At 44.0% G+C, this 57,488-nt stretch overlaps 1 protein-coding gene across 1 annotated transcript; it reads left to right on the plus strand.

The window, feature by feature from the left end:
• Positions 1-13,296: 13,296 nt before the first annotated feature.
• Positions 13,297-56,723, plus strand: JADE1 (jade family PHD finger 1). The gene is made up of 11 exons (XM_066547928.1): positions 13,297-13,410; positions 20,960-21,037; positions 34,683-34,765; positions 38,122-38,279; positions 41,264-41,451; positions 45,357-45,568; positions 46,807-46,974; positions 48,144-48,260; positions 50,483-51,013; positions 52,599-52,716; positions 53,192-56,723. The coding sequence occupies exons 2-11, from the start codon at positions 20,986-20,988 to the stop codon at positions 54,094-54,096; spliced, it is 2,532 nt and encodes an 843-aa protein (XP_066404025.1). The 5' UTR covers positions 13,297-13,410; positions 20,960-20,985; the 3' UTR covers positions 54,097-56,723.
• Positions 56,724-57,488: the final 765 nt, after the last annotated feature.

Genomic DNA, 57,488 nt, shown 5'->3' on the forward strand with positions numbered 1-57,488 from the left:
ATAATACCATGAGAAGAAATCTGGATTTACAGGTCTTTTTCCAGCTGTATTTGGGATGGTGAAAACGAGCACACTGAGATGCTTGGTGCGCCTCCTGTTTCAGAAAGCAGCTCTGTGTGGAATAGGGGTAATTGTGTACTCAGAGGACTTTAATCTTAGTCTTTTACACTCTTTAGAGAACCAGGTTGGTGCACACATGAATGTATTTAGAATTTAAGAGACTTTTAAAAGCAAACTGTGTGTGGTTGCTAAAATGGAGATTTCCAAGTAATATGTTGCACACAGAGTTAAGGATCAGTTTGCTTCAGTAACCATGTGCTTCCTGAAAAAAAAATGAGCTGGAAATTGGAGTGTCCTGAGGCACAGATGAAGAAAACAGCCTATTTTGGGGAAAGTTGATTGATTTGGAACAGCAATTGGGCTATGGTAAATTGCATGAAAAAGTGACTGATAGGGAACTAGTGAGTGCTCTGGACATGTACCAAAGATGCCAAAGAGAGAGAGGATTCTTGAGCCTGTTCCATCCAAGCAAGCCCAGACTGCCTAGATTGTGATGCTTTTGAGTGGCCAACAGAGTCCAAGTGCCAGGGCAGTTGCTGGGAGGAACAACTGCCACGAATGGAAACAAAATAAAAGATATCCAAGAGGAACAGGAGAAGAGGAAATAAGGATTAAAATGGAAGAAAAGGCTCAAGACAGGTACAAAATAAAAGATATCCAAGAGGAACAGGAGAAGAGGAAATAAGTATTAAAATTAATAAAAAGGCTCAAGACAGGTTTTCCTCAATTCATAGAAGTTTGAAGGGGAAGCTTTGTATTGACTGCAGCAGAATAACTTTTAAGGGAATATAAAGGCTGTTCTGGCAGAGTTAGTCTGTGGTTTCTGGTGAAAAGACACTTTGAAAAGTGCTATCTACTTTGACCATGTAGATTATAAATATTTTGGTGAAATTCTGTTATACTTTAATTACCTATTCCTAGGAAGGGATGGCTCATCAGATTTTAGGTTTAAAGAAAAACTTTATAGCCATCTCCTGCTTTGAAGTAAGAAAAGAAATTGCAGATGGTTTTCTTAGATGGTTGGAGCTTGGTGTATCTTACAACCAGTTTTCTCCTGAAAATGTTATTGCTATGTTCTGCATCAATGGAATTCTTTAGTTTACTGCCTGTGCTGTTTATCAGAGGACTTTCTGTTCATTCAACAAAGGTTTACCTGTAATTATGGCATAGATTTGGACCTTGAAGTAAAACCACTATAAGGGTCTGGAGGACATGGAGTGAAAGAGTTCTTTTAGTTGTGTAGGATTTGTTTGATTTATTTGACCTTTAATTCAAAGTACAAATGCTGGTATCAATAACTGGAGAAGGGCTTTGACCTTGTGTCATGGGGCACATTTAAGATTTCACAGAGTATCCCAAGAAGATTCTAAAAATTATGTTTCAAAATTGGCCTAAAAAAAAGAAAAAGAAAGATAGGTAGAGGCATTTTATGTCTGCTTTCTTTCAGAATTGCTACTGTAATACTAGAACAGAAGAATTAGTCATTCCTAAGTCTGGCACTTAAAACATCAAAGAATAAGTTTGTTTATCCCTATCAAATGTGGCAGTCAGCAGTTCTTCCACAGATAAAAAAAAAAAAAAAGGAAAAAAATGTCAGGAAACGAGGACATTCCAAACTCTGGATCACACATTCTGCACACCCACTAAGGGACACATTGTGGTTTATCATTTACCACCAAACAGCTGTGGAATTGCCCTTGTGTATGTTTCCTTCTGATTTGGGTGTGTTTTGGGTTGGTGTGTTGAGGGTTTTTTTTCCTGTATGTGGAGATAGAAGACATGGCCTGTGCTACTCAGTTGTCCTGTGCTCTTGGTAGCACAGGAAAAAAGAATGCCAACAATGGTTTAATTAAAATCTAAATAGAGCTCCACAAGTATCAGAAATTCTTTTTGGAAGATGATTTTGAATGACCATGAAAATTTGCTCTGTTTTAAAATTAACAAAAACATGTGTACATTTAAAATAAATGACTGGGGTGGTATTTCATTAATTGCTCGTGTTGTCTGTGCAACACAAAATATGCATTTACACAAAAGGTACAACATGGTTCAAGGAGTGGACATGTGTTCACTCCTGCACAGGTTTATAAAGTTCTTCTCTTGGAGTTGTTTCACTAATTTCAATGCAATAGAAATCTCTTTTGATTTCTGCTGTACTAGTGAGATTCCTGCTTTCATCCTTTTATGATTGTCTTTGCCATTAAAAGAAAATTGTGTATGAATGTAAAATTGCTGGTGACACAGCCATTGGTTGCCCTGGGAGTACTTGCTACATCCTTCAGTTTAATTTGTTTAATATATGTAATTAATTAGGCAACTGCAACATGATAGAAATGTATTTGTGGATTCAGCCTCTGTAAATTAGTGGTAAACAATTTGATACTGCAGGACTTTAGAGCTTTCTCTGTGGGACTAATGATGTCTAATGCCTCAGCAATCATTTGTGGAGCTCATCATGTTTACCTATTAAAATGAAGTCATTACATTTTTTGCTGTAGAAATCTTAGAATGCTTTTGGTGCTACCTGCTGTGAATTTGGCTGTGAATTTCTGATCATGAACAGCACCTGAATGCAGGTGGGCAGGAAGCTGTCCACTAAAGTATTTTCCACAAAGGTAAAAAGAGGTCTCCTGAAGGGTGGAGATCATTTCAAATGCTTGGACTGAATAGCTGGAATGTGGCTACTTTTCTGCAGCAGGTGCTGTGTCCACATTTTGCAGCTGGGCAGCTGCACTTGCAGCTCCTGAGCCTGCCTGCACAAATGATAAATCTTTCATACATGAAAAACCATAGAAAAAAAATAAATTGGAGGCTCAACTGAAAGAATTTTCAAAATTAAGCTCAAAACTGAGCTTTCCTAATTTTCTGTACAGAACTCTTGTTGTTTTACTTCCCTCAGACTATTTAGGGGAAGGAGATAATTTAGCTGGGGTCCAGGCCCATGGTTATGAATGTCATCTGTACCCAAGAGATAAGTGACGTAACCTTAATGCAAAGAAAAAAAAATTGCAACTTCACTTGTTTGCAAAAGTGGGGTTTTTTTCCCTTGAGGAAATTCTTGTGGTTTTTTTTGGCACTGTCAAGCAGCATAAATAAGAAACTTTAGGAACTTAACCATAGAATCAGTAGGGTTGGAAAAGACCTTTAAGATCATTGAGTCCAATCAGGATGGCAATTAGATGGGGCTCTGCTGGGATGAGCCTTTTGGAACTTTAGAGTCTTGTCTTTTTCCCTTGTTTTAACTTGCTCCACCTGCCAAATCTATTAGAAAATGGATTATTTGTTTCTTTTTGTGAGCTGAGGCCTAAATATACAGGAGGTTTTCCTGTATATGAAACAAAAAACTTTTTCAATAGGAAAGGTAAGATGAAAGTAGTGGAATTATTAATGGAGTACAAAAAAGATATTTTAGCTGGCGTCCTATGTATGTAGTATGTGAACAAAAGTGTTATTTTTCACGGGGTTGAAAGTGTCTATTTCTCTGCTGTGAAGTGTGAACAGGGTTAGGATCAGCAAACACCTTGTTAGGTAGGATAGCATTTGGTGCTTGTGTTGGAAATGAGATGCATTTTAAACCCTTTGTCAGCTAATTCCTTACTGGATTTTGAGGTTGAGATGGTGGTTTTCAATCAGGGCACAAAGTGTTGTGTGTGTGATACATCAGTTTATTAAGAAGTATCATACATTTTGATATAGAAATTCAAAGCTATGTAGAATTCTCTGTAACTATAAAACACAAGCCTGGGGAAAAGCCTAACTCCTCAAATGTTAGTGGCATAAACATCCATTCACAAAGAGACGAGACTTTCAACTCATGCTATTGGTTTCAATGGTTGCTTACAAACTCTAAGTGCATTTTTAAAGTAAGAAAAGCATCAGTGTCTTCTTTCCTTAGCTGGGTTTGGAGACCTGCAGGCTTTGAGATACTTGTGTGCATGGAGTAAGAAAGGATTTTGTGTGAATGTTGTAGCTTGATTTTCTGGACTGATTTTTTTTTTCATGGAAAAAAATATGGAATTTGGGATATTAGAAGATCTTTGGCAATTTTAAGGGGATTTAAAACACTTAAGCAGGTGATGTTAATTGCATTTTGAAGGACAACCAGCTTAGCTGGTCAATGAGGCTCCCTCATTTTCAGTACTTATTCATTTGCTTCACCTGAACTGCCAGGGCTCACACAACCAGTGATCTTGGGCTCTCTTTACCTTGTCCAAGGTGGGGGACCTTTTTGCTATCCCTGACTTCCTTCACTGAGGTAAAACTCCTACCAACAAGTGATCCAGGATCTCTAAACCTTGTGTGAGGCACTACTGAGTGCACCACACTCCCAACATTTTATTAAGGAAGGTGTTAAGGATGCTTAATTTCTTTAAAAACAGAGAGACCCCAAAGAACCCACAGGAGCAGCTCTTGCAGAAGATAAACATGTAAAGAAAAGTAAAGACAAATGGAGGCTCTAAGCTCCACTGTCAACATGCTGGGAGAGCAAAAATCCCTTTGGCTGTCTCTGTGGGTCTGTCCAGGCTGTCAGTCAATATGTGCTTTATTACACACCTTATTGATCCAGAGCACCACAGCAGAGTGCCAGCACACTTTGTACCCTGGCATGGCACTGGGGCTGGCACTCTTTCAGGCTTTCCTGAACTTCTCTCCTGTAAACTCTTGGGTGCTGTGGCCTGAGGCTCTACCTTACGTAGCCCTTTCCCAGAAGAGATCTGAGGCACTGTGGGCTCCCCTTTAGCAGAGATGCTGCTGGGGATGAACACTTGAGGAGCTGAGCAGGCTGGAACTGGGGCTTTGGCAGCTACATAAGGATTTGTGTGCCCACTATGGGATGTCCCTTTAGGGACACTAGATTACAGGCAGTTGGCACATTTACTTTGTCCCAGTTCTTACTCTTCCATGTGAAGAAAGTAACCTGCCTCAGATTGTCAGAGAGACAAATGTGTGATGGTTTAAAAGCATGTCCTGGATGAAAGACAGAGAGAATCTTTTCTGACTTGTGCAATTTGAGAAGCAAACATGGGTGTTTACCCTGTGCCAAAATCTGCCCACATAAGCAGATCAGACTTTTTTTTTTAATGTTGTTCTGGAAGGTCAGAGACTACTTTTTGCTTTTTGGTTTGTTTTTGGTTTTTTTTTGCTTAGTAAAGCAAAACAGAAACCAGAGTAATGATCTGATTTCCAATTTTTCTTCTCGGTGTACTTAGTTAAAAATAACTGTGGCAGTCTCACCTTTGAGCAAAGATGCTGTAACTTTAAAGTAAGCAATAAACTCATTTGTCCATTAAAAAAAAAAAAAAAGTAACCTCAAAATTACTAGTATAAATGGTATGAAATTATTTACCATGCAAGTGTTTGGGGTTCTGCCTCTGGACATCCTCATGCTTAAAAACTGTGTCACCTCCTGTATCCTCACTGCTCTCGTGGAGTCTGGAGCAGAAATTTGGGATTAGACACACTCAGTGTGCAGATGCAGTGTTAAGGGCAGCTTCCCCCTCGTGCTGTGTGTGTTTCAAACAGCACTGAAGGATTAGTCTGCTGTAACATGTTAGGGCTGAATCATGAATTTGAGTCTCTTTGCTTTGCCAGGGGCAGTTTTTATTTGGATCTCTTTCCAATTATGGCTTACTATCCTATTTGCAAAAGAGATAATAATTCTCTCCCTGATAAGGGTACTGTGGCTTTTCTTATGTTGGGGGATTTTTTATTGGGTGTGTATTTCTGATAAGCTCTTAGCAAAGTGGAAGTGTAACAGTGAGAACTGTGCTGGTTTGGGTATGTGTTTATGACAGGGTCAGCTCAGGCCAGTTTCTGCAAGGTTGTGGGGTCTGCAGGGTTATTTCTGCCCATGGATATATGGCATAAACTGCCCTCTTTATCCCAGTAGCTCCCCACTACTTTGTGAGGGTGTGACAGATGGTGGAGGGTTAGATAAGGGCTCAACTTTCCCCTATTCTGTAAACATTCTTTTCTGCTGAATATCCCAAACCTCTTGTTCTGAGTCTTGTTGGATACTGTTGAACCTCTGAGCACAAACAGAGGTTTAGTGATATCTAAGTCCATGAGGCAGCTTTTATAACATTGATGGTGATTAAAACATCCCAAACTGGTTTTTTGTGCTTATTTACACAATAGAAAAGCTCAGCAATTGGTATTGCCACAAGAAAAAGATACTCAGTTTTCTCAATATTTTTTTTCCTACTAGTTAAACACTGAGTAACTTAATTTCTAAAACATTTAATTGATAAAGTAAAATAGCTGAAATAAACAACACTTCTCTATTTGACTAGATTTCCTTTATCTAGTAGTGATCACTTCTTTACACCCTTTTATTTTGTCTACTACTGAGCTAAATTGCTAATAGTTGAAGTAGGTTTCAGCACAACTGCATCTGAAATAAGTGGACCTCTGACTATTTAAGGAGAAAATTTGCCCTTTGTTGAAATCATGATTGCCACATCCCCATAAGAGGGATTTCAAGCATGGAAACTGAGGAGAGGGGCTTATTTATACCTATTGAGGACAAACAGAATAGCTCCTATCTTATGGCTAATTGTGCTAGGTTTGCTTTTTGCCATGGAGGTTGCAGGATTTCTTGGCCCTTGTGGCAAACCTCAGTTTGATGGCCTGCAAACAGCTTTAAATTCAATGAATTGGGAGTCATTGCATTTGGAAGAAGTTGTCCCAGGAGATACCACAAATAGGAGCAGCTCTGTGGTGATTCCATCAAGTACTAAAAGGTACCCAAAAGGACCACATGGGAAGTTACTTCCAGGATTTCTGCTCTTTGTAGACATGTTATCACAAACTGCTCAAAGCAATTGGAACACCTGATCTTTCTTTTTTGAGTTAATATTTCTCTGATTCCTAAAGATCCAGAGTTGCAATTTTTTTTTCCAAAGTAATTTTGGCACTAAGTTGTTACTAAAAAAAAAAAAAAAAGGTATTTTTTCTGTACTTCTGTGATGAATTGATACCACTGCTCCACTTCTAGCAACCAGTTATCAGGTTGCACTCTGCAATCAGAAAATCTGCAATCAGATTCTTTTGAACTCTTCCACAAGTCTTGTCACAGCACCTTTCTTTCACTACGTGATTTCTGCCTGCACAAACACAATTTAATGTTGAAGTTCATTTAGATGAGCTGTTGTAATGTTGCCTGATGAGCTGCCAGATAGGCACGTGTAGATACTTCAGCTGAGATTTGATCTGTTGCTGCTAAATTCTCACTTGCCTGAGGTTTTCATAATCCTTAGGGCATTACCTCGGCTGCTAATTACTCCTCTCATCATGTACAAAATTGTGTTATTTCCCTTAAAGGTGATGCATCATCTTCATCCAGCTTAACTTGCAGACCTGCAAGTCTGTTTCCAGTGTTCCATTGAGCTTCTTGTTCTACTGGTTTCCAGTCAGCTTCCACTTGTCAATTACAACAATTTGGAAGCACGTGATTTCAGTACCTAGACTTTTAAATTTTTGAATGTAGTTAATTTTACCTATTGGGCATACCTGTCCCTGCTTCCTTTTCAGTGTCAGCAGTTGCATATCCATGCAATGATTATGTCTGACTTGCAGTATTTTAAAATATCTATGTGCAAAATGTCTTGGGGGTACACTTTGTACTGTATTCTGTGCTGTGGACCAGGCCAAAGGGGAGGATATGGTTTAATCATTAGAAACCTTGGACTGAGAGGCATTGCTTCAGGTTTCTATTCTTGGTTTTAATGCTGACTTAACATGTGACTTGTGTGAGTGATATAACCTTTGCAGGCCCCTGTCTACCCACAGATAAAATTAGTGTAATAATTTCTACTTCTCAAGTTTTGTCATTAAAAAAAGTACACAAGTCTGTCTGCGCAAGCCCACTAAATTAAAAGTTCAGCTCTGAGGATCCGTTTTCATCCCTTTCACTCCTCATCCTTCACTGGCACAGCTTCCCCTTTCTGGGGTACTGGCCCATACATCCAGGTAGAGATCTCTCATGACTTTATCTCAATAAACCAAAGGAATTATAAACCAGAAGAATGAGGATCAGGAGCACAGGAGAAATCACATCTTTTGTGTATGGCCTATGAATAAACAAACCACTCAGGCAATCCTGGTAAACCTCATTTTCAGTCAAAGGCAATAATTTACTACCTGAGCTCAGCCTTTTTGACCTGCCTAATCCAGACACGCCAAATTTTGGTAGTTGTAGATAATGAGAAGAATGAAAAAGCCAGAGCACCAATCAATTTTGTAAAGCAGTCAGGTGCCACCTTGCCATAAATGATGTACTTGGGTTGGACAAAACTGTGACAACTGTGTTCCTCTATGGCCCATACAGGAGCTGCATTGAGCAAGTTTTATTTCTGCAGGAGTTAAAAATATTGCACTTATGCAACTTGTAAGTGGTATAGATTTACATATGCATGAGTCAAAGATCTTTTTTTGCCCTTGCTTGTGTGATTAGACCAGCTAGAGACAAAAAGGACCTCGAAAGGAATTGGCCCAACTGTGCATTTGTCTTATGGCTCTGCTCTATAAAATACCTCTCATCTCACAGGAGATATGAATGCTCTCTGGAAAATCCCACTCTTTAAGTACAATCTAGTGTTGACAGTGCTAATTTGGATCTGTACTGTGCTTCTCCTCAAGTTTCTAGTGTTCAAAATAAAAAAGAGAAAATGGAAGTTCCTGAAAGCTGGAGCCAAAAGAGCAAAACAGTTTTGAATCTTAAGTGATACTCTTGGACTGAATTTAACAGTGAGGAGAAACTCAGTTTTGTTAGCTCCACCTTCATGTATGAGGACTGCATGAATTAGTGGAAAAGATTTCAATTGTAAAAGGAGTATTGTCAAAATAGAAAATAAAAAAAGGAAGAAGAAAGAGAGAAGGAAGGAAGGAAATTAATTTTTTTAGCCACTGCTACAGCAACAGATTTCCACAAAAGGATGCTGAAAAGCCACATAGTCTTTCCTTGGATTTGTGCATCTGCTAAAAACTTAGCAATCCAAGAGGGAAACATTAAGAAACTAATCAAAAACTAAAAAAATTAAAATAAAGTTTAATATATGAGTGAGTGTATCTGATGAAACAACTTGGAGAAGAGACCAGAAGTTCTGTGCGCCAGCACAAAGCCTAACTCTAAGCTGGATACATGCTCTCTGAGTGTTCCTGGAATAAATGATAACACTCATAGATGAGTGAGAGAGGCACAGAGCCTTATGACATTATTTATTATATCTCAAAGTGCCTGCTTTGCTGAGAGGGTAAATACCTGTTAGAGACAAAGGCTGATGTCAAAACTTCTACTGACACTACTTAGAGCAGAATTTTCCTCATCACCTTGGCATTTAGTCAGTGCAGGTAGCAGAAGACTACTCTCTCTTGTTTGACCATGGCTATACTGGTATACAACTTCATACCTGTGGTGCTGAAGCAGTAGCCTTTCCTTTTTGTATTCCAGTCACTTCCAAAATTATTCTTCCAGCTCCTAACCCTTTGATTTTTTTAGTATTTCCTTTTAAAACATAGAAGTGTATTATTCCAGAGGAGTTTCTGTGGATACACTGTACTCAGAGACAAAATAGCATCTTTGTTCCAGTTGTGTTACCTTCTTGTAAAGACTGGGCTTGCTGCTTGTGGAGAAACTGGGGGAAATTTCTACAGTAATAGAGATGGTACTTTTTAAAAACACAGCCAATCATTCATGGTACCGTGAAAACATTCATGTTATCTTAAAACAATAATGTTATCTTAAATGTGGCTTCCAAAAGAAATGTTTCCTGAAATACAATGTGTAATACAAACTTGGCTATATATGCAAAGGAAAACTAATTACAGGGAAACAGAATTACTGTCTCAAATCCAAAGAGCTTGAGACAGGAAAGTTTCTGTCATTCCTCTTGAGAAATTAGAGCCCATTCACATTTAAGCTCTTCTCAGAAGCTTGTTCTGAACTTCTTGGAAAGAATTCAGGAAAGTGGAACAAATAGCATTTATTGTGATTCTGTAGTCTTTTACAATGGACAATATTATTTAAAATTATTTAGAAGAAACATCATCATATTAGCTCAGTAGAAGTGCATGCCTTTGGATAATAAATGCCAATTGACAGTAGCTTTGCTAACTGTGATTACTCTTTATGAGCTTAGGAGAAGCAGTCCCTCCCTGAGCTCCTGAGGGGCCTGCAGACCACTCGGGAAAAACTCAGACCTATTCTGTTCTGGGGTTTAGACCAGGGCACAGCAACAGGTTTAGGAAATACAGAACAACTCAGACTCCAGTCAGTATCGAAAATTAGCAGCCCTGGAAGTTCAGGGTAAGGTGACAGGGGTGTGTCAGTGAGTTTATTATAATTATCAGGTACTATGATGGGGTGTGTTGCATGGATCACCATGGATGTTCCTAATTAAGCTGCTGATGTACAGAAAGCTATGCCAACAGGTATCTTTACAGGTCTGGATGCCAAGGCAAGAGCAGGAAAAAAGTAGGGAATTCATGCCTTTTTGTATTTTCATGTAGTAGAAAACAAGGGAATCAAAGTCTTAGACTCTAGAATCTGAAGGTGCTTCAGGGTGTTCTGTGAATAAAACCACGACTGTCTGATTTTCCCAGCGAAAGAATATCTCCGGGGGGGAGGATGTTTTTGTAGTAAAGTACAACTTTTTAGGATGTGCAGATTCAATGTAAGTACTGTTCCATTATTGGGTGGGTGGGTGCGTGAGACAGCAGAATAAATGACTCGGTTTGCAGGGATGAGTAACGACCCAATTCCTCTGCTCAGCTAAGGTGTGATTCCTTGGCAGGCTGATGTTGCTGTGGAGGCTGCATTCATTTGTATTTGCATACTATGGGGATTACTTTACACAGATCGCCTTAATTCTGTGTCTGAGCTGATGCTGAATCTTCTCTGTGGTGTTTATTACCTCAGACTGTATCTGCTCAGGAATTCTGCTCGAAAGGGGGAGTTTTTCACTCAGGGAGCACAGGTGTATGGCGTGAGGTAAAGCGATTTATGTGGAAAAAATAAGGAAATCTGCATTCAAACACGCTTTTTAGGTAATGGGAAGTTTAGTATGTCATTTGGTGCCAATTTAAGATAATTTCCTCTCCTGCTAGAGAGATGTGAACTGAACCGCAGATTGTGTTGGCTCTTTCTAGTCTTTGAGAAGTATCAAAGTTAACGAGCCAGAGGGATAACGCTGGGGGCTGAGAATAGGGAGCGTGCAGTTTTATTCTTGCCCCGGCAATTATGCGCTACCCATGTGGCCACGGCGTTTAACTCTTGGTACCCTCAGTTTCTCTGCTTGACAAATAGTGACTCACGCGTTCTGCGCGGGGAGCCAGTGCAGCGTTACAATTCCTGCTTGCGAAATCGCCTTAAATCTTTCGGAGAGAAGCCTTAATGGTTGCAGGGTAAGGCCAGCAGTGCCGCGGGCGGGATGCGGGTGCAGACACGTATCATTTCCCAGCCGCCCATCCGCATTTTCCAGCCCGCTGGAACACGAGCGGGAGGCGGCGGGAGCCGGGCGGCCGCGCTCCCCCGGGGGCTCCGGCGGCGGCGAGGGGCGGCGGGAGCCCCGCACGGTGCGGCCGGGCACGCCAAGAGTTAACGGCGGCTCCCCCGGGGCCGCGCCGCCGCCTCCCCACGCCGGCGCTGCATTATTATTATTATTGCTCCCCCCTTCCCCTCGCCTTCCAGTTTTGGCAGGGGATTAAAGCAGCTCCCCCCTGTGGCAGCAGTGACCCAGAAACGAGTTTGATTCACGGAGTCCTTCCTCCATAACAAGTACAAACGTCAGTCAGAGGGAATCTGTGTGTGAGAGAGAGTGAGTGTGTGTGTGTTGTGCGTGTGTGTGGCGCAGCGAGCCGCTCTCCGTGCCCGCTGCCCGAACTCATGCGGCGGCCCCGAGCCCTCCGCGCAGGGGGAGCCCGGCCGCGCCGCCCGCCCTCGCCGCCGCCGCGCCGCCGCCAGCAGGTAACCGTGCCCGCCGCAGCGCCAGCCGCGGAGCCGCCAGCACAGCCATATTTGATGGGGTTTTTTTGTCGCTCCGGAGGCGGCGGGAGAGCAGTTTCGTGCCGAAGGTCGCTGCCTAGTGGAAATAAGATAGTACGTCATTAACATGGCGCCAAGAGCCGCGCCGCTCGGTACGGGGCGAGGGGAGGCGGCCGAGTTGCGGCTCCGCTATCCCACAAGCAACTTGTGCAGGGCTGTGGCGGGCGGAGGCGGGAGGGGAGGCAGCGCTGCCGCCCGGTGCCGGCTCCGGCTCCCTTTTTGTTCCGCTGCACCGCGCAGCTGCCCAGGTGCAGCGGCCAAGCGAGCCAGCCGCCGGTGTTCCGTGCCGTGCCGATCTGCGCCGTGCCGTGCCGCGCCGTGCCGTGCCGCCGGCCCTGCGCCCCAGGCGTCGCTGCAGGCTGCGCCGCGGGGGCAGCGCCGGGTATCGCCCGCCGCGGAAAGTAGGGAGCGTTGGAGCAACTTGGTAGCCAGATGGCAATGGCAGAGCGCAAGTCTTGCTCGGATACTGATGTGTAGGAAGGGGGTGGGGGAGAGAGAGCCATGGCCACTGTGTGGCACCGTGTTACCCAGATGCCCACGAGAGCCGTCGCCTCTCGCCGCGGGCGGGGAGCGGTGTGCGTGGGAGAGGAGGTGTTCGGTGTGAGGGAGCAGCTTTGCTTCCCCCCCCCCCCCCCCCCCAGTCGCACTTGGATTTGGCTGGGGGGGGGGGGGTAAAAATGCTTGGAAAGCTTAAAAACTGCTCATCGGTGAAATTAAAGAGAAGTTGCCTTTCGGAGCGGGAGAGCTGCAGCCGATCTGCCTCCCGCTCCATGGGCGCTGGAGGCGCGGAGCGCCGGGCTGTCAGAGCTGGCCCCGTCCCCCCAGACGGGTGCGCGGCGTCTCCCGCTGGAGAGCAACTTGCCCGAGCCCCGAAGCGCACGTGTTTGAGAGTGGGAAAAGGCGGGGAAATGCGCGGGGCGGCATCGGGGCAGCGGCCGGCAGGTGCACGGCGACCCCGCCGCGCCCGGGCCCGGCCGCGGGAGCTGCGGCGCGGGGGGCGCGCACAGAACTTGGGCAGGACGCGGGGGGGCCCGGCCCCCTCACGGCGCTGGCTCCCGGCGCAGGCCGAGGGGGGAACCCGCGTGGCCGCGCCGGAGTTTGTGGGCGAGGGAGCGGAAAGGCGGCCGGCGGTGTTGGGGCGCGACCGTAACATCGCGGGGGGAGCGTGGGGAGCGGCGGCGAACGCCCCAACTTGCTCGGGCGGCGGTCGGGGCAGCTCCGCGGTTCGGCTCTTGCCCCGGTGCCTGGCGAGCAGGACGGAGCGGGGCTGCGGCATTGCTGTGTAACGGGCCGCTCTCCCCGGGGAGGTGAGTGCGGCTCCAGCCATCATTCCACTTGTTCCTCTTAGACAAAGCCACCCTGCCCGCCCCTGGGCTCGCGTAGTCGCCAGCTCCCAGGAGAATTTTGGTGCTGTTTGGGTTTGTTGTTTTTTTTTTGGTTTTTTTTTTTTTTTTGAGGGGTAGGTGTGGAGGGGGGAATGTTTTGTTGTTTCGGTTTTATTTGCGGAATTTTTTTTTTATTATTTGCTTTTCCCTTCCCGTTCGCGCCCGCCCGTTCGTTCCCGATAGGATGATTTTGGGAAGGGTGGAGGCAAAGGGTGTTTGTTTGTTTGCACCGCCTGCTGGTTGGTTTCCTGTGACAAGAGGTGATAACACAGTTTCCAGAACTGTCTGGGAGTGGGAGGAGAGACGGACAGAGAAAATGAGCTCGTCTCCGAGCTGCCGCTCCATCCGCCGTCCCGTCCACCCCCTCCGTGGCAGCGTGGCCGCGGGGGCGGGCGGGGAAGGTGCCGCGGCCGTTTTGGGCAGTTGACAGCGCTTTGAGCCACAGGCGGCGGAGCCGGGGGCACCAAGTTTGATTTGCAGCCGTGGCCGAGCGGATTGGTGCGGCCGGCGGCGGGGAGGAGCGGCAGCCGGGAGGGAGGAGAAGGAGGGGGCGAGCCGGGCTGTTTCCCCTGGAAGCCGGCGGCCGTGCAGCTGGCCGGGGAGGTGCCACCCCCGCGGGGGAGGTGTAGCCCGGACGGAGGCTGATCCGTGACCTCAGCCGGCCGTGCCCCGGTGGCTCCGGGGTCGCTGCCGCCAGCCCTGGGCGGGCGCGGGGCCGGAGCCGAGATGGGATCGCTGCCGGAGGAGGAGGATGAGGAGAGCCGCCCTGAGCAGCAGCCAGCCGGGCTGCAGCCGGCGGTCGGCGTGAGTGCGGCTTTGGAAGTGTCTCCCGAAGGCTCGGCTGCTCTCAGCCTGCGGGAAGCGGCTCCGAGCCCGCGGCGGCCGGGGCTCAGCGCACCTGCGAGCAGCGCCTGCCCCCCGGCCAACTTCTCCTGCCGGCCCTCTCCGGCTGATCGGCTCATTCTGAGAAAGTTTATTAGGTTCACCGGCAGGTGAGAGCCAGGGCATCCTGAGATCTGTCAGCCCCCCCACCCCTTCCCAGTGAAACAGGCCGTGGAAGTATCAGAAATTCCAGCAGGATTTAGCAACACGTCTTAGTTGACGTTTTAATGTCAAAGGCTGAAGATGCTTTTATGCCAGCCCCATTTTTCTGAGAAACATTTAGCTGTTATTTGGAATAATTTCCTTTTGAAGCAGGTGCTGTCTTTTGACTAAGTCAGAAGCTGCCCACACTTGGAAACCTAAAACCTTCATTAAAGTTATGCCAAAATATGCTTGTTATGATTCTATTTCTAGAGGTTTCTCACACTCAGTGGGATATTGTTGAAACAGCAAGGACTGTATGTTTTAGTGGCAGGATTTTCCCTCTGGCTTCAGATACCACTTGCTCCCTGCTTTTGAGCTATGTTTAATACATATGTTTAAAATAAAATAATAATAATAAACTCCCCTTTCCTCTCACAGCTGCAGATTTCCCTTCCAGCTTCTCTGGTTTCGTTCCCAATTCACAGAACTAGTAAAAAAAACCAAACTTCCAGTGTTTCCTCAAATGATTTCTCCATGTGTTTAGTACTGCTGCTTCATGCTCCTGTTTTCAGCTGGAGATGACCAAGGTGGAAGAGATGAACTGCAGAGGGTGCAGGTTGGGTTGCATTAATTCTTGGAACCCAGTTTATGCATTGCTCAAGATTTTGGATGGTCAGTTTCACTCACTCCCCCACACTTTGGGAATAATTTGCTGTCACTGCTCAGGTAGGAAGTTGACATTATGAGCTGGCTTGCACAGGTGCATAAATGAGCACATGGATTCCTGAGAAGTGTTGGGTTGATATGGCCAAATTGTGCTTTTTTCATGTATTGATAAATTTTGAATAGGTGTGCTGAATTTGGTAGAAATATTCCCTGTGGAGAACAACTGTTGGCCTTGTTTGCCAAGTACTTCTTTGTTTCATGAGACTTGGAAGATTTTTATCCTCCAGATTTAAGGTCTGTGACTCTTTGCACTGTGGATGGTGCTCCATAATGGAATTTAAAAGTTTTAGCTGGATTTGAGTAATGCAGCTTATTTCTGATGTGCTTCCTTTTTTTTTTTTTTTTTGTTTTGTTTTGTTTTGTTTTAGGTCTAGGGTAGAAGCCAAAAAGCTTCTTGTGGTGTCAGGTGTCAGTGAACAAGGGGTGGTGTTATAAATAAGCTATTTAAAAAGAGCCCAATAACAGAAGCCAAATGGCTGCATCTTCTACCCATTTTATTAAGCTGTGTCACACTTCACTTCCATTTGTACAATAGGTGTTCTGAAGCAATTTCTTGTGTACTAGAGATAATTGGGTCTTCGTTTCATTGCAGTTAGTGGGTTACTTTGAGGAAAAGGCAGTTTTTCAGTTTGTCTTCAGGCTGTACATCTGTCATAACTCTGCTTTCTTCCCATTCTGTCTCTGCAGCTGTTCGGTGCAGTTTGTTACAGTGACACCCGTTAACATGGTTACAGTTAATTGTCTGTCAGAGTTTGAATTATACACTCTTTTACCCAGGGGTTTATGCAGCCCTTGAAAATACTTCACTAAGAATTGTGCTGTGGAAAACCTTTGACCTGAGGATGTAGATTTTCCCACGTATAATTTTTTTTTTTTACAATCTGGTTCTGCTTAGCTTTGCATAACAAGGACTGACACACTTTACATCTTTCTCTTTGATTGCCTCTCTACTTGAGGTCAAACTGAGTGAAGATGCATGTGGGGTTCTTAACTGTGCACATGGTATCTGGCACATGGAGGTGTGTGTGTGCATGCTGTTGTTCCAGTTTCATGGGGTAGTGTCTGGATTTCTGCTCTTTGCATTTTTTACACTCTTATCAGTGCAACTCCTGGCACTCCGGTGTGGGAGAAAAAAGGAAAGGTCACTGGACATCAATGTCCAGTGGGGTCTTAGAGTTTTGTTGTTAATTTATCTCTTGGAGAGGTAAGGATGGAGTAGCATGGTAATGACACTGCTAAAAATAGTGAATTTGCTGTGCTGTGTCAGGGTGCTGAGTCTAACCCATTGCACTGCATCTGGCATCAAATACTGGGAAGTGGACAGCCAAGTCTCTATGCCTACCTGCATCTGGTTATTTGTATAGATTGAGGTGTTTGTTGCCCAGCTCCACAAGGATATGTAAATTCAAATGCTCTTGTGTGGCCTGACATTGATTATATTGGATTATTGGCCAGTCATTTCATTTGAGCAGCATTTACAAGTGTTTTGAAAAAGGCCTCCCACGCTCTCCAAAATACGGAAGTCGGTTTCAGGTGGTGTAATTTTGCCTTCAAAAACAATTTGAGCAAAGGCACCATGGAAATCCAGAGTTACATTCTTATGTTTAAAGTTTGTATCTAATCGTTGAGCAAAACTCAGAGCTTAACTTGCGGAGCAAGCAGGATTAAAAAGGATGGAAAAGCAACTGGTGATGTGTTTCTGTAAAGCAGAGCAGCACCTTCAGCCTCTGGAGCAGCAGAGTAGGGCATGCTGTAAGCTATGCTTGGCCTCACCAGTGCTGCCCTGGTGTGGCCAGCTCATCTGAGGGTGGCTGGGGACTAAAAAGGCATGGTCTGTGTCCTGTTGGTGCATTTATCATGGTGGTGTGACTGCATGAAGTGCTCTCGGATGCTTTGCTGCCTGTGGAATTGGAGTAACATTGCCAGCAGAATCGTGGCTGTTTCTCAAAAGCTGTGTTTGGCTGAAAGCTGGCATTAGCCTGAGCTCAGTTTGGTTCCTCCCCAATAAATTGGTGGATGTTACACTGGAGTGTCAGGAGAAAACATGATCAGCATGCTGTGTTTTGGTCTGACTGATTTCTGAAAGGATGCTTTTATAAAAAGGAACAATCCTCTTTCTAGGAAATGAAACTGAAAGTTTATATATAAGAGTTGTTGAATTATTAGGAATTCACAGGAGTCACTGGAAACTGACCGAGGGTGTGGCTTGGTGAGGCAGCCTTTGTCAGCTTAGGGTTGTTGGACTGCAGCAGCTTTTGGAGTGCTGGGCTTTCCCTTTAGGTGAACAGTGTGCTGGGCAAACACCCTTGTGGGCTGGTGTAAGAATTTGGGAAAAACAGAAATGTTTGATGGAAGACCCAGGGTTCACCCACAAACACTGCTTGGCTGACTGTGTCCTCTCTTCAGAGAAAGACACATTCATCCTTTTGTTCATTCTGAGAAGGGGTTTGGGAGCTCGTTCTGTGGCCGGGGTGGCTGCAGTGGATTTTTGTGGGAACTTCAGGGCTGGACAGCAATTATGTGATTGCAGGCACTTAGGAATTGAGCTCAGTCATCTGGGTGTCTCTTCCTGCCCTGCAAGTGTTGCAGGCTGGGGTGCATAGCTTTGGCTCCTGGTATTAAAGCTGGCCTCAAATGTTTTGCTGGTTTTATGCTTACATGGGAATTCTCTTTGCTTACAGGCATAGTGATCGTGGTGTCTGCCTGCTGGAACAGGGCAAAAACTTGCAGCATCAGTCTGCATCTAACTCACTATCCATAACCCATGTTTGTTTTTAATGTGCACTTTTTAACATGTTTCTTGTGTGACTTTGAGTCACCACCACCTGACAGAAACCAGTAGCATTTCAATCTGCATGGTTGTAAATCTTGCTAGCTGTTCCAGTGTTATCTCTAGAACATGTGTTAGATATGAACATCTGCTGGTAGCAGTTTAAAATTATTTTAGAGGTTGAAAAAAAGCTGTTCTTCTAATGACTGAAGTTCCAGGGGGTTAATCTTACGAGGTTTGAGTCTTGCTCTAAGAAGCCAAATGCTCTTTTCTCATCCGTGATTTAGCTCCCTGTAAATTCAGGTTAGGCTCAAGGATGGGAAAATGAGATCTCTAAGTTTAATTTTTTTTTTCCCACACAGATCTATAAAACAATCTCCCAGGAGCTTCATCAAATGGGATATTTCTTTTAATGATACTATTGAGAACACAGGCTTTTCAGTGTGGCCAACTTGAGATGCCTGACTAGAGTGGACAAGGAAATTAGCTGCCTTATCCAATACTCTGTGCTCAGGAAAGTGGCTTCTGCTCTGGATTATTTCCTGAAAAGCTCTGGAGAGTGCTTAAACTGTGGGAGGTGTGATTACCAGTCTTTCCTTTAAACAGCAACCAAAAAGGAGATGTTGGGTTTGTTTTTTAAAGACACGTGGTAGGAAGAAGAAGGTTCTGTCTCTTTCCTTATTTTTTTTGAATTTGCAGAAAGTATGTTAGGAGAAGATCAACTCAAAATACACTTGTCCAGAAAGATGTAAAGGAGCAGAACTCCAAATTTTCTTGTTTGTTGCAAGTTCACAGGTGTGTCTTAGTGTACATAAACTCTGTTGTTTTGCTTAACAGTGTATTGTGCTTTTCAGTCCATGTGGGAAATAAACCAAGAAGTGAACCAGAAATACACAAATTACACTTCTGAGACAGAACAAATTTCCTGAATTTTCTTCCAAGTTTTCTTTACTTTGTTTATGGGAGATTTTTGATAAGAAAAGAATATCTTCTTTTACGTTGCTGTTATTAATATGTGAATTAATAGAAAAAGTACCTTACAGGTAGATATTCATCCCTCTAGTTTTGGCCTTGTAAGAACTAATTGATTTTTCAGCTCTGTCTTAGCCTGTTTTGAATCTGAATATTGGCTTTCTGTCTTTCTAAGTGACTGTATAGGAACTTGGCTCAGGATCTCTTAAATTTATACCAGATCTGTATTCACTGGGTTTTGATGGTCCTGGCTGGTGTGGGTATTTATCCACTGGCAGCATTTCCATCTCCCATACACACAAAGTTCTGGCCTGCTTCAAAGCAATTTTTGGAGAGAATTCTTCTAGCCCTGTAAGAGGCTGCCACTGATGATTCTTTATTCTCTGGCATCAGACACTGTATGTGAACTTTTACTTTATGAAGGGGTGACAAAAGGTCTTGGTGATGTGAACCATTCAGCTTCTCTTTAGTGAGCAAAGTTTGCGGTTCAAAACTGTTACATGTTTCAATGACAGGTGTATTAAATCCCACTCTGAAAAGTCAGTCTGTGGAAGGGAGGCTTCCCCCCAACTCTGTTTGCAGGTATAATATGAAAAAGGAGGCAATCCTGCAATGCTCATGCTCTTAGAACTGTATTAACTTCTCTGGAAGCAGATATTTTGGTGCTTTATTGTAAATAGTGTCAGGCTTTGTTAGGTTTTTTGGGTTTTCTTATTTTGGGAATCAGCCTTATAAAAATTGAAGGCATTACTGAATTTCTTACAATGAGCTGTGCTCTCAGTGAACAAAGTTGGAGCAGTTAATTCTTACATTGAAGGACCAGTGCAAGGAGTTTTGTTCAGAGGGTTTGAGGAAGTCTGAGCTCACATGGAAATAAGGTTACATTTTCTGCACTTAGGTAGAAGAAAAGGAATATTTTGGCATCTGATCTCCAAATCAGTGTGCAGAGGTGGGTATGAGGGATTTGCTGTTAGCAGAGTGCCTGGACCTTGCTGATACCAGGATTGATACGTGGTAAGCAAAGACTCAGGGGTTTTGATGTGCATCTAGAGTCCTTGTCAGTTTAACTTATGGTAGATATGCCTTTTTGGACTTGTCATGTCTTTATCTGCTCTTCAACTTGCACTTTTTAATAGCTTTTTACATGTAAACACTGACTAGCTATTTACAGCTTCCTTGTTTTTACTGAATTTGGCTTTGTTCCACAGTGAATACACGTGAAAATGTCAGTGCCATGAGAACACCACTTAAAAAGATTTGGAACTTTTGGCCTTTTTATCACAGCCCCACGTGCCCATGAATTTGGTATTTTGGTAGAAATCTGGCATTTCAAAGGAACCTCTGAATAATGATCTGAATAATCTTACTCCCAAAGAACAGTTAGTGTTAGGCATGGCTCTAGAAATGTCCCTGCAGGAGGAACTAACTCTCATCTTAGAGGGCGGTGCTTTCCAGGGCATAGATGATGCACGTTTAGTTAATCTGGGAAAACTGGGCTTGCTACTGCTGATGTTTTGTCTTTTATGTGTAAGTGGATGACTTTAATCTCCGATTTCGTAAATCTGCCGCTTTAAACAGGAACAAAATTGCTCCAAAAATATATTAGCCAAAGTAAATATTGACACAAGCAGTAAAAACGTTATTGTATTGCAAATCTAGTGGCAGAATAGGCAGGAGAAGTTAAGCACATTGGCCGGGGATATTGAGTGATTTTAACGCCTCTCAGGACAAAACTCAGCTTTTTGGTGGGGGGAAAGCATCAGTGGGACTGTCCTTTCCACTCTCCAGCGCTGTTCACCTGCTCATAGGATCACAGCCTAATTAAGCACCCTTGAGAGGCTCCCTGTTCATCTTTCAGCTGCTGTTGGAGTTGTTTGTTTTCCTTTGTGTGCTGTAAATGCTCGCATGCCATCAGAAGCACAAGCTGCTGAGTGTGTGTCATTACCTGGGGTTAAGTGCTGTCTCATTGCTTCCCAGGCTGCCTGCTGTTTCCCGGGGAGATCATGAAACGACATCGGCTTCCTAGCAGCAGTGAGGACTCTGACGACAATGGCAGTAAGTGCTCCTTTGGTGTAGAGTGCAGGAGGTTACGAGCTGGAAAACGTGTCCTAACGCAGTGTTCCATGTGCCAGAGGCATTCTGCATATTGGTTGAGCTGGGAGCAATGTGTGTTGTAAGGATCTGAGGTTTTGAGCCCAGTCATTCTGAGCACAGCTGGACAGGAGATCCAGGATCCCCCCATTGAACTGACATCTTAGTGAATAAGATAAAACAAGAGCTAAACTAAAACATGTAGTTTTAGAGAATAAAATAAAAGAAGAGCTTTTACCCGTTAAAATATGAAGCAGTTAATCTTGGAATTTCTGAAGTTCTGAAATAGATACAATTGACTGACCTGTTACTTCTTACAGCGCTTGTTCATAATGTCATTTGCTATACAATATAAACCTTCTATCAAACTTGAAAAATTCTCTACAAATTCATGTCCCACCAAAAGTCAGTGGTCATCTTGGAAATCTTGGCAAGCAGCATAATTTAATCATCATAAGGACAGAGTGAGCATGGAGACAATCTGCTGACATTGCCCATAGAAGTTTGCATAAGGATTTGAAATTTGCTTTGGTCTTCTCACACCCTCTTACACAGTGGGAAAGTATAGTGCTTAAGCAAAAAAGAATTACAGACCATAAATGTTTTTCCTCACTGCATTTGAAGATTTTCTTTGAGGAATTGCTTACAAGAATTTGAATTCAGCAAATCACTGATTTGGATACAGAGCATATTTAAGGTTTTTAACTGTTCTTGTACTGCTGTAACTAGCACACACTGTGGTATCTCTCTCTGTCTTGTGTGTGGATTCCAGGCACTGATAATCTTTCATTTAAGCAGAAAAAATAAGGGGTGGGGGGGGAGGGACAAAATACCAGTTTAGGGAATGTGCCAAGGTGTCTTATTTGCCCAAATGAGCAAGTAAATTGCACTTGGCAATACTGCAGCTTAGCCAGTTGTCAGAGAGGTTTTTGTGGTTTTAATTTGACCTATCTGGATGCACATCTTCAAGCCTGGGTTTTTTTTTTCTAAAATTTCAGTCTGAAAATGACTGGGGTGGTTTCCTAGGTGCTTTTGAAAAGCTTCACTCTGAGAATTTACCCCTGTGGTACACTGTGGCTCCATGTAGGTGACTGCTTCACCTGCATGCATTTCATAGGTGTGTCTGTGCTGCCTGGGATCTGCTCAGGTATGGCCAAAGCTGCCTCTCTAAACAACCCTGGGCAAACTGGTGCTGAAATCAAGTAGTAAAGGTGAAGGGATTAGAGAAGGTAAGAACTAGCAGGCTGATTAGGAATTAATCCAAATAAGGATTGGGCAAAATCTGTTAGAGGTGAGGAATTTGGCTTGGTTTTGGAGAGCTACCTGCAGATTTTGGAGGAAGAAGCCCCAAACAAACCAGACATGTTTTTATTGGTCAGAAGTTTAGTTGAGGTTATGAAAATTGAAATCTGTGTACTTCCTTAAAGGTGATGGGTACTTCCCAGAAACAAAGCTGTGTTTTTATTGTAAGATAAACAAGTAGCAACAAACATGATATCTTCCATTAAAATTTAGTCTTACCCTTTTTTCATTCCCTAGCAGCTTTATAAAACAGTGTTTCATATTAATAATAGTCTTTATTTTCACTCTCTTAGCTGTTTTTTTTTAAGCCTTTGATCTCTTCATGTGCCTTGTGTAACAGCTTTTACCAAATAAAATATGAAGCAGTTAATCTTGGAATTGAAGTTCTGAAATAGATACAATTGACTGACCTGTTGCTGATTACAGTGCTTGTTTGTAATGTCACTTGATGTATGACTGTTTGGAATAGAGCTATCAACTTAGTGAATTATATTTTCCACAATATCTGTTCCATAGATCATGATATAAGAAAATGAGTTTGGAAAAGAAAAGGAAACCTTCTACCCTTTTATGATATATCTATTTTAAAGCCTGGTTATTGCAAATGACTTCACTGAATGAATTGCATGGCAAAGGTAGTGAGATTTTAAAAGTGTTTTCAAATATTATTTGAAACATATACCATTTCCTTTGCATTACACTTGTTCTTTCCTTGATTATGTTGATTATGGTTTTTTTCTTTTTTTTTTTTTTTTTTTGCCTCTTGTTACTGGGTGAATTAAGATACAGGTTCCTGCATACTCATTCTATTTCTATATACATGTTCAGGAGGAATGTTTAATGTGGGGTCAGCACTTCCAAGGCTTTTTGTCATTCAGACTTCCCTGAAAAGAATGACTGACTTAGCTTAGGTCCTTTCCTCTTTTCCTGTTACAGGAGATACCAGTGGTTCCTTGCAACTATCTTTGAATGTCAAGGGTGTCCCCTTACAGGTTTCACCTTCACAGGATCTCTCTTGCCTTTGGTAGAATTACTGATTACTCTTCACTATGTTTGTTTCTGTATTCTTACTTTGCCAGTAGTATCTCTGATCCACTGTACTTACAGTAGTCTTAGAAGGGGAAGCAAGTTTGCCCCCCCAAAAATATGAAAATTTCTCTTCATTTTTTGTGGTATGTATCAAAGGCTTCAAGTTTTTCCCCCCCAAAAAATATAAAAATTTCTACTGATTTTTTAGGGTCTGTATTGAAGGCTTCAAGTTTTTCACAAGCTGTTTTTCCTTCTCACAGTTTCCAGAGCCTGACAACAATTAAATTTGACTATTCTGGGACAACAATTACATTTGACTATTCTGGGTGTTTCAAAGAGACATCATCTAATTGAAAAGCTGCAATTTGAATCAATTCCTGCTTGGAATCCTGTTGGCAAACACCTGCTTCCCTTTCAGTCAGTGGTGTTTCTTGACCCTCCAGTGGACTTGTTGCTTCGTGGTTTTTGAGCTTAGGGCTCAGCCTTGCTCTCCCTCATCCTAAATGAGGGTTGTGCCTCCAGCTGCTGCAGTTCTGCAGCTGATTTTTGCATACCATGCTTTACTAGGCTGTGATCAGGCATCTCAAATTCATCATGAGGGTCACTGAGGAAATGTGGTTGGGCTAACCTGAATGATGGTGATTTTTTGGGCTAGGCTTGTGCAACTTGGAAAATATTTTGAAATCTACATTTTATTCTCTTGAGCTCAGGATCCTGAATATTTGGAATGTAATAGTAATAATGATGCCACTAATAATGGAATTTATTAAAAAAAAAAAAAGTTGTTTTTCATTGGATCGCTGAACTGAATCAGTTTCCTTGGTAGTCTCAAGGAAACAAAGCTCATACCCAAGTGCTAAAAATACATTATTCTGGAGATACAGTAGTTCTTCAGAGGGAGGAAAAGGTGCTCTCATCTTGTGAGATGAAAGAAGGGAGAATGGCTTTCATTTAGGGGCAGAATAGAGCAGAGAAGAAAGCTCAACAGCATGGTTGCAGTCCTGGAGTATGTACATGTATTTACTGACTCATGTAAGATATTTTAGAGTGGGTGTTTATGTGTTTTTTGCAGAATTTTAAAGACTTGCAGCTTAAAGTCAGCACCCTTGCTTTCCTCATCACTTCTTTGCCCTCAGACTTGATTCTTTTCCTAAAGCTAAGCTCCCAAAAGTATTTATTTCATGTACTTCAACCTAACTACTAGAACTTGTTAAGCTGTGTCCCCTTAGAATCAAAATTCTAAATCCTCATTTCAACTCAAAGCCAAAATAGCATATTTGAAGCACTGGGCAGGAGGTGTCAGTGCCAGTTTTGCCTGGCAGTTCTGAAGTGAGTCCCTGGATATCTGAGCATGTTCTCAGGGATTTCATTTTCTGAAATTAGAGGTCACTTTTGAACATCTTACCCGTGAAATATAATTGAATGAAAAATGACTGCAGGCATTGCTCTGCATTTTGAACTTTTGTCTAAATACAGAGGAATGGTGTTGAGAGAGGAGGCTTGGGGAAGTGCCTAAGAGTTTTTGCTGCTGAAAGCTTTTCTTCTTTGCTCACCTGGCAGAGCTTGTTTGTTCCTGTGGCCTTCCAGATAGTGCAGTACAGCAGCTATAATGGGCATTCATATTAGCCAGGCCCTTCATAAAAGCCTTGTGATGTACATGCTGCCTTCTTCAAAGCCTCTAGAAAGGAAATCAGTAATGTTCACTTCAAATCCATTACACTCCTGTTTTCTGCTGGCTGGCTTTGATAGTTTTTAAGCAAATTTTGTAACACTGCATTTCAGCTTGCTGCTCTGTTGCTAACCCTTCTCTTTATGGTTTGGGGTCTCACTCTAATTAAATGTTAGATAGTCAAGCTGTCTTAGCTTTCCTGCTCAGTGTTTGACACCTGGCTTTTTAGTCTCATTGGTCTGTAAATCTGCAAAGGTGGTTTGTGCTAAATATTCCATATGCTGTTTCCTGGTGAGATGGAGTTGTGCAGTGGAGGAGTTCCCATTTATAGCTTCAAGGCATTCCTTTTTGCATAAATTGGTTTGACATGTGGACAGCTTGTTTTTGAGCAAGGTCTGAAACTCATGGGCATTTGTATAAGGGATATTGTGTGAAATCCAGGCATTCCTTGGTGTCCAAGAAAGTTTGTGTGCTGTTACATGAACATCACACAACATTTGTGTGCTGTTACATGAACAATCATGCTTTGAATTCCATGAACAAGGAATTCAAAGCATGATTTTATTCAGACTTTGCTTGCTTTTTCATTAATTCTTGGAGGGGTTATCAAATTATCACACTCCTACATGCAGAGTGTCCTAGAGGAGAACTGAAGACACTTGCAGATGAAAAATACTTCCAAGATTTACAGAGTTTCATGTGAGTTCTGAGAAATGAAAGATTTAATACCTATGGATTATAGAATAGAGTTCTGTAATTTAGGCAGACCCTTATTGTATCATTGCTAAACAAATGTTATTTTAAAGTTAAACGAATTTTGCCAATATCCATTGCGCTGACTGAATGACGAGGATCTTAGATTTGGAAAGGGCTTTGAATCCCAGTGGATTCCTGTAGTGTTTGAGATGGATCCCAGGGTGCCTTCACAAAGGTTACTGAGTACATAACCTTGGGGGTGTGTGTCATTTACTGTGGAATTGCATGTGCAGAGCTTTGTGCAGAGGAAGCGAGGAAGGTTTTTTTGTTTTTTCATCTGAACCTGCCAGGAGGGTAAGGGATGGTGACTGAACAACAGAATGTAATGTAGTCTCAGTGCTCAGAATGTGGGCAAAGCAGCAAGTGTGCTGGTCACTGTGTGCCTTTCAAAAAGGGTTGGTGAGTAATGGCAGATGGTAAGAACCAGCACCTTACCTGAGGGTTAATCTCAGAGTGGGGCAGAGTGGCTTGTGCTGAAGTTGCTGGAGAGATCTGGAAGTGTGATTAGAAAGGCTTATCTTGCCTGATAGGGTATCACTTCTGAGGAAGGGGCTTCCCATAATGATCACCATCATTTGACTGGAGGAAAAGTGCCAGGAAAACAGCAGCTCTGGACACAAGGAGAGCAGGCCACAAAGCTTTTCAAGGAATTAGTAAATAAAGTCCCCTGGGAAAATGTTTTTGCTGCTGCTGGGGTCCATCAGTGCTTGTCAGTTTTTAAACACTGCCTCCTAAGGGCACAAGAGCAGGCAGTTCCTGAATGTTGCAAGTCAAGCAGGCAAGGGAGAAGGCTGGGCTGAACAGGGATGTCCTCTTGGATGTAAGCCAAAAAAGGGAGGTGCATTCTGAGTACAGCAAGGTCAGGTGACGTGGGAAGAACACAGAGATGCTGCTTGCCACTGTAGGGAGGAATTCATGTGGCCAAAGCTCACGTGGAGTTGAAGGTGGCCAGAAATGTGGGGAACAATAAAGGGTTTTGTTAAATAGATTAGTGGCAAAAGGCAGTACTGAAATAGCATCAGCTTGTTACAGGGTGAGGATGGTCACCTTACAAACAGGGACAGGGACATGGCAGAGGAGTTTAATGCATTCTTTGCCCCTGTCTTCAATGCTGGTGGTGGCCCAAGGGGGTCTCAGTGCCCTGAGCTGGAGGATCATGACAGTGAGAATCATCAACTCCCAGTTGACCCTGAACTTGTGCAGGATCTGTTGCTGCAGCTGGATCCCTACAAATCCATAGGGCCTGATGGGATTCATCACAGAATCCTCAAGGAGCTAGCTGATATCACTGAAAAACATTTCTTTATGATTTTTGAATGGTTTCAGGAATCCTGAGACATCCCAGCTGACTGGAAGCTGGCAAATATTGTCACAATTTTCAAGAGAAAGAAGATCCCAGAAACTACAGTTCTGTCAGTGTCTCTTCAGTGCCTAATCATGGAAAAGATTGATTTAATCATGGTAAAATAATGGAAAAGATTATTTGGGGAGGTATTGAAAAACAGTTGTAGGATAACACAACCAGCCTTGTGCCAGCACAGCTTTGTGAGGGGAAAGTCCTGCTTGTTGAATCCTTCTACAACAGAGTGACCGACTTGGTTGGTCTAGGAAAGCCAGTAGATGGAATCTTTTTGGACTTGAGCAAAGCTTTGGACACTGTGTCTCATAAGATCCTTCTGGACAAGATGTCCAACACACAGCTGGATAACCCTGTTACATGATGGGTGAGCCACTGGCTCATGGGTCAGGCACAAAGGATTACAGGGAGTGGGGTGACATCAGCTGGTGTCCAGGCTCTGCAGGGCTCCCTCCTCACCCTGTGCTCTTCAACATCTTCCTAAATGGCCTGGACATGGAGCTGAAAGGAATGCTAAGTGAGTGTGCTGAGGACACTTCATTGGGAGCTGCTGTCAACTCCCTTGAGGGCAAAGGGGCCCTGCAAGACCTCAGCAGATAAGAGAGATGAGCAATCCCTGTGATGAGCAATCCCTATATGAAGGACAGTAAGGAGAAGTGCAAGATTCTGCACCTGGGATGGGGCAACCCTGGATGTACAGAGAGACTGGGGAATAAGAGGCTGGAAAGCAGTGCCACAAAAAGGGCCCTGGAGGTCCTGGTCAAGGGAAAGTTGAATATGAGTCAGCAGTGCCCTGGCAGCCAAGGGGGCAGCTGTGTCCTAGGGGCCATCAGGCACAGCACTGCTAGCTGGGCAAGGGAGGGGATTGTCCTGCTCTGCTCTGCACCGGGGTGGCCTCACCTCCAGTGCTGGGGGCAGTTCTTGCGTGCCACAATTTAAAAAAGACATTGAGCCATGAGAAGCCATCCAGAGAAGGGCCACAAAGATGGTGGAGGGTCTGGAAGAGTGGCTGAGGTCACTTGGTCTGTCCAGCTTGGATAGGAAGAGACTGAGGAGAGACATTGTGGTCTTCAACATCCTCATGAGGGGAAGCAGAGGGGCAGGTGCAGATCTCTTCCCTCTCATGACCAGGGACAGGACTCAAGGAAATGGCATGAAGTGAACCAGGGAGGTTTAGGTTGGATGTCAGGAGAAGTTTCTTCACCCAGAGGGTGTTTGGGCACTGGAACAGCTGCCCAGGGCAGTGTCACAGCACCAACCTGACAGAGTTCACAAAGCATTCGAACAATGCTCTCAGGCTCATGGTGTGACTCCTGGGACTGGTCCTGTGCAGGGCCAGGAGTCAGACTCCTTGGTCCTTGTGGGTCCCTTCCAGCTCAGCACATTCTGTGATGCCATGATTCATTTTTGGAGAGGCATATTCATTTTTCTCTACAAGACTGCTAGATTGAGTACACCTAAGTCCACTGGACTTTCAAGGCCTTGACAACATCATGTTATCAGCCTGTGAGTGGGAGGTGCTCAAATTGACTTGGATAACCTCTACTAAACTTGAGTTAAAACTGTCATGGTAGAACTTTGCTACCATGGGAGTTGGTCTGGGGCTCGAGTGGCACTTGGCTCTTGTGCTGAAAAACAAGATGAGGTCAAGGAATTCCTGACTGTTCCAGGAGTGACGTGTGCCTGTGCGTGGTTATGTGTGTGTTCTGTGAGACGATAAAACTCAAATACGTGCTGCTGAGGAAAGGGCTGACAGGTGGCAACTTGTGTTAAAGTGCTGTGGCAGGGAGCTGCAGGGATGGCTTATTATGTGTGTCAGAGACTGAGCACTTGTGCTGTGGTGCTGTAAAGCACTGCAGAGATCTCATGGATCCACGCATTGTTCAGCAGCTGCAACTGGGGAGTCGTCAACTGATAGTGAATTTCAAGGAGCATTGCTGTTGACAAGAGATAAAAGGCTATTGCTTCTTGTGTTCTGATCTTGGATGAGATTATTGTATTATAATATGCTATAAAGATAAGGAAGATAGATGAGCAAGCCCTCCAGCACCAGCAAAGTGAGAAAGGAAATTTGGCTTTGTGAAATGCTGTCTTAGGTGGTGTTTGCTTGCATGCTGCTTTCTCTGTGGTAAAGCCTGAGGATTTCTGCCCAGCCAGCTCTTTCTGTACCTGATGTAGTGGAAACTGCCCACAGAATAGTTTGCTTATGTTTGCTTTGTGCTGGAATTTGAGTCCAAGCAGGGAGATATTTCCAAGTGGCACAGAAATCCTCCTTACACAGCTGTAAGGAGCTGTGGGCCAGACACTAAATGGAGAGATTGAGCACCTCTGTTTTCTCCCTGGGCTGTAGATCTTTGTGACAGCGTTGGCAGCAGCACCTCGTTGGTCTCAGAGTGAGCTGCAGAGCAGCACAGGCATCTGGAAGGGCTGGTGCTAAGCAGAAGTGACAGGCAGACATGGATCTGTGTCAGGGCTGCTTTGCTGTGTCGTGCTGCCTGCTGGAGCAGGGTAGCAGCCCTGTATTTACCGTGGGAGAAGTGTAAAGAAGTGAGGCTTTGAAGTGTTCAGAGGCTGCAGCAGCAGGTAGTTCTCCAGGGACACAGCTGGGTGCCTCACAGGTGGCTTTACAACAGCCTTGTGCATGATACCTAATAGCTGAGACTTCTCTGCTCATGCTGAGCAGTGTATTAGTTGTGGGGTAGAATTCCCTGAGGGTTTGAATTGTTTTATTGGTTTCAAGCAATTTTCTGTTTTGATTGGATTTTTTTTTCTTGGGATGAAAACGTATTCTTGACAGATCATTTAATAAAATGATGCAGTTAAAATTGATTAAGTTTTTCCTTTTGGGAAGCCTGTGTTCTTCACAAGTGGGGAAAAAGAATGCGCACTCCTTGATTGCTTTCTTTTGTGATCAGGAGGCGTGTGTGTTACATACACCCTGTGGCAGTATTATAAGAACACTGTATTTACAGTGTGAAGTGTTCATAGCAGCTTTGGGGAACAGAAAAAAATTCCTATTTGAGTCTGAGAAATCCTTTGCAGCACCAGTGGTGTGTAAGAGCTCTGCCTCCCTTGCTGAGGATTACACCTTTTTTGTGCTTTGGGATTCCTTTTTGCTTTTTTTTCTTTAAGTAGATAAATGCAAAAGGAAAACTAAGAGCAGGTAATAGGAGTGGGATCCCTCTCCTGTTGTTCTCAGTGATGAAATCCTTTTAAAACACACAAACACCTTGGTCATCTGAAAGAATCTGAACTGTGAGAGAATCCAAATGATCTTGGTCTCTCTCCCAGAGGGATGATGCTCAGTAGGCTACTGTGTTCATCCATTCATGTAACTCTTAATAAGATCCCTTTTATCTCTGATGTCTAAACAATGATGGAAATGCATGTTTTGGATGTCTGTATTTGGCTTCATGCCTTGGAGTTGTGTATTTTTCATATTTACTGTTTCTCACATGGCTTATGGTAGCATGGGCTCTCTTAACATCTCACTGTTTTTCCATCTGCTGTGAAACTCATTCTTCCCATGAGGTATATAATGGTATCTTACACAACTTTTATATCTTCCAAATCCCAGTGATTCAGACTTGCCTTACGATTTTTTGAAAAAAAAAAAAAAATTCTATTTTACCATAACAGAGTTTAACTCTTGTCTTGATCTTTTAGTTGCTTTTCTAGTCTTGGTGATCCTAATCCAGTTTGGGACTAGGGCTAGTACTCATCAAACTTGATGAACACAGTGATTTTGGGTACTTAATGAAAGAGAATGATTTTGGTGAAGTGTCTGGAACCTTCCTGAAATAACTGAGCTAGGTTCATGTGCTGATTGTAGTACAGAAGAGCTGTTTTTTAAATCCTGTGTTTTGTTTTGACCAGAGTAGATTCTGCCTTCTCTATAATCCAGGGATGGTTCTGCATGCACTCAGATGTACAAATCAGATCATTAACCACTGAAGGAGGTGTAATGGGCTGTGAATTTCTGCTTTCAGTGAGGTCCCTTTTCTGGATTAAGTATGAAAATATGGAAAGGATGCTTAATAGACAAATAACATCCCGAATTTTCCTCCTGTACTTCTATTGGTGTAGGCAGAGTGGGTGGATGGCTTATTAAGGAGGGCTTTGGGAAATTCAGTGACTTGGGCTTGGCACTGGTGAAGACAGTGACATTTTCCCATTAGCTTTGATGGAAGCAGAATTGAAACTCTGTCTGGGATTTCAGAACTAGTTAGATTCAATACTCTTATGGGCTGGATATTTTGCTGTCATTTGGCTGGCTCTTTCAATTTCTTCCTTTCTTGTCTAAGCAGTGGTGCTGGTTTGAATCTGAATTCAAGGCTTACAGTCTGGCTTTGTTTATTCAGTGAGTAAATGTTTTCCCTATTGACGTGAAGCCCTTGCCAAAGGTCATCTGCTAGCTGCAGTGTGTAGTAAAACCTCAGTCCCATGAGGAATTCTTCCCACTGTTTTCTCCTAGCATTTTGTAGTTTGCACTGCTCAGAAAAATCCAGCAGCCCCTTCAGTACCAGTGTTTCCACTGTGAGTTCACCAGTGCTGTGTGTGAGGAAGAGGCTGTTACAGAACTACCTGAGAAACTTTCTTCCCTTATTCAGTGGAAAAAAACCCCCCTCATTATAATAGATCCTGCTGAAGGCTGGCTGTGTTTAACTTGTCTCTTAAGCATGGAAATTTTACGTAGTGTGCTTTCATACAGCACTTAAAAAATCATTTCAAGTGAAGCTCCTGTAGTTTTGATAAGAGTTAGTTGACCTTTTGTGAAGCGTGGAACAGTTAATGAATGCAGTGACCAAACCCTTGTGTACATGGACACACAAGGGTGCATTTAAGACACTTGTTCTGATGTGTAAGATGACACAGTGAGGAAATGGAGATGGGTGATACAGCAGAGATTGTCTTACTCCTCACCTTTGTAGCTTCTTTGTGGCATGAGAGGGACCTGGAAAAAGCTGCCCATACTCTTTTTAAATTCAGTTTATGAGAAGCTGACATCAGAGCTGAATAAAGGACACTGGTAAAGACCCAGAAGTACATCACACTGCCACTACAGTAATTTTGCCAGATGCTTGCCTTACTTGGGAATAGCTGTGTTAAAACCTCCAGACTCATCTCTCACCCATGGCATTCACATTCCCTGAACATGATTCCTTCACCCAGGGTTTTCTCCTGGGAAGCTGAAAGGCAGCGAGAGAGGCCTCAGAGGAAAGGAGAACAATTCTTACCTCATTTGCTTCTCCTGTGTTTTGCTCCCATGTGGAATGTGTTTGGAGAGTGTTCACCCACAGGTGATTGTTTCATTGGATTCTGATGTGGGTTATTTCCACTCATTGGCCAATCAGTGCCAAGCTGTGTTGGGACTCCGGAGAGAGTCAGGAGTTTTCATTATTATCTTTTTAGCCTTCTGTAAGTATCCTTTCTGTATTCTTTAGTGTAGTATGGTATTCTTTAATATGATATAGTACAATAATTAATTGGCTTCTGATAAGATGGAGTCAGGTGCATCATTCTCTCCCCTCGTTGGGGTTGCCTGCATTTACAATACTCACCAAAACTTGAATCAAACACCCCTTGCCAATACAACTTGTTGTTCCTAATTCTTTCTCTTGTGAGCAGGCTCTCTCTCCCAGGTCTAACAGTGTAAACAACCACTCAGATCCACAAAAGAATTGGAAATTTCCAGGTGCTGACTTGCTGCTGCAGTGGCAGCTAGTTGGTCAGATATTAATGTCTTGCCAATGGAAAATATCAGAACCCATGAGAACTGAATAGTAATCTGTGTGGGTGTGTATGTGCTCTGTGTCTTCTAGGGAGGCTGTTGATAAAAGAAATCACATCTGTCTGAGTGTTAAAATGTTAATATTTACATTGCTGCATTACAGGAAATAAATCTGGATTTTTTTATCATGCATTTTAGCTGTACATCTCACAGTTTTTGTGATGGATTTACTTATTCCCTTCTGACCTTAAGCAGAGTTTGGGAATGGTCTGATAGGATCCTCACAAGAAGTTTGTACTCCTGCTTGTGCTTCTTCTTCAGTTTTCAAGGGAACATTTGCTAGTTAAATGATCTTGGAAGTCTGGCTTTTAATAAATGGCAGTAAGTAGCTGTTTTTCTTCCTTTTTTCCCCCTTCATAGAAAGAAGGAAGAGTGCCAATAACTTCACTATCTCTTATATTAAAACACTAATATTTGCTTAAAAGGATCCTCTCTGTATTCTTACCTCAGGAGATAAGATTTTTTGCTATTTCCTGGGAACATTGCTTCAATTTTGACCATTATGCATATTCTGTGTAATGTCTGTTATTCATTGCTGTGTTCCAGAGAGGTTTTATCGGGGCAGATTTCTTAATGTATCACTAACTGGAAAGAGAAGACAAACAGATAACTAAAGCATGATGTATTCAGTCATACCTTTCCAATGAAAATGCTGAACAGCTACTTCACTTCTGAAATGATTTTTTAACATTTTTAATAGAAAACTTATCCCATCCTGTGCTTTCTGATCCTCGAGAGGTTTCTGTGGGCTGGTGTGAGGTGGTGCTGCTCTTACAGACTGTAGCTTTACCCTTTTTACTCCTACCATGTTTATGCACAGACAGTGAAGGAATGAGCAGTGTGGGAAGGCTTTTGCATCAGTTTGCTTCAATTTGTCTACAATTAATGTCCAGATCTGCAAATTCTGAGTTAATGACATAGGACTTAGCTTCCCTATCAGATAGACCTAGTACAAGTCCTTCATCTCTGCAACCCAGAAAGATTTATTGGCTTTTTTTTTTCACTGCTGCTGTGTAGTTGGCAGTGGAAAATACCTGCTGTACCTGTGAATCTTACTGTGTTGAAATTGGTTGATTTGCACAGGTATAATACATTCTGGTGTCAAAGCACTATCTTGTCAAAGGAGTGCAGCTTCTTTCTCTTTTTCCTTTCCTCCTGTTACAATATTTCTGAAAGCTGACAGAGACTCTGTCAAACACTTTCAAGGCAAAAAGGTATAATTTGTTTGGAATGTAGTGAATAATTATGCAGACAAAAATCATGCAGCCACACTGGGAGATTTTCTTGGGAGAAGAAACAACAGCTTGTTCTGTGGGCTCTGCTGTGTGTGTGTGCTTCATTTTGCAGAGGCTTGTGCCAGCAGAAATCAGGTAACCAGTGTAGGTATCTAGGACATTAGCTTCAAAGAGTACATCCCAGGCTGCTGGCAGAGCTCCTGGTCAGTTATTAATCTGCAGGAAGTCATTTATTGATGCTCAGGGGGAAGGATGTTCTGAAGTGGCTTTTTTGGAATGCTGGGTGGAAGGCAGGTAAGTGCAGTGCAGCCAGGACAGGCACACCTCAGCTGGGAAATGGGAAACAAAACACACCCAGGAGAGTGATCACAGAAATTCAGGATTGAGTGGCTTTTATTCTCTGGTTAATTTTGAAAGAGTTTCCTGGGGGTTTTCACACAAGCCTGCAAATTATCATTTCTCTGTCCTAGGTCTGTCTACCTGGTCCCAGCATTCCAGATCTCAGCGTCGCAGGACTTCGTGCTCCAGAGATGAAGACCGGAAACCTTCTGAGGTATTTCTGGAGTTTGATTTGCATTTTGTTACATCTCTCAAAGTACCTGTACACACAATATATCTATATCATTTATCTTTTCTGGTAATGAATCCATTTTTTCTGATTTACTTTTTTTTTTTTTTTTTTAGATTTTTTCCCCCTACATTTTGGCTGGCTCATACCTCCCCTCCCTCAGCCCTTCTTCCCCTCTCCCCCCTGCCCTGAAGATTAGAGAGTTAGAGAGTTCAGCTGTTGGCACAGCTACTGCCAGCACCAGTTTCTATCTGTGAATTTTGTTGTAGTAGTCTGACACCCATTCAGCATAGCTGCAGAGTCTTTCTTGTGCTATTTTAGGCATCGGGGTTTATTTGCAGCTTGATTTGTGAACAGTGGAAATTTACATTAGGTGCATTTATTTCATAGTTTGTATTGGAGCTCTGTGTGTGTGATCTTTGCTAAAGTGCTTGTCAAACTAGAAATCTGCTTCCTGACAGTTCTGTCTCGTCTAGTGCTTTGAAGAAATGCTATCAGGGGAGATAAAAATCTTTGAACTTTCCAGGTTGGATCAGCTGTTAGTAACACACAAAATGTGATCCATTTCTTTGGAAATGTTCTTGCTGAATCTTCCTGTCTTCAGGCAAAATACTACACTGCAGACTTTGTAGAAGCTGCAAAGAAAGGATTAGCTCTGGGAAATGGAATTTCTCATTTATTGCACTTGCCTAGGACATGTATTCCTTACACATAAGTGGGTGGTGTTGAGGAAAAACTGCTTTATTAATCTCCCTAATGACAGTGTACCTGAGTCTCAGAGAAGAGTTTTCACAAGGAGAATGCCATTCACTGTGAACTGTGCCTAGTACTGGTGTTTTCCAAACTCCTTTGATTGTTGGCTATTAAAGACCTTTTTTTTGCCAATGTGGAGATCCCTGGTGAATTTATTCTTGTTAACAATAGGTTTGTTTTCCTTAGTTACCTTCCATGCCTCTCTTAGAAGTAGCCCCTTATACCTCCTTTTGAGAACCACCTGGTGAAAGGCTATCAAGAAATCATCTGAGATAATTAGGAGTCCTGCTGTTGGTTTTTTTGGTATGCTTCTGTTTTCTCCTCTCCCTTACCTTTTGCTGTCAGAATCTCTGCATTTTTTGCTGTTCTCTCCTGTTTTCTCAGTCTGGATGAGCTTCTCTTGTGCTTCCCTTTAGCTCTGCTCCCCGGCCTCTCCCCCCTGCTCTGTCCCTGGTCGCTGCTGGCAGGAAAGTGACACTCAGGGGGACTCCCTGGGTGAAATCCTGGGCTCATTGAACTTGGTGGCAGAATTCCCACTGACTTCAGCGTGGCCAGGGTTTCACCCTTTAGCTTTGAAGTGTTCAGTGCTTCTGAGAGCCAGCACTTCTGTAAGCTCTGCTTTCCTCCAGGCACTCTGATTGCATCAGCAGCTAGAGCAGAAAGAATGGTGTCATGGGGCCACTGGCCTGGGAAAAGAGTTTCTTGGCTGTCAGGTGCTGCATTAGCTTTGCTTCTGAGGGAGTTTTGTGACAAATTTATCCAAGAGCCTGAGTTATTTTGGCTCTGAGATTGAGCAAGGTTTGCGTCCCATTTTATATTTTTAGTCTTCTCTTAATTTGACTTTTGATTGCTTTAAGTCAAATCACTTAAAAGTGCAGAATCCCCTGGCCAGCTGTGCTTGTTTGTTTTGTGAGCCCATTTACTTTGTGGCTTACTTTTCATTTCTTGATTGAAGCCTCACAGGACTTGTAATTTAATTGTTTTAAACATTTCATTATATTTCATTACCAGCATTCACCCTGTTCTTCATATGGCAATTTTTCTCTTTACTGTTTAATGCTGGCAGTTTTTTCTGAACATGTCAAGACAAGTGTTAAGAAAAATGTCATGATTTTGTGCTATTTTAATGACAAAACCAGTGTAGAAACAGAAACATATGTAGACAGAAGTGGGACAGTGTGTGTGTTGGGAGGGAGGAGAGGTTTTGAGATGCACAGTGTGGCAAGGCAAATCACACTTGAAAACATTCTCAGAAATGTAATTAGCCATCAGATACACTAAAATACTTCCCAAAAGTCCTGGCTTTTCAGGTGTGTGGGTGATGGAAGTGGCTGCCTGGGTTGCTCTCTGTGCACCTCTGGTTCTGCCTCAGCCACACACAGCAGCGAGCTGGGGCTGAGGTGACAGCATGGCCATTGCTCTGGGGCTGGGAGCATGGGTCACTTTGCCCCCTTAGAAGCCTCATAAGGGAGTCTAAGAGCACTGCCCTGAAAATCCAGAGTTTTTTCTGCTGTAGCTGCAGTGTGGGGCTCTGTGGATGTTGTTTCTGACCACCGCTGACTGAGACGTCTGCAGAGAGCTCTACCTGTCATCTTCTTGTCCTGGTGGTGCTAATCTTCTGTCACCTGGTTGCTTTTTAAACCCTTTCCTTTGGATGAGGCATGGAGTAGTTAGAAATTAATGTTGTGGAGGTGAGGAGGGCCTTGCCTTTTGCAGGGAGCAGGGGGTGGGAAGGGCTGGAACTCGTGTCAGCAAGTGCAGGCTTGTAGTTGGGATGCCTCTGATAGCAGCACTTGGCTTTCTGCAATGCCAGCAGGCTGAAGCTGCCACAGCAGACCTGCCACAGGAGTGAATCCCTTTTTTAATTCATTCTGTGCCTTGTTGAAGACAGCATGGCTGCTTGTTCGTGGCTGCTAGCCCACAGGTTGCCAAACATCCTGCTGGCTTTAGAGCTTGATGCCTTTGCAAAGGCAAAGGAAAATTACAGCTGTGACACAGAGGTGTCTGTAGCTGATTGAATAAATAGCTGTGCTGAACGTGGAGCTGCCACCAGAATTCCAGTTTGGGTCTTATTTTTTTATCTTTTGGGTTATTTTTATAAGTACTTGCACAAAGAGTCATCTTCTTAGAATTTCCTCTTGAGGCTGGTCATGGTGGAGTCATGCCTTGATTTCTACCACAGGGAATTTCTAGAATGTCTTGGTATGAGTCAGAGCTCCAATAATTGAAAAAAAAAAATTCCAAAAAAGCCTGGGAGCAAAAATGAATCTTTTTTTGTGCTGCTTGGAGCTCCTGTAGCTTTTATTGCAGCCAGTATGGAGATGAAAGTGAGTAACACCTTTTAGAGCAAGTGTGCAGTGCAGGAGGAGCTCCAGGACGTGTAGTGCAGTTAGGTGAGATGATCCTGTCAGTATTTGTGCCCTCAGCCACCCCTCTCCCTGCCATGAAGCCAATCCCTGTTCTGCAGTGGGCTGGTGGTACAGTGCCCCTGTTGCCCAGCGTGCTCTGTGCTTACCCTGAAGCTGTGAATGCTCAATATCAAATGTCAGTGTCTCTGTTTTTTTCTCTCTTGGTCCCTCTCTTTGCAGGTGTTCAGAACGGACCTGATCACTGCCATGAAGTTACATGACTCCTTCCAGCTGAACCCTGATGAATACTATGTGCTGGCAGATCCCTGGAGGCAGGAGTGGGAAAAGGGAGTTCAGGTGCCAGTTAGCCCAGGGACCATCCCAGAACCAGTAGCCAGGTATCATTTGGAGGAGTGGGAACAAATACACACATGTTTGTGCTGCATTGCTTTGGCTTCCTGAGCTTTGTTGCACAGGAAAGTCTTGGTTCTCAGAGATGAACAGCAACCTGGAATCACCTTTTGGAATGGTCAGAGAGGTCAAGAGTCAGGCCTGTCCTGCCCATGTGAAACACAAATGTCAGAGAACTGTTTTTGGCAATGGGAGGTGATGAGAGAACATTAAAAATAGCTTCTATTTTTAAGCCAGACTTGAGCTCACTTATCATTGCTGGAAGAGCCCTTGTCAGGTGTTCCCTCTGCTTATTTCCAAGCCATAGGTTCTTTTCAAGGAACAGTTGGACAAACCAGGCTTAAAGGCTAGAGAAAACACAGCATTTATTTTGTTTTCATAGGGGGTTTTTTGTGATTTCTTTTATTAACCCAAGAAATTGATTGTGCAACGTTTCAACTGTTTTAAAAACCATCCAGATGTTCATGTAACTAAATAATGTGAGATTTTCTAGCTCTTATCCAAAAGCCCCTTATTTTCCTTACCATGTTTGTTACACATAGATACTATTTCCTGTTTCAAATTAAACAGTGCAGTCCTAAGGGCAGGAGTGTGCTGCAGCCCAGTTTATGCTTAGTAGGGGTTGGAGAAAATAAGAACAAGGATTTTTGCCATTTAATCATTCTAGATCTCTTTGAGTCAGTCCAGGCTGGCCCATAAGGCATTACCAAACATCCCACCAGTGCTGGTGGGACCACAGCAGCTCAATCCTTGATATACAGCAAAAAACTTGTGATGATGGACCACTGATTGCTTCTTTGTAAGGTCTGTATGTGCCAGCTTTAGCCTTGGATTAAGAGGGCCTCAGGAAAGTTTGTTAGCGTTGATTTTGTTCTGTGCAGCCACCTGCAGAGTGCCCCACTAGGAGGGGCTAACCTGCACATCAGGGAAGCCCTGTCCATCCTCCTTCTGAAGGATTGCACCTGGAGCTCCAAGGACAAGGTGGCATTTTGCTCTCTGCTCTGCAGTGCAGGAGATGGGAACCCTTTCCCTGCTCCACACTGACCTATCCCAGCCCCTGCAGAGGCACACACACACATATGGTACATGTGCACTCACACTGCCTGCTCCTCTCTGATTCCTCTGTTCAGCATCTCCCAAGGCTCTGGGAGGGCTACACACACCTCCTGGGGACTTGGGCAGAGGAAAAACCTCCCAGGGGATCACTGCCCCTGTGGGCTTTGGTGGCTATAGCAGGTCCAGGTACTCACTTGGGAGAGAGCTGTTCTCTGCCAAAGGCCAATAGAGATGTTGCCCCAAATTGAAGATGATGAGAGGCAGGGAAAGAAGGCATCACAGGTGTAGGTATTGGCACAGCAGGCACCACTCCTTGTTTTCTTGTGTAGTCCTGCTGTGCACCTGCTGGTCAGAGGGGCCCTTTGATGCCTGGTTTTTGTTTTCTTTGCTCTTTCACAAAACACTCAGAGAGCCCTGCCCTGGTGCTGCTGGAGTGCAGGAACAGCTCTGAGCCTGACTTGGGGAGGGAAGGGGGTTGTTCTGTACATGGAATAAGCAATAGATGGTAGCTGATGTAGGATGGGAGCCAGGCTGTACAGGGAGCTGGTGCTAGTAAGGAACTTAGCAGTGAATAAAAGGTAGTGACTGGTGAGGGCAGAGGAGCAGGAGACAGGAGTGAGGCTGTGTGGAGATTCACTGTGAGCATGTGCTCAGAATGACAATTCAGCTCAATGGCTTTCAGTCTGTAGTAAGGATTGCCTTTTTGTTTTACTTCTTTCTAGCCCAGAAATAAAGCCAGGAAAGGGAGATGTTTTGAGGTCAGAGTCACTATGCTTGTTTCTTCTGTGCCACTGCTGTGGCAAGGTGCTGCCCAGAGGTTATGGTTTCCACAGAGAGGTACTCTGGAAGGAATTTATGATAGAGAAGTGCCCAGTTTAAAGTACATTGTGAAGTCTGTAGCATTTGAACACTGCAATATGACCAGAAACAGTCTGGGCAGTGCAGCTAGGCCGGCAAGGCCGTTCACATTTGTATTTTTCACAGCACCTCAGAAGCTTCAAATTCAGCATTTGGCTCTTGCTCACCATTTCTCGTTGCCTGAAATAAGCTAGAAAAGGGGAAGCTTGAGGGATGTGCAAGACTGAAATAGGTAGAGGATTTATAGAGATCTGTTTGTATAAATACAGGGGGATCAGGGTTTCTGCTAGGAGTTAACACGTTGGGGGCAGAATAGAGTGGGGCATGGAGGCTGTCATGCTCCTGGTGGGGCTTAGGCTGTTCCCAGCAGAGTTGTGGCAACACAGGGTAGTGCAATCTCCTCCCTTGTGGCGCCAGCACCCCAAAAAATCACCTCCAGTGGTGGTGCAGGAGGCAGGCATTTGGCAGTGTGGCCTGTTGCTCCTGGAGGGACTGGGGTTGTGTTGTGAGGTGGGTTTCATCCAAGCTCAATTTCAGTGTGTGCTGTTAACTAAGAGAAAGGGCAATGTACTCTACTGAGTTAGCCAGAAATGTTTTTTTTTCATTTTTCCTTGAATGTTCTTGTGGTCACTATTTTAGTTAAACAGATTGATTTAAAAAAAAAAAAAAGTCTTAAACCAGAGTTTTAAAGTATGTGTATATGGCAGCACTATGTAAATACAGCATCCCTGCTTTGGCTTTAAACAAGTGTGAATTTCAGGTAAGAGCAAGCACAGCTCTGTCCTCTAATATTTAATTTTATTTAGAATTCTGGCAATGAATTGAATTTCTAGACAACTCTAGTTAAACTCTTAACTCCAGTTAAGTTCTTACAATACCCCCAATCAGTTCTGGAAGTGCATGGAGCTGTTTTCCCACCTCAGTGGTGCCAGGTGATTGCTGGGACAGTTAGGTGGCTGCCGCTGCTGCTTGTTAGGCACTTAGAGCAAAGACTTTGGAATTCTCTGGAGCTGAGCCTCTCAGCACTCCTCATGGCTGCCTGCCTTGTCTGTTTCAGAGTGGTGTCTGAGACAAAAGCCGTCACCTTCACGCGGCCCAGGAAATTCATCGTGTCCTCGGGCGCGGAGCCGCCGGAGCTGGGCTACGTGGACATCCGGACCCTGGCGGACAGCATGTGCCGCTACGACCTCAACGACGTGGACGTGGCGTGGCTGCAGCTGGCCAATGAGGAGTTCAAAGAAATGGGTGAGCACTCAGGGATTTGGTGCCTTTCTGTTTCTTCTTAAAGCTGGAAGTCTGAAGGATAATTTCAGGGGGTACCGGTTGTCGGTTTTTTTGGGTTTGGATTGAAGGCACTCGAGACAGTAATTTGTGTTTGGACTCAAGTGTTTATTATTTCTCATCAGTAAAACAGTCTCATTACTGTGAGTTCAGCAGCTTTTCATTAGAAGGCATAAAATGGCCAACAATCTCTTGTTACAAGGTCTTTTAAGACTAAACTATCCAATTAAGAACTGACACCTAGATTATTTTCATTTTTATCCTGAGAACTGATCTTTGGAAGCACACAATGTGGATTTTTATGCCCATTTATAAAATGCTGCCCAAACCATGAAGAAGAAGGAAGAAACTTAGGACGACACCTTGTGCCCTCCATCTTGCTTCTATTTACAACATACTAAAAATCCCAAAACTTAAATTTCTCACTGAGTGATGCACTTACACTGCTCTCTATAATCTGTTTCACACTTTTGTGGATTTTAGTCTATCTTGAAGTCTAGGAAACTTTCTCCATGAATGAGGGTCAAAGTCAGTGCTCCCCTGGGGGTCAGGGCACCCCAGAGCAGACAGAGAAATATTCCCAGTGCCCTGGGTCTCCACAGGCAGCAGTGGGAAGAAGTAGTAGATGTATGAGCAGGTAGTAATCATGTGAGCAGAGCTGATGTGATTAAGCCCTAAGATAGATGTTGATAACTCCTGTGTTTTATCTGCTCAGACCTGGTCAGAATCTGGCCACATGTTTTTTTCTCTGCTGCTTTCCATCTCACAAAGTTCCCAGTTTGCCATCTTGGCTCTCAAAGGCAGCATCAGAGAGACCACTCTGGTAGTTTTTCCAGGCAGTCCTATTTCATTATTTTAGCTCATGGTGTTCAGTGCAGAGAAAGCAAGACAAATTGTTTGGCAGGTTTAGAGAATCTGTGCCAGCAGAGTGGCACAGGGAATGGGACAGGAAGGAATTCCTGCACTGATTTATTGGAGGGAGCTCCCAGGCCTCACTCTGACTGTGTGCTGTAGTTCCAAAACATTGTTTGGCAGAGGGAAAATGCTGTGCCAGCTAGAAGAGGTTTGGACATGTTGGTGAACACTTTTGGTTTTTGTTTTGGCCCTGTGGCAGTTCCCTGCTTTGGGCTGCAGTTTAGTCAAACATGTTTTACCTGGCTGTAGCCCATTGGTGGCATGGCTGAAGAGCTGGTAAACCACAAAATGACCATTTATAACTCTGTTTCTCCATTCTAAACCAACACATGAAATAAACAGGTGATGTCTTGGCCTGGTCTCTTATCCAGGCCTTTTTTCCAGATCTCACATCAGCCCTGCTCAGGTTTAGTGTTGGGCTTAGAGGATTGCAGTTTACAATTCCAGAGTTTAGGTTACCTTTCCAGTTATCTTCAGGAGAACAGCAGCAGCAAGTTCCCTTGGCTTTCCTCAAGGGAAAAATGTACTTTTTATTGTTTGTTTGGTATCCTTTTATCCAGTCTATCTGCTTTTTGCCAAAACCAGACAAGGGCTCCTATACCTTGTGCTCACAATGGGTGTGAGCAGCACAAGAGGGGCAGATTTGTACCTCTGCAGGGAGCCCAATTCTGCTACACCAGCATAACCTTTAAAAGTACATGCAGCACATGGCACAGTGAACAGCTAGAATTTGTTGGATCTCAGGTTTTGCTGTAGTTTCTTGGAGTTTGTTTGCTCTAAATCATTACCCACTCAGTTTTGCTGTATGCAGAGGGAAGGAAATGCTCATGTCAGTACCAGGCAGTGTTGGGGGTCTTGAAACATGTACATGGGTGCTTGGTCAGACACTGCAGATACTACAAATGGGCATTTGGAAAGTGAGCTGCTTCCTGATCTGCACCTGGAGCACTTCCTTATGGTGTCCCTGGGGCCATGAGTTCCCTGTGTTTCCTTTGATCCCTGTAGGAGTGCTTCAGGTACTGAGAACATGCAGTGGTTGTTGTAAAAGGATGACTGTGAACATCTGAACAGGAGCTGCAGCCCCTGCTCCCCTTTCTGTAACCCTTGCAAATGCACAGGCCTGTCACTGTCATATTTTCTGAAAAATCCCTTTGCCAGGATTTCTTCTCCTGGGAAGTTGAGAAGCCTGAGAGAAAAATGTAAAAAATAATTATCTGATTGCTTTCTCCTGTGTTTTGCTGCTTTGGAATGTGGTCTGGACATTGTTTGCCAACAGGTGCATGTTTGATTGGTTTCATGTGAATTGTTTTGACTTAATGACCAACCACCATCAGCTGTGTCAGACTCTGAGGAATCAGTCATGAGTTTTATTATTCATTCTTGTTAAGCCTTCTGTCTGTATCCTTTCTCTTTCTTTAGAATAGAATAGAATAGAATAGAATAGAATAGAATAGAATAGAATAGAATAGAATATGCCTTCTGAGAGCATGGAATCAGATTCATCTCTTCCCTCGTCCTGGGGACCCTAAAAACTCCACACAGGCAGTCAGTCACATCTCCAAGGGTCACTTAGAAAGTGAGAGCAGATAGGATTCAGTTGGAAGCTGGTGTCAAACCTGCCATCATCTGCTTTGCTGGTGCAGCAGTTCTGGGTGCAAGGCAAAATCCTTTCATCAGCAGATTTCGGATGTTCCCTCTTGCTACTTTTCAGCTGCTCAGTTTGGGTAGCATGGGATGCACTGATCCCTGCTGCAAGGATTTACCTGTCAGCAAGGGAAGCTGGAAGTACTTTTGTGGAGTGTTGGTCTTCTGATCTGGAGGAGCTAGAGAGGTTTTTTATTCTTTGTTTTGTGGGATTTTTTGGCTCAGTTTTTCACAAGGAAAGCTGAAAGAGTTTTCTTGTTAAAACACCTATCCTGGGGTTGCCATCTCCTCTTTGTCCAAGTTTCAGCTAGGATAGAGCTAATTTCTTCTCAGTAGCTGTTACAAGGTGATGTGGTTTGGATTTGTAATGAGAATGGTTGTTGATAACACACTGATATTTTGGGGTCTGTGGTTATCCTAAGTCAGGGGCTTTTTTTTTTTTCCCTTGTTCTTTTTTCTTTCATGCTCTGCCAGGGAGGAGGTGAGCAAAAGAAACTGGGAGGGAGCATAGCCAGGACAGGTGACCCAAAGTGACCAAAGGGATATTCTCCATGACAGATGGTCATGTCTAGGATATAAACTGGGGGAGTTACTTGAGAAGGGAGGCCTTTCAATTTCCAAACAAATCTGAATTATAAAATACCACAACATAATGGGTCTGTAGCTGTGTGTTATGAATAATTTTCTGATGGATGCTGTTGGAAAAGAGCAAATTTCACATTAGATATTGCATTTAGTTATTGTCCCAGATTCAATGTACAATTTTTCACTTTTTTAAACAAATTAATTTATTGTTGTAGGATCTGATGGAGACCTCATTTGGGATTGCATCCTGTTGGGCTGGAACTTGTGATAAACCAACAACTGTTGTTAGAAATTGCAGATTCCCTCCAAGTATCATAGCAGATTTTGCCATTGATTTTCTCCCCCTGCTCAATCACTTTTGGTTCAAAATACTTCCATATCTTTCATCAAAGAGTCAACATCTGGGTGGCAAAATTGGAGCAAAAGCCACAGATGGTGCTGTCCCAGAAGGAAAAATAAGAACAAGACCAGGAAGCCAGTCTTGGAAAGTTTTTCTTAGAATTTGAAGGGCTTGGGCATCCACTTTTGTTAGTTATAAGACAACTTTGCCATATTTTTACAGTTCCCCTGGTTTATGCTGAAACTGGCATGGTTATCTAGGAATGGAATGCATCTACATGGGGATTGGCTGTGTCCACTCGGCTGTTCAGAAAGAAGGTGGAGCTGCTCGTGGTGATGTTTTATCACTCTTTTCTTAAAGTATGTGACCAACTGCTGTTTTTCAGGGATGCTGGAGCTGGATGAGTACACCATGGAAAGGGTGATGGAGGAGTTTGAGCAGCGCTGCTACGATAACATGAGCCATGCCATCGAGACAGAGGAAGGGCTGGGCATCGAATACGACGAGGACGTTGTCTGTGACGTCTGCCAGTCTCCAGATGGAGAGGACGGCAATGAAATGGTGTTCTGTGACAAATGCAATATCTGTGTGCACCAGGTATGGCAGCAGCACGGTGTCAGGTGGTAGCAAACTGTTCCTAAAGGGCAATCAGTAGGGACACAGGTGGGGTTTATTCCAGAGAGCTGTGCTAAGGTAGCACTGCTGTGTGACACCTTTGTGTGGTAGTTCAGAAGTTTTCTTCACATAAGAGATACAGTTTTAGCCTGTTTCCATGGATACTTCTTACTCTGGCAGGTGCCTTCCCATCAGCCTGTCCTTCCTTTCCAGTTTTAACAAGTTTCTGTTGTCATTCAGCGTTTGGAAACATTGCTGGTTGAGCCAGCAATGTGCCTTGGTGGCCAAGAAGGCCAGTGGCATCCTGGCCTGCATTAGGAATTGTGTGGCCAGCAGGAGCAGGGAGGTCATTCTGCCCCTGTGCTCGGCACTGGCGAGGCTGCACGTTGAGTGCTGTGTCCTGTTCTGGGCCCCTCAGTTTAGGAAGGATGTTGAGATGCTTTAATGCATCCAGAGAAGGGCAACAAGGCTGGTGAGGGGCTTGGAACACAGGCCATATGAGGAACGTTTGAAGGAGCTGGGGTTGTTTAGCCTGGAGAAGAGGAGGCTTAGAGGTGACCTTATTGCTCTCTCCAACTTCCTGAAGGGAAGCTGTAGACAGGTGGGGGGTCAGTCTCTTCCACCAGGCAGCACTGACAGAACCAGAGGACACAGTCTCAAGCTCCATCAGGGAAGGTACAGGTTGGATATTAGGAAAAAATTTTTCACCAAAAGACTAATCAAGTGCTGGAATGCTCTTCCCATGGTGGTAGAATCACCATCTCTGGGTGTGTTGAAAAAAAGACTGGCCATGGCACTTGGTGCTATAGTATAGTTGAAGTATTAGGGCATAGGTTGGACTCGATGATCTTAGAGGTCTCTTCCGACCTCACCATTCTGTGATTCTCTGATGAAGGACTAGGCCTGTGACAGGTCTAAGTACAAATGACAGATACACAGATACATCCACAAGATACACTGAGCAAAGTTGTATTTTCAGACCAGTAGGGTTTCTCTGACAAATCAAACCTGCAACTTAAGTGCATTAAAGCTGATGGTAATGGGGATAGAGGGCTCCGTAAGGACGCGACCTTCTGAAAAACCTGCCCTTAATTATTTGCCATCCTGCACTTTTCCCTCTGAGTAAAAACAACTTGGAGAGAGACGTGTGAGGCTGCGTGTAAAAGAATCACTGAGGTGTTTGCTGTGCTCTCTTTGCCCCGCTGCCCGTGGGGATGCAGGCGTGCTACGGGATCCTGAAGGTGCCCGAGGGCAGCTGGCTGTGCCGGACCTGCGCGCTGGGCGTCCGGCCCAAGTGCCTGCTGTGCCCCAAGAAGGGCGGCGCCATGAAGCCCACCCGCAGTGGCACCAAGTGGGTGCACGTCAGCTGTGCTCTCTGGATCCCAGAGGTGGGTGCTGCTTGCTTCTTGGAACCATGAATGCTGAGAATTGCAGGCTTTCTGTGCTGATTCTCGGCCTGGCTGCTGAGAATTTTTAGACTTTCTGTGCTCACCCCCAAGAGAACGCTGCTTTTGACCTGAGGCCGTGGCGAAGTTTCCAAAATTGAATTGTAACAATTGTAGAACTTGGATTATGGGTGTGTAGTTTGAATAGAAGTGTGGAATGTTGCAGGGTGGAAAACTTAAGAGTTTAAGGTTTTAGAATATAGTAATATATATAAAGCAAGATGGAGGTTTGGTCCTTCTTCTTCACCTTCTTCTTCATGGGTTTGGGTGGTTTTGTGTAATTGGACAGAAAAGTCCGCATTGTGGACTTAGAGTGATTAGTTATTGGGTTAAAAGTAAAAATAATGTAGGTGTCATTTCTTAATTGGACAGTTTATCCTTACAGGCCTTGTAGAAAGAGAGATACAGCTCCATTTTTTAGTTTGTTAGAGTGAAGTACTGTAGAACTCACTGTTTGTGAGACTGTAATATAGATAAATACAAATAAATATCTGAGTCCCAACAAGAAATAGCATCTTGCACATTTAATCCTGACCCTGGCAAAAAAAGAAGCAAAGACTCCACAGGCGCTGGTCCTGGGATTCTGGGAGAGAAAAAAAAAACCTCCTTAAAGCATTATTCAATTTCAAAATGTAGTATAAAAGCTTCTTGGTTAGGTAAAAAGCCTGGCAGGGGATGATGCTTCACCTGTAAAGAAACTAATTAAATCCCCTCTGTCAGTCAGAATTAGGCCTTGGAAAATGAGGCCTTTGCTGCTGGCAAAGCTCATTTAACAAGGACACCAGATAGCATTTCACTTTGTAAACAGAACATTAAAGGTGAATCAGGGAAGTTTGACTATGAGAACCCACAGGAATTCTGTCAGATTCAAAGTGTTCATCCTGTATGATAATCTTAAATTGCTGGGCTTCACCTTGAAACTGGTTGGTTTGTTCACAAAGTGAGAAACTGATCTTTTTTAAAAAAGAGTTTTAGATCCTGATAAAATGAGGAATTTGGGACACACTTAGTTGTGTATACACACAAGGAATTTGACTTCTTTAATAAATTTGTTTTTCTTTTCAGTTAACGGTGTCATAGTCACTCCAGTTTTTTGACCATTTTTCTCTTAGGTGAGCATCGGAAGCCCCGAAAAAATGGAACCCATCACAAAAGTTTCCCACATTCCCAGCAGTAGGTGGGCACTGGTGTGCAGCCTTTGCAATGAAAAAGTTGGAGCTTCTATACAGGTAATTGAACCACATAAATATCCACATGTCTTTTCTTCTGTCAGTTTTTAGTAGATAGGAAAATGTGTTTGCTCATTGTTACTGTGGACTTAACTGACCTGATCTGCACCAGAGCATTTTACACTGGGCAGTGTTGTTTCATGTGCATATTTATTTTGAGTTGTTAGCTGTAAGGCACCTGTAGACCCTTTACAGTGGAAAACCACTCAGAAATGTTAAATAATCCTTTTAAGAACAGTTTTAAAATCTAGAAAGACTGAGAAAACATATTACCAGACCTCAGCTTTTTGAAAGAGGAGACACTGGGACAACAGACAAGATGTTGGTCTCCTTTACTTGAGAATAAATGAGGGAGTGTAAGGACAGGTGACCCATTAGGAACAGTGTTGTGTTTGTGTAGAAAAAGACAGAAAGATGTAATTTACCATTGTGGTGATGCTCCTCACCCTCAGAGCACTTCCAGCAGCAAAACAATCCTCAGGAAGCTCCCTGAGACAGAGAGGGGTGATACTACAGTCTCATAAGGAGGCTGGAGTGGAGCTTTTTCTTCTGGGGCTAGCCTAGTGGTCAGACCAGCATTAGGACACAAAAATGGCTCAAGTCCTACACTGCTTTGAAATGAGTTTATCCCCATTTCCCTTTTCTCCTCTGCCCCAAGTTACTTGATTGAGGCTGCCAGGAAGAGCAGTAAATCAGCAACACAGCAGTAGTTCCAGTGAAACCTATCACAGGCCACTTCCATGTGAGGAATGTATGAAATAGTAAGTGTTAACTAGAGAAAATAAATCTGTCCACAGCATATAAATTTGCAACCGTAATCCCTCCTTGCAGAGCCATCCCCTTCCTCTTGGCTGCTGTTACTTAGCTGAAGCTGGTTTTGTCTGTTCTCCAGGCCACTTTCTGATATGTGCACAACAATTAGGAAAAGTGGCAGCTGGAAGTGTGTGTCAGGCTGGTCAGGAAGCAGCTGCAATAAGCTGGGAAAAGCAAGATTGCTTATTCCCCCAGGTTCAGCAGATTTCCTCCCAGTGAGACAGCCTTTCCTCTCTTCTCCCAACAAAACATGAGCTGCATTAAGAGCTAATTGTGGCTAAAGCACTTCTCTGTGTACTGCCCAGTGTTCCAGTTGGGATGCTCCTGGCCTGTTTGTTAGTAGGAGAGGAAAGGGCAAAAGATGCTTGGTATTTTTAAATTCCTTTTATATGTTGCTTTTATTAAAGACTGCTCATTTGAAACCTGTGCAGTTTAAACCCTGCCATACCTTTATAAGCCATCTGGCTGCTGAGTCAACCTGAGCAGGAAAACCCAGAGGGGAGAGAAATTTGGCTTCTTTACAAAGCACTGTATAAACATCCCAGTGCACTGTGTTGCTCTTTCAGGGTCGGTGGCTTGTGTTAAACATAGTTTTGTTTCCTAGTTAGGAGCACTAATGCTCATTTCCACTTCAAATCCTGTTCACCAGAGGTGTGAGTGTCCAAACACATATGTTTATGTATATATACATATTTATACGTATTTAAACCTTTCAGCTGGTGGTGTGTGTGATGGAATTTTGCAAAAGGAAATTAGATATAATGGAAATGAAGTGCTAAATCAGCTGAACTAGTGCCCATCACTCTATGATGGCCAAGTTCACTGAGTAGGAAGAAAAATGACAACATTTGAATTTCCTGTTCTCCTCCTCTCCAAGGTGAAGGCTGTGAAATGAAGTAATGGTTGACAGTGATTTAATATTTGACATTATAAAATTGGGATAATGGGGGAAAAAATTCCCTTTGGTTGAGGCCTTTTGGATAGCTTGGATCCAGGTGCTGGGAAAGACTTTTAATTAAAAGTCTCAGACTGGCCTGGAGCCACCACAATGTTTTTTCTTCCCTCTGGTGCTGGCACATTCCAAAGGGGAACACTTTACTTTGGTAATGGCGCTGTGCACAAGTGGCTCTGGTGTCACTGGGAATGTTCCTCTTGTGGCTTTTTGTGCATGGAATAGTGTGGTGGGGCTGGAGGGGGGTTAAACACTCCTGTCCCTCTGGGCCACTTGATCCTGGAAGCACTAAGTCATAACCCCAATTAAAGGGAGCAAGGAAGTGCGTGCAGCTTAGAAGCAGAGCGCGGTGACAGGGTTCTTCTTCCAAAGCAGCCCCGACTTCTCCGACAGTTTTAGGCAGTGTGGCTTCTTAACTTCTACATTTATTTGGTTAATTGTAATTCATGTTCTCTAGTGTTCAGTGAAGAACTGCAGAACAGCCTTTCACGTCACCTGCGCCTTTGACCGCGGCTTGGAGATGAAGACCATCCTGGCAGAGAACGACGAGGTGAAGTTCAAGTCCTACTGTCCCAAGCACAGCTCCACCAAGAAAGCGGATGCTGAGACTCTGAGTGAAAGCCCAGCTCAGGAGAACAGGAATGGGATTCAGGACACCTCCCTTCCTGCCCACATGGACCCTTTCCACAGCATGGATCAAAACCAGGAGGAGGCCCACAGGGTGAGCCTCCGCAAGCAGAAGCTCCAGCAGCTGGAGGACGAGTTCTACACCTTCGTTGAGTCTTTGGAAGTGGCCAGAGTGCTGCGGCTGCCTGAGGAGCCCGTGGAATTCCTTTACCAGTACTGGAAACTGAAGAGGAAATCCAATTTCAATAAGCCTTTGATTACCCCAAAGAAGGATGAGGAGGACAATCTGGCTAAACGGGAGCAGGATGTTCTGTTCAGGAGGCTGCAGCTCTTCACACACCTCCGGCAGGACCTGGAGCGGGTAAGCCCCGGCACTGCCCGTGCTGGCCACAGTTAGCTGAGTTCCCAGACTGTGCTCAGCCTGAGTGCAGCTGGGCTCAGAGCTGTGCTGTCAGGCAAGGCCATTAAACACTAAATTTCTCCAGAGCACAGCAATTGCCCTTTGCACACAGAGGTCAGTCACAGGGCCAGCAGGTCTTGGCGTGTAGCATTCAATCACCTGCAACTGCACTGTCGTGTTTTTGCCCGTGCCTTTTTACTGATTAACTCTGACTGTACTGCAGCCCCCAGCTGAAGCCTTTTCAGCCTTTAAGGGCTTTCCATGCTCCTTTCACCCAGTGAAAAGGATGATGAAACTTACCTTGTTTTGCAGCAGATCTGTTTCTCTTTGGCATACCAGAGTAGGATGATCAGTGTAGGAGGGAGGTAAATGATGTTTGATTTATTTAGATTTTGAATGTTTGAAGAACAGTTCAATAAGCTCAGTTTGGTGTTTCAGTAAGTACATCTGATCCTGAGTTCCTTTCTTTTTGGGTTAATTTAGGAGCTCTTAGAGCCAGAAAGAACACTGAAATTAGTTTTTCACGTCCCTGCAGCACGTGGCTCCTGTGGGCCATGGACGAAAGCGGCTCAGGAGGTCCTACCTCAGTAACCTGTAGGTGAATCAGAGCCTCTCTTTCATAATACTGTCTAATCTTTAAATCAGGACAGCAGGTTCTCATGGATGTACTGCATCCTTTGTAAAGGATCCTGATGCCTAATTACTGTTAAAATGAATTGCTGTAGTTTTTGATTTTTCTCCTAGTTTCAACTCCAGCCCAAGGATCTTCTGTAGCTGTTCAGATGGCCCAGATCCTAGCTGTTACCTGGGATCTTTTGTTCCTGCTCCATGTGCTCAAGCTTTCTTGTCATCTTCTCTTTGATCAGCTAAATAATTAGTTTGTAACTATGTTCTCTGGATCTTAAATTATTGTGTGTGAATCCTTTCATTTCTAAATGTGATGTCAAACCAGGATACGTGATTTTAGTAATATTTTAATGTTTGACTACTCTGTTCCCACTGATTGTACATTCAAGATAATTTGGATTTTAAAAAAGGGACCTTTGCAAAAACAAACACACTTGTTACATTTCTCCAGATCAGGCCACAAGGTTGTAATTCACAGGGCACCACCTTGCACCACTGACAGAGGAGCCTTAGAATCATCCACCTGTGCTTGCTTCTCAGTCATTCCCTCACCTGGGAAGTATTAAATACTGAGTACATTTCAAGGATTTCCAACATTTCCCTAGATTTCGTGTGTCTGTGACTCAGGTGTTTGTAGGAATTACTTCTGTGCTGTGGTTCTCCAAATCTGGTGGAATAATCTGTCAATTAAATTGTCTGTCAATTCAACAGATAATTTGTTAGTTAAACAGACTGTTCTCTAAGAATTGTGTTGAAGGCAGTTACATTTAAATTGTTTAAACTGAAATGGTTTAAATTCAATTGTACACCATTTGTTTAAATGGTGTATGGTATTCCAGGTGAATTAATTCAAAGCACAGGTAGGGCAGTATCCTGGGAATACAGTTCCTGTAAAACCCACGCCCTTGCTGTCTTCCAGGTGCGTAACCTCACTTACATGGTGACGCGGAGAGAAAAAATCAAGAGATCTGTTTGCAAAGTTCAGGAACAGATATTCAACAGCTACACAAAGCAGTTGGAACAAGAAAGAGTTTCAGGTATGCCTCAGTGTTCCCTTCCTCATGTCAGAGCACAGGGACAAGGTTTGCTTACAGGCTGTGAAGGACAAACAGGGCCTCATTTGTTCTCATTTCATTCCTCAGAAAGATAAATACCTTCACAATTCCTGCAGTGGCCAGATTATCCTTGAACTGTTGCGTAACTAATAAACCATATTTTAGATAGCACCAGGGAGATCCATTTGCTGGTTGCTTTTTGCCTCTGTCTCTGAGGACAGGAGTGTTAGGACTTGTGTTTGCTACAAGTGTAATTAGGTGCAGGTACAGGAAGATGAAACCATGACATAGACATAGGAGTTATCACCTAAAAGTGCAGGACAGGCAGCCAAATCCCCATTTCTGATGTGAACACGTCAGGCATGAGGAGCAGAGTTAAAACAGGTACACTGCAAACTGTTGTTTATCCCCACAGCTATGGGATTGCTTGACTTGAACTTAGTTTGCTTCCATGCAGGTGTGCCTTCCTCACTCTCCTCCATGGAAAGCACGGTGCTGTTCAACAGCCCGTCGCTGGGCCCCGACGCCCCCAAGATCGAGGACCTGAAGTGGCATTCTGCGTTCTTCAGGAAGCAGATGGGCACATCTCTGGCCCACTCCTTGAAGAAACCCCACAAGAGGGACAGGGTAAGAGACAGGTCTGGGAACGACAGCAAATCCCTGCTGGGACAGCCCAGCCCAAGGGAAGGAGGTGCAGCTCCAGGCAGCTTTTTCAGTTTTGACAAGCCCTTGGCCGAGACGCGGATCGCGTCGGCGCAGCAGAAGAACGGCGTCGTTCTAGCAGAGCACAGGAAGAGAAGGGACAATCGCCCACAGTGTGAGGGGACGAAGGCAGAGCTGAAGGAAAAGACTTCTAAACACAACCACAAACCCTTGAGACCCACAGAACTCTCTCAGAGGCAACTGGAAAACAAAAGGGCTGTCAACCACTCCGGTGGGAGGTCAGCAGCGCCTGGCACTCGGAGGGATATAGTGCCTAAATGTAACGGGGGTCTGGTCAAAGTGAACTCTAATCAGACAGTAGTTAAAGTGCCTACCACGCCCACGAGCCCGGGGAAAAACTGGGGCGGATTCCGAATTCCAAAGAAGGGGGAGAGGCAGCAGCAGGGGGAGAGCCTGGAGGAGGCCTGCCGCCAGAACTCGGGCTACCCCTACCTGGGCGTGGGCAGAGTTGCAGCCAAGGAGAGGACAAAGAGCAAGTTAAAGCCTGACAGTGAGAACGATGGTTACGTCCCCGACGCCGAAATGAGCGACTCGGAGCCAGAAGTGGCTGAGAAGAAGTGCAGGCAGCAGAGGCTCAGCCCCAGCAGCAGCATCGGCAGGAGGACGGACATTATCCGGAGGAGCATCCTGGCCACCTGACTGGACGTGGGGATGGGGTCACCAGAGTCACACTGCCTACAAGCCAACTCCACCTTACCCATCCCTGTGAGAGAGGAGCATGCTTAGAGCTACAGACTGACAAAATGAAAGCCCATTTTTCTGAGTTGTATGTTTACATGCACTTAAAGCTGTTTTAAGCTCTTTGATTTTGTTTTGTTTTTTTTTTTTTTTCTTTCTGCCCCATCCACACCCCCTCATCCTTCCCATTTCTGTGAGAAGGCTGAATCTCCCTTATGTGCAACTTTCTTGAGTAAGTAGGAGAGTGACATCACTACTAAAACAGGAGTTGGGATGCACACAACTCAAAAAAAATGTTTTACAAGAGGCTGGGGGAGGGCAGGAGGAATCAGGCTGCGTTCATCCCTTCTAGCTAAAAGGCACTGAAAATTTTACTCCCTCGCCCTGACTTCTGGAAAAGCACAAGCTCTTAATTTAACTCGTGTGTATTGAATGGAAGATGGTGGTTAGACCATCCTGCACTGCACTGGTAAGTCCCATGACAAATGCTCCCCATCCCTGGGCAGGGGCTGCTCTCTCTCCTCTCTTTGCAGAATGTGTTCTGTTGTGTTCAGTTTGAGCACAGGTGGCAGCTCAAACCCCTCGCTATGCTCCAGAGTTTACATGTCAATGATGACCAGGCACAGCCAGATGTTGCACTGGAGGAGGAGGAGAAAGGGACAGGGCAGGGCTTGAGAGATGGGGACTGACACAAAGGATGTTCCCAAATGGCTCAGTTCTGAGCAAGGGACAGCTTTGGGGGTTCCAGCACTCCGTGGAATAACCTGTCACCCATGGTCAGGCACCTGCCTTCAGGAGTGTGATGACAATTCCAGACAGAAGTTTTCTATGGCACTAGTTAGGAGGATTTCCCAAAGGCCACCACAGATGCACTAATGATATGTACTGGGAGAGTCAGGCTTATGACACTAAAAGGTTGCTTTAAATGGACACAAATATATATTTTTAAATAGGATAAAACACAAAGGCAATACATTGTGATTAGCTCTTTACAGTCAAGCAAAGAAAAAACTATTTCGTTCTATGATGGATTAGATTTGATGGAAAAGGGAACTTGTATTCTGACTGTGTACTTTTGTAATAATTGCAAGTGGCAATAATGAGTAAGCTGTGAGCAATAATCTGAACAGGTTGTGAGGATACTGTTTTGTACTGAGTGCACACACTGCAGTGGAGCATTAAGAGCCTGTCCATTTTGGAATTTTTCATAGATGTAGGAGAGGTACGTACTGGTGAAAAAGTAGCAGCAGCAATGTGTTAAAGACAGGCATCCTTCTCCTCCCCTTTCCCACTCTCAGCCTGCTGTTATGGCATCCACTCACCTTGGAATGCCTGACCCTTGCCTCCCGAGGAGGGAACACTGACAACACAGAATTCCTCTGCCATAGGACTGAGGATTCAATCAGAAAGTAAAAAAGGCTTAACACCCTATCTTGCTATGCAAGTTAACGTTATCAATTAAATATTTCACCAGAATGCATCTCTGTTTTAAAACTCATAAGTCTTAACCTTTTGAGGAAGGGGAATTTTATGTAAGATAATACAGTTTCAAAATCCTGTTGCTGGTCCCAAGAATAAATACATGATTTACAGAGGTGAAAGTCAGGCAGGGCACTGGTGACTGAGGTTACGTAGCCACTCTTGGGATGTCTTCAAAATATAAACAGCAGACAGACAAAAGGTAAAAGCCAGTAAGTTCTACTGAACATCCAGCAACGTTCTCCAGACAGGCACTGGTATTTTCTGTAAGGAAGAAGCTCATGACCACACAGGAATTGTCAAGCCATAGATGGAATACCCTAAATTTGGATTCTGAGCAAACCTTTAACCTCACCCCCCTTGGACAGAGGTACCTTGTTAATTTGCACTATATGATGAACACTTGTGTTGTGCAGAGTGAATGCCTTAGCTGCTTTGTCCCCTGGCACTGAGGGCAGGAAGCTTTGTGAGGTTTCCAGTGGAGCTGACCCCAAACCAAAAAGGCTGTGGTACGACCAGCTCTGTAGGTTCGTTTTGTCCCTGTGCTTAGCCCTCAGCAGGAGGTGCTGCAGGTACTGCAGTGACAAACCCACCCCTGGGATTTACTGGGATTTGCTGGATTTCTGTTTCCAAGTGTGACCTTTCCTTGTGCTGACTGACCAAGAGATCTTTGATATGATCCGTGTGTTCTGTCCAACCGTAGGCTAGTTGAATGTCTGTAGAGTTGCCTGGAATGCCATTTGTTAGGTCATAAACTCACACAGATCTAAATGAAGGGTTCGTGTTGTGTACAGATCTTGATTTCAAAAGTTTGAGACAATTGTGATGACATTTGTAAAACTTGTACAGATTTTTCACTATGTGCCTAGCTTTGGTGTCCATTCAGCTGAAATTAATTAAAAAAAAAGGTGCATGAAGAGAAACAGAAATAAAAAAGTATATGTAGAGATGACTATTTTATATTACATGGCCCAATCCTGTATTTATTTTCTCCCTTTTTTGAAGTATTTCTAAAGACCTAGTTGAAACAGCTGTATTTTTTGTTAAAATATTCCGTAGAATTGTGCCTTTTGTCTGTATGTGAATAAATGCTGTACATTTTTGCAGTATCCTTGCCAGCAGTGGTGTAGACCTCCCTGTAATTGTATTTGGGTTCTTACAAAACCACTTCACTGCAATGGTCTGAACAGCTTTTATGGATTAGTACAGGTATCATCATGCACACTACAGCTGCAAGATTTAGTACATTTTTAAGGTTTTTAAGGTTTTTTTTTGTTACTGACAGTTGTGCCCATCCCATCAGCAGCACACTGAGTGGTTTTCCCCTTGGCATCCTCACAGAGATGTTCCTTACCTCAAAACATTTACATTTGTAGACAGAGGATGTCCTTGCACAGTCCATGATCTCTGTACTTGTTCCACTGGAAAAGGAACCTGAGCTTTGAAGCTGTGGATCTTTGGGATAATCAGGCTGAAAGTTCATTCACACTCTGAACTGGCTGGGGTCATGCATTACTGAGGGAACATCTTCTTGTACAGCAGGATTTCCAGATGAGGATTCCTCTAAACTCCAGATGCAGAAATACAGAATGGACGTGGTGCTGAGCAAGAAAAGGCTGTGAAAGGACACCCTGAGCAATTCATCTTGAAAAAAACAGATCTCTCAATTTGGGAGCAGCCTCCTCTAGCCACCTCAGGGAAATAAAGGAGTTGGTGGGTCTATGATGAGCTTCATGTCACCACATTCCTCTGTGACCAAGACAGAAACCTTTTCCTTTGTCATCTGCTGGAATTGCTCTGCTGCCCCTTGCTTTGTGTCATCCCTGCAGTTCCTGTTCTGGCAAACAGCCACCAGGCAGGAGCTGCACCCCAAG

This window comes from Molothrus aeneus, chromosome 4 (assembly GCF_037042795.1).
Source record: "Molothrus aeneus isolate 106 chromosome 4, BPBGC_Maene_1.0, whole genome shotgun sequence".
NCBI classification, from domain to species: Eukaryota; Metazoa; Chordata; class Aves; order Passeriformes; family Icteridae; genus Molothrus; species Molothrus aeneus.

Bases quoted from the DNA above. Each gene is read 5' to 3' on its own strand.
- JADE1 (XM_066547928.1), top strand. From the start codon at position 20,986: ATGAAACGACATCGGCTTCCTAGCAGCAGTGAGGACTCTGACGACAAT. The intron at 38,280-41,263 runs GTATCATTTGGA...TGTCTGTTTCAG, and splicing joins ATCCCAGAACCAGTAGCCAG to AGTGGTGTCTGAGACAAAAG. The intron at 48,261-50,482 runs GTAATTGAACCA...CATGTTCTCTAG, and splicing joins AAGTTGGAGCTTCTATACAG to TGTTCAGTGAAGAACTGCAG.